Source organism: Aedes aegypti, chromosome 3 (genome assembly GCF_002204515.2).
Source record: "Aedes aegypti strain LVP_AGWG chromosome 3, AaegL5.0 Primary Assembly, whole genome shotgun sequence".
In the NCBI taxonomy this organism is placed as follows: Eukaryota; Metazoa; Arthropoda; class Insecta; order Diptera; family Culicidae; genus Aedes; species Aedes aegypti.
Genome location: NC_035109.1, coordinates 273,688,785 through 273,760,873, shown reverse-complemented (window position 1 = coordinate 273,760,873; position 72,089 = coordinate 273,688,785). Strand labels below are relative to the sequence as shown.

At 37.8% G+C, this 72,089-nt stretch overlaps 1 long non-coding RNA gene across 1 annotated transcript; it reads right to left on the bottom strand.

The window, feature by feature from the left end:
- Positions 1-36,719: 36,719 nt before the first annotated feature.
- Positions 36,720-52,754, bottom strand: LOC110677831. Its single transcript, XR_002501222.1, has 2 exons — positions 51,415-52,754; positions 36,720-36,995 (listed from the first exon to the last, which is right to left on the bottom strand). It is a non-coding gene; the product is annotated as an uncharacterized LOC110677831 (long non-coding RNA).
- Between the last annotated feature and the right edge of the window lie 19,335 nt (positions 52,755-72,089).

The following is a 72,089-nucleotide window of genomic DNA, read 5'->3' as shown; positions in this document are numbered from 1 at the left end:
GTCAACTTATGACTGATTCTGTTCGAGCAGAGCATTATGTCTAACACTTCTTCTCTAGCAGATACCATGAAGGTTGAGCGATTCCCTAAAATAAGTAATCCAAGATTTGAACTACTTAAGCACTTTATCAGACTGGAGCTTCTCAAATTGATAGCTGAACTGCTCCAGATGATGTGATGAGTATCAGCATCACTGCCCACAATCAGCAGAAGGCCTCTTCATAGGCAGTGAACGACAACTTGTTTGAAATCATCCATTGGGGATGGTTCATAATATGGTAAATACACCACACAACGAAAGACGTATTTCCTATTGCGGTCACCAACAGAAATATCAATTGTGACAGCACATACATCTCTGGTTGTTAACTCAGAAATGAGTGTAGCAACGATAGCGCTATTTACGAGCACGCATGCACGAGGCATGGCACGCGAGTTTGCCATTTCATGTTTCTGAAAGTAGCAAAAACTGGGTCCACAAGGTTACCTAAATAAAAGTTCACAAAAGTAAAGTTTTTGAACTAGCGCCATTTGAGCTGTAGCATTTGCATGAGTCTACAAAGATTGATCATTGCTGATATTTTATGCTGAAGATTGGTCTAACAAAGCTATCCTAACCGTAGCCACTACCCAAACTAGGCAGGATTAGGCTTTTCGTAATCTCAGAACGAAAAAGACCAGCAGCGAAAAAACCATATCGGTATCGCTTAAAAGTCGCCAAAGGTACAAAGGTACGCCGAAAAGTACAGAACACGCTGTGTAATACGCATAATGCGAAACCATAGAGGTGAAAATTTAAACTAAGTTACAACGTATTAATAATCCCACCCTTATTTAGCTTCAGGCTTGAGACTGAAGAAGGGCAGCCGATTATCTCGGAGAAACACAAGGTCACCTGCACCATTGCTCCGGGTAGCACAAGAAGGGCATAATATTGTAGAGGGCGCCCTGGTACTCCACAGGCTCCGTTTGCGGTTAGGTTTTATTTATTCATTCTTAGGCACGGTAAGCTTAAAGCCGCATGAATTAGGGGTCACTTTTACCACCGGAACAGGCAGTCCGTAGTGTTAATTCTTAGCCAATTGAAAAAATCGCTACCGACACTACGCGGCTATCTAGGCTGATCGGGAAAAGGAAATTAACATTGATGATTAACTCTTGATGTGCCCAATCAGCTTTTAGCGATTTTTCGTGCAAGGACACTAGCGCATGTGCGTTACTATGTGGTAAGTAGCAAATGAGGCCATGCATGTAACCCATTGGCGGTTCTCGCCGGGGCCTTGCACAGCTTTCTGTGTGACGACGGATTCTACTCTTGGGCTGGCCACACGTCAGAGCCCTGTTGAACTTCTATTGAACGCTCATGTGCACTTCGCATGTCTACGACGACTCGTTCTCCGCTGCTGCTTTTCGAGCTCTCCTGGTTAACCAATTGGATGCTGAGGTAGGTCCAGCGATTCCAGTTGGTGGATGACTTCCGGTTCAATGGCGCCTTTACGACTCAAGCCGGTAATACTTTACATACTACTCAGAGTAGTTCCCGGTGGTGGATCTATCCTGGTGGTGGATCTATCCTGGCGGCGGATGATCTCCCGAACCGATGCTATACGGGCAGATACAGGGGTCAGTCCTGCGATTCCGTGGAGGGAAACTGCCGATTCTGCCGGTGCTACTAAGCAATCTACTCAACTAGTCCCCAACTGTGGGCTTAGCCTACTCGAAGCTGGCCGGGCAGATGCCGAAGTCGATTTTTCGATTCCGGTGGAGGGAAACTTCCGGTTCACAGACCCCGACGACCATTTGTCGGTACTGTTTCGCGAATTACACAGCTAGACTCCAGCGGCGGACGCAGCCTACTCCGACTCGACGTTGATCGGCCAAGTGCTAGGGTCGGTTCTGCGATTCCGGTTGGATTACGACTTCCGATTTGCAGACGCCCCGTCGACTTATTACCGATTCTACGCTACGCCCGCTCTAATAGATCTAGTTCCCGACGAAGGATCTAGCCTACTCCGATCGCGGCCCGGAGCTCTTTGGTGTTCATACTATCTTCTTTGCAGTGACGACATATCTGCGTTATTCACCGCATTCTAAGTGCTTTCATGCTGGCACATGATCTTCATGATATTGCCCGGATTAAGGACGCTTGCAATTTCTGACATCATCTCGCGTCGTATATCCTTGACTCGAGGGCAGTCGAACATAATATGCTCCGATGTCTTCTCAATGTTGTCGATACAATGGGGAGACTCAGCGTGTCCGAACCTGTGCAGATATTCCCGGAAGCATCCATAGTTAGACAAAAACTGGATCAGGAAGAAGTTAACTACTGCATGTTTTCAGGTTTTGCACACAGACACGTTAGGGATGAAGGATGAATCCACCTTTCTTTCTCTGAGTTATTCCACTCTTGCTGCCACCTGAACATTGTATCCAATCTGATAGTATTCCTTCTCATTCCTCACATTTGCAGGTAGCATGCTATGTCCTCAACCGGAGGGATGCAGATGGAGATCATTCCTGAGAAAACGCACACTGCCTCCGACGATATGGTGAGGTATTCACTCGCCACCGGTATAGCCATGAGCCGGAAGGTACCTGACAGTTTCTCTGGTTCTCAACGCTGCAGCCCATGTTGGAACTCTGTATCTAAATATAAATGATACAGTTGTCAGATGACGCCTCGTACTGCTTCTTGGTCTTCCAATGTTGGGTATGAACCTAGCTACAGTGTTAGCTGCTTTCGCTGCCTTTTTGCAGGCACAGTTCACGTGGCTGTTGAAGTTTAGATTGTTGTCGATCATTACTCCATGGTGCTTTAGATAGCGCGTACGATGAGATTGCGTGTCCTCCGACGTTGATCTCGAACTGGTAAACTACCTTGCAATTACTGACCAGCATCACCTCCGTTTTGTGATGAGCTAACTGCAGATTGACTCCAGCTTTCCACGATACAATGATGTCTAGCGATTCCGCCGTCAGCATCTCCACCTTCTCCGCATTCTCGCCAATTATCGCAAGAACGACGTCATCTGCGAACCCGACGATCTCGACTCCACTCGGCAGTGTCAAGAAGGTTAGCACTCCATCGTAAAACATACTCCACAGTGTTCGAACAAGAATGGATCCCTTTGGAACTGGCCTGAGTGAAAGCAAAAATACTAAAACCCTCACCGCTCAGAGAATACGTAACGGATTCAAATAATATTTTGTCAGTATACTGGCTCACATATCTAGTTTCTAAAAGTGGCCAGAGGAACTCGGGAATATTCCTGTGGCCGGAGTTATTCCAGTGGATCACTGGGTCAAGTCGGGTAAAAAAGGGCGATTTTTTGGGACATTACAAGTTAACTTAATTTATTTGTAATGTAAATAATTTTAATTTGCATAAATCATTAAAATCTGATACTCAACATCCCAAATGAAGAGTTTTTCACCGTTAAGAGAGTACCAGATGTGGCTACTCGGACATAATGCCCGGAAGAACCGGCTATAGATTTGTTAGATATTAAACCGTTTCAGTTCTCTTGAAGTAGAAATCAAACATAGCAGTTTACTGAAAAGCATTCCCATGATGTTGACACAGATGTTTACATATGTACAAATTGACCACTTTATCATAAACTTGAGGCGCCCAGGGACACGAAAATGATCATTTGAAGGATTAAACAAATGCAATACATAAGGTTATCCAATTAAATCATTTCTCAAAAGTTTTACACTGATGCGTTTCACTTAAAACTCCTTGGTATAGTGGCCACATTATAGTCGATTCCGGAAATTATCTGTGACTTGAAATTTGCCTACCTACAGGGGCACAAAACCACGACACCCTTTGCATCCGACCTGACCAAGTGATCCACCGGAATAACTCCGGCCACAAGAACATTTACGAAATCCTCTGGCCACTTTTAGAAACTAGATATGTGAGCCAGTATACTGACAAAATATTATTTCAATCCATTTAGCATTCGCTGAGTGGTGAGGGTTTTAGCATTTTTGCTTTCACTCAGGCCTATACGGGTTAATCCGTTTTTCTATTATCGGCAGCTCGAAATAAACCTCGTCTTGAGCCGTAATTCTTTCAATTAATCACAAATCTGGCTAAAATTGTATCAGGATGAATCTAACAGCACAAAGAATCATCCGAATGCATTTATTGGCGTGTTTTGAAAGAAAAATACTGTGAATTTATTGTTTAAATTTTGGTTGCCGATGACAATCGACTGGTGCTGAAGTCGTAAAACACCCTATTTTTATCCGATAAAAAATGCAATCCGTAAAGAATCGAAGGACACGACATAAGTTCAAACGGCTCAGCTCTATTATATCTTTAAGATAAGTACTTGTTTATTGACTATAACTTAAAAAATACATACTGTCGTCTCTTTAATTAATGTTCGAATCCTCTCAGCAGAATCTCAATAGAGAAACTACTGTCGTTCTGATCTAAATTTTGCCAGTCCCTAACCGTCGAGTCTACACGATCATGTTCCTAATTACAAACAATTGGAACGACCTTTTGATGATACTGTGGAGAAATTTTAATGAACCAGGCAAGTTAATTTTCTAGTAATTTAAGAGAAATGTTCAAATCAACGAATCGAATTTTGTTGATCCCATTTGGGGGTCGTCTATAAACCACGTGGTCATTTAGAGGTAGGGGAGGCTGGCTAATAACCACGGTCTATACAAATGTTGATACCTTTGTAAGGGTGAAAGACCATGAGGGGAAGATCCGAAAATCTAAATAATGACCACGAGTTCCAGAAAAAATATTAGGAAAATCAGCATGTACTATGCTGAGTGCTGGTATTAGTGATCACAGTCAGTCATCAGTACAAAAAAAAAAACCTTTTTCCTGTTGAGACTTATTAGACATTAATATACGATTTTGATGGGTTTCTTGCAATAATAGTATTTAGAAACTGTGCTGCATTTGAGAAGAAATAAGATTGCACTTTAACCAGGACAGAGGATAGTAAGTACTTATAGCTCAAACAAAGCAATTTCACTCCTCGACGACCCTATGAATCATTTTTTGTTAGACAATTTTCCCGTTCACCCGCCCCATATAAGGACGGCCGCATCCCATATCGATGCCAATGCACACTGTTCTGCTTTTTCTTACGCCAGCCGGCAGCAAACTTTTAGAAACGCCGCGAGACGAACAACGCGAGCACGCGCGTGACACGGTGCTCCACACTTGAGTGACAAAAAGTCCACTTTTACGAGACGGTGTCATTAAAAGTTAAAATAATTACTATTGCTCAAGAGGCACAAAGAGGCAGCCCATCCACATGCACTGACGACCAGACGACGAAATCGGACTTAGCAGCAGCAGCAGCTGGTAACTGGGCTACTTCGAAGATAAGCCAATGCCAGTTTGAACACTTAAAGATGTGTCTCTATCTAAAGGCCCGTTCGTTTGGCGGCTGCCATCGTTTGACGGTAGGCTAACACTTGGACTCTCGTTTTTATCGTTTAATTACGCAGACCGAGATTGCAATTATGATAGGAGCGGCGCAACGATTTTGACACCAGGTCGGAACCTATCGCATCGAAGCTTTTAACCCTCCGGCACTAAGGCCGCGATAAGACAAAATTGCTTTATGTATATGGCTATTACTTAGATGGTACTCTCGAGAGAAGGGCCTTGATCGTTCAAAACCGAAAGCGACCGACACTCCATTTCGATTTCAGAGGGTTGACACAAAATGATTCATACAGGCAATCCTGATTTCATAAATAACACAATCTTTTTGATTATTCATCCAGATTATGCCATACGTGTGTGATCGACGAAAGATCAAGGTTACATTCACTGTTTCAGCTTCGCACCACCTGTTAGATCGATTTCAGTAAATCCGTGTTTAAGCATGTCATCCCACTCGCTCTCGGCTTGATCGCCTGAGGCGCAAACTCGCCCCAGCAATCCAGTAATTCAATTGGAAGGTAAGGTATTGTAAGTTGGCACCCCATCGTCGACCCTCGCAAAGTAGGTACTGCGCATACCTTGCTCGTCGCCAAACTGTAATTGACTGCTGGCTACTGTGGCTAGCGTTGGCGATTATGAGGACCTCTCCAATTGACATAATCACTTTTACCGGGGAGCAAAATCATCGATGGAGCCGCTCACTCACGGTACGATGCGCGCCATGGGACACTTTGTGGACATTCACGCTCCGGTTTGCGATAATTTTCCCCGATGGGATGGATGATTCGCTGTTTTCGGGTCATGAGAAGGGAGAATGGGACACCATTTAAAAGCTTATGGGGCCCATACAGCAGCAACGGTAAGCACGCAGCTTTTTAGCAAAACAAAGTTACCACAATTTTCTATCTTCTATCTTCTATCTTCTACCTTCTATCTTCTATCTTCTATCTTCTATCTTCTATCTTCTATCTTCTATCTTCTATCTTCTATCTTCTATCTTCTATCTTCTATCTTCTATCTTCTATCTTCTATCTTCTATCTTCTATCTTCTATCTTCTATCTTCTATCTTCTATCTTCTATCTTCTATCTTCTATTCATGGATTTACTCGGCAGTATCTAGGTCATTGGATACCTCCTGATAAGTTCAAAAGAAAAATAATCGATTAAAGTGATAATTTCCCTCTATTCGACAGATTGGGAACCACCACTCTAGTACATCTTCGGTAGTTTACCGAACCACACAGCTCTCACCAGCCTCCAGTTTGCAATCAATATCCCTTTCTCTTAATCTCCAAGCCAAGGCAGGGACGACACTGCCTGTTGTTGTTGGATTGCGAATTGCCACTCTCTTGGTCGTTGCTTTCGTCGTAGCTAGGCGGTTGTTCAGCTGCTTATGAGTATAAATCTTTCGGATTGTGGTAATTTGCAAAATGTGTATCAAACCACACCACCGTGCTTCTCCTTCCATTACCTTTGTTTGTCCTTACGTGTGACTCCAGTCAGTAACTGCCGCAGTAAGAATTAATTCACGTTCATTTTCTTCAGTGCCTTCGCACACGGATCAGTCGGTTTGTGGGGAAGTGTAAGGTAGCTTCCCGAGGCTATGAACCGAACACACAATGCACATTAGGCATATTCACTTATTTTGAATAGTCGTATTTTTACTGACATCCTAAAAGGGTCTCAAAATTTCAGCTTATAGATTATAGTTTTCATTATAATCAAGATATGCATCAAATCGGTTTTGTGTTTGATACTATAGTCAACTCTCCCTTACTCCATATTCCGTATCTCGATAATTTTCACAATAAAAGTTGGTTTTCATTGCTAATGCGATGGTCCTTTGGATCGTAGGTGCACTAGTTTTGTGTTCTGTAACTTAATACCTCCCTAACCCGATAGTCCCTTCAATATCGAGATATGAAGAGTTGACTGTATCAAAAATGTATTGCATTGTAATTCAAAAATATATAACTTTTCTATCCACGAAATGAAAGCTGTATATGTCTATGAGAATAGTAAATAGTGGACTTATGAAACATAGACATAACTCTTTTTCGTCGATATACTTTCTTCAGCAAGCTATCAAAGGACACATATAGCTTTTATGTTGTGGTTGAAGAATCAATATTCGTTACGTTTGGCCTGAGTATTATAAATTGCATTGGAAATTGGACTCCTTATAAGAGCGAGATCATGAATAAACGAGCGGGATTACATCGAATCGGTTTGGTGTCTCCGTCGCACTTGGGTACTTGTCAACTCATGTTAAATAAGTGCGGTGAAGACACCAGATCGATTCGACGTAATCCCGGATTTTTATTTGCAATCTCACACTTTTGAACGCACTTATGATGTGCGAAATGCGCTTTAAATATCTGAATCTTACAAATAGACAAAACACAAGAAATCGATTTGATTTGCCTTTAATTCTTAATGCGATAAGCTGAGATTTGGATCATGCCAGTCAAAATACGAGTGGGTATTTGAAAATTCGAGTTTTTTTAACGTGAACAGGCCTAATGCACATCTTGAAAGGGGATATCGACGGGAATCTCGAAGCAGCGTCGGAGGCGCTTTGGGCTCAAATCCATCTTCTGCAGTGCACTGCACAACGGTAGCCACGAGGAGGTGATCCAAATTATAAAGCGAAAGGGCGCGGGAATAATAAAAGTGTGCTGTTGATGATTGTGGTCCGATCTGGTGTAAGTAATTTGCGGACGGTTCCATGGGCGTAGTCAGGATTTGGACCGAAAAGGGATTTTCTCCATGTCTCATGAAATGGCAATTGACTCTTTCCGTTCCTATTTAGAAGGTTTAATTGTTATTAACTCCAGATTTTTTTGGAAGAGCTTCTTCAAGGAATTCATCAAGCAATCACCATTAATTTTCAAAAAACTACACAACGTTGCAATTTTTCAAAAAGATACTTACGATATCTATAAGATATTTTTCAACATCCGCGAAGCCATTGTAAAGAAGTGTCGTGATTGATTGCTTGATAATCAAGTGTAACGAATCGATTACCTTGCTCATATTTCAGAAGAGTGTTATTTTTAAGTGGCATTTTTTGAATTGGCAAATTTTTGAGAATGCAGGCCAGAAGTTTACCTCAAAAGTGATGCTCATTGTTTCAGCGCGAGCTTGTAAACGCAACTTAAATCGTTTCTGAACGTATTTATAGAAAAATCCAGGCATATGTTTGGCTTGACTCTTGTCAGATTTCACCAGAAATGTTGTAAGGTCCTTGTATGGACGAAGCTGAAGAAATTCTTCAATGTTTCCACTCGAATCTACCAGCAGGATCTGTGGTGAGATTAGTTTTTCTTAGTAGAAGATTCTAGACGAATATCTCACAAGGTTTTTGGAATTTTTAAAGGTCGATCATTTCATCCGTAGAAGGAGAGCATGATAAAGTTTCTAAAACTATGCATATTAGTTTCTAGTTGCAATTTTTGGTGTTTACCTTATAATGTTTTTTAAGAGAAAAAAAGCAAAAACTTTGTTGCGATCTTCGTGAATTTCTGGTGAAATTCTTGGGCCCTAGAATACGATCTGCAAAATCTGTTGTTGGATTTTGGCCAAATTCTTAGTGCCTATTTCCACAGGTTCATAGTCATATTTGGGTCAATATAGTCAATTCAGTTTGATTCTAATTTTAAGCTGTGTTGAGCTTAATTGAGTCAGTGCTCATCATATTTACTTTGATTTAAAGAATATCCATTTTTAAGGGGTCCGTAATATGTTTGTAGAACTTCGAAGGGGGTCGCAGCTTCAAAAAGGTTGGGAACCACTGTCTTTGGGGAATTCATTTCGAGTTTTGTTTCTAAATTCATTCAAAATAAATACTGGCAATAGCCTAGAAAGGATGACTTATTGTATTTTCGGCAGCTTTGTTTTCTTTGTCATGGTTAGTGTTTTAAAACCTATTGAGCTTAAAATGTGTTTCAATACCTTTACCTTGCATCATACTGTCGAATTTCAGAAGATTTGCTAGACAAAAACTTGAAATTGATGACGAAGACAAAAAAAGCCGAAAATATGAAAATTCCCCTACTTTTATTCTCAGAATAAAAAAAAACTCTCTCATATATTGGCTCAATGCCATTTACTTCTACTATAGCTTTTAAAACTAATAGGAGTTGAGGAACTATATATTCGAATATACTTCCAGAAATCATAGTAGAGATTCATTCAGAGATTTCCACAAATGATTTTTTCAGAAACTTCTTTATAAATTACTTTTTTTCCTGTTTTTTCTTACGTAACTTTTCACAGAATCAAAGAAAATAAATTTGGAGTAATTTTCTTTTCTTTTAGTCGAATCGGTATCCTAAAAAAATAATACAATTTTCCTAGGGAAATCGCTAGATCAAATCCTCAATAAATCTTTAAAAAACAAGAAATTAAAAGAAATCATATTACGAAAAAAATGCCTGAGAAGGAACTACTGAACAAATTCATGAATTGTTTTATAGAGAAACCACTGGAAAAAATGTAACATAGTAAATTTTCTTGATTCTTGACTTGAGACTTCACGAGAACTTCTCTGGAGAAATTTCTTGTAGAATCGTCGAGAATTCCCTGGAGATTTATTTTGCGGAATTTCTTTCGTGCAATGCCTCGAGTAAGCCTGACCAGTGGTTAACAACAAAATAATATAATAGTTTTATTCAAATTTGTCGAAACAAAATCAGTCAGCTAAACTTGATTCAATAATAACCATAACTATAGCACATTTTGTTATAAAAAACTGAGAATAATTGCTTACACATAGCCAGTTTTGTTCATGATAAGAAAATAACAAAATAAGTCAGTAGTAAAAGATAACATCTAGAGTTATATATTTGTTAACATTATAACATATCTTGTTCAAATTTTGTTCAATGAAGAGGAAGTTGAAATATATTTTTTGTTATTTTAACGAAAAAGCCAAAAAACCAACATACTTTGTTTCAAAAAACATCCTATCTAAGTAACAAACTCTGTAATATTAATGTTGTCATCCACTGGGCGGAACTCTTGTAAGTTTCCGAAGGAGTGAGACTTAACAAATATTTAAAAAAACATTTTTGAAATTCCCGTCAACTTTCTGGAAGAGATGCCAAAAAATACCTGAGAAAAAATCTGTGGAATTTCTGAAAATATTGTAGGCAATTCTTGAAGAAATCTCTTAAGTAATTTTTGGAGAACTTTCAGGAACAAAATGCTTGAAAAATACCCTGATGGAGCGTTTTGGATAATCTTTGCTTAGAGAGGTTCTTGATGTGTCTTCAATGAAATTCAAATATTTTAGTAGGAATATTTCAGAAATCTTCGAACAATTTCTTATAAAATTTTCAAACAAATCTCTGGAATTTCTACATTTTTGAGAGTGCTTCGGATAGTTCAAGATCTGTCCCGTCAGAAATTACTGTGAGAATATTGTTGGCTCTATCATATGATGTGATTTTCCGTCCTAGATTTATGGAAGAATTTCTGCTTGGAATCCTTTTAAATATTTCTGCTTACATATCTCTGAGATAAATCTAAAATCAAAATAAGTGGAAAATTTGTGGTACTCTTTGAAAGATCTATTTTTATCTTCATTAACGAGATTTTAGCAGTCTCTAAAAATCTTATTTGGGGATACTTCTCCTTATTATCTCTGTGATTTGTTTTTTTTTCAATCGTAGATTGCAATTCATCACATTTTAAACATATGGGGCTCTGCATAAAAATCTTTCTCTCTTTTTCATCCCTTCACAAAATTCGTAAACAACAAGGCCAGTAAACTTCAAAATCCCATGCAATATCGAAACAGCGCAGAGCCCCATAATGTTATTTAAGCAAATGTTGTTTTGAACAACTTTGTCAAAAACACTTTGGATCTAACTCTTCATTTGAGTGAAGTAAATTGATTCTGAAAGATTTTGCTAAGGGTTGACCCTGAAATTCGATCTTTTTGGTCTTACTTTTTTGTTTTCAGTTTAACATAAATGTGGTCTTCAGAAGTTGTAGAGTAAGTAATGATATGTATGCTGGACATTACAAGTTTCACATTTCTCCAGAAAATTGCATATGGAAAAGTTGTAGCTCTAATTGTAGCCTACAACTTTGCTGAGGACATCAAAAACTTTTGAATTGCAGTTGAATTTCGAGTTCTTAGGTGTATTTTCGAAGTATGTAATTTTTCTCAATTTACAAAAAATAGGTTTTCACGGTTTTTGTAGTAAAAGTAACTTAAGTATGGCCTTTCGAATAGTACTTTGTTATCATATCAACTCCAGGATGGGCATCTAAATATTTCATAAATTTTCACTTGAATTTACTTATAACTTCAAAATCACATGAACTACAAACTTTAATGATCAGCAAAAATGTGTATCATTACTTCCTCTGCAACTCTTCCATTCAGACCACGTTTACGTAAAACTGGAAACAAAAAAGTTAGACCAAAAAATGATTTTTCGGGTCCACCCTAAGTTAAAACTTTCAGAATCAATTTACTTAGCTCAAATAAATTAGATGAATTTAGACCAAAAGCGTCTTCGACAAAGTTGTTCATAAAAACTTTTCCGAAATGTTCGCAGAAGAGCGCAAATTTCACAAATCTCCCCAAACAAAAATGTGCGTGTCAACTTTTTTCTTAGAAGATGCAAAACTCAATTACGAATAATTTGTCTGAAGACATCATACGTCTAAAATCGACGAGAACAGAGAAAAACTCTTGCTAAAATATCGATTCAGAACATTGTACACTGGTTCTCAAACATTTGAAGCTACAACCCACACTGGGACAGATCGCTGTTTTGGAAGGCCAAAACCTCTAATACTCTGGATATGCAGCCTAGAGATTTGGTATCTTCGACAAAGTATTTTGGAATAATTTGATTTGATAGGAGCATCCTAGCAAAAAAAAATCTTCAGCCAAAAAAACGTTATTGACCAGTTGTTGTGAGTCAGTCTGAATGTAGGACAAATTGTTCCAAAATTCTTTATCGAAGACACCAAACGTCTAGAATGCATATCCAATCAATAGTACTAGAGGTTTAAGCCGTCGAAAACAGCGATCTACCCCAGTGTGCGCCACCTTGAGGCTCTATACACATCTCACGAATCCCTAAAATAGTTGTTATTGAAATCGATGTTCATAGACTGTCGAAGATTCCATAATGATTTGACCAATATACTCACTCGGCAGATGGACCCAAAAATTTGTGTGTAACCCATCACAGACAATTCGAAAAATCGGCTTATCCCTGGAAAGAGCCCACTAAAAATTAAGCCAGGAGTCTTCCAAGTATCTTTTCAAGAGTCAGGTTAGGAACAACTATGAAGGATCTTTACGAAACCCAACAAAACACATGCAGGGTAAGTAAGGCACCTCCATGATTTACTCTGCCATTGAGAGTTTTTATCGATCAACTTGTGTGAAACTTGACAGTAAAATTCCTCTTTTTATTGAACTTTTTTGCGAAATATGATTGCAGTAGCTTTCAGAGAGCTTCCTATCCCCTAAAAATAAGATACGTTTTCCTACTTGCCAGCAAAAAATCCCGCCTGCAGTTCGTCATAGGTGTGTCAAGAATAGAAATTGAATATTTGCTCAAAGTGTTCCCAGAAATATCACCAGAAATCCGCGAAGATATCGTCAAAAGCCTTATAATACTTTTCAAGTAACCGCTAAGCATACCCTTTGGAAGCTGCTACAAGTAATTCGAAAGACTTGCTTATGATCTGCTTCGGAGCCAATTATCGGCCGTTGGTTTTTTTTTTATATTTCGCCAGGAAATCTCGGATAGCTTTATCAGATATACATTAAGATTCTTCGTTGAAATCTACCAAAAAAACGCTACAACAAAAAAACAGTCAATAATATAAACAAAAATCCTGGTAATAGAATTTGAAACATGAGCATAAGCATGATTGATCACCACTCGCTACTCCGGCATTACAAGAACAGCTGTACTTACACACGGAACCAGCAGACGCTACTCGGGATCAGTAGCATCCTCAATGTGTAGGAACCGGTGCTCTCATTATTACAAAAAACAAAAATGGCGCCAGCTGCGTTCAATTTGGGGATGGAAATGAAATTTCGACGTGTTACTTGCTTTATGGAGGCCGAAGAGTCCACTACACTTCCACAAATGAAACACTGGGAGTTTGGATATGGGAAGGGATTTACGATAAAGACATAATTCGAAATGAATACTTGAGCATATACACGCATCACAATGCGGCTATTGCACGGACCGAACATAATTTTGATTTCGTTCCTCGCTCCACAGGAGCATGTAACAGATTCAACTGATCAACACTACTCCCAAGCGACACAAATTTTGGACTAAACACGATTGGTTTGATCACGTATATTCTAGACTTGAAGAAATTCTTGGAAAAGCTCCTAAATAAATCGCTGGATACCAGCAGAGGAAATCTAAAATTTACGATGGGAATCATTGAATATATGAACAATATATAATATATCATGAGCAAATTTCGAGTTATTAAGTTTCAATATTATAGAGACGACTCTTACAAGAATTTATTACAAAAAAAAATAAAACAAGAATTTTGAAATTTGAAGGCATGTTTAAAGAAATAACCGGACAAATTCCCTGATAAAATCATCTCCCATTCTTCCTTCTAGATTTATTTTGAAATATCTGTAGCAGTTCTGGCAAGATTTTCTCTGTGGGGCATCTTACTTCGCCCATGAACAGAACTTTTGTTTCCCTTTCGAAAAGCTCACCGCAAGATCATGAACTCGCGACGAGTGCGCAATTGGTATTAACGCATCGTTTCTGATAGGGTTTTAAGTGGAGTTGTACGTTCGTAATTAGGGTATTTTTTGTTTTTGGTTCTCGCGGCTGCTTCCCGCGCCCGGGTGTAATGATTTATTGGTGCAATTAATGAGCTGTGGAGATATGCATCTACCAGAGGCATTGAGTCATTATTTGGATGCCCCAGTCACATTCATCGGATTGCCAGGACCGATTCCAGGGGCAAGATAAGCCCGCAGCCAAATGAAGGGTTTCGGGCTTGTTTTGTGGAATTTTGAGATAATTATACAATGCACATTATACAATTGTCGATAAAGTTAATCAGCATGTTTTGTCGGATTGCTCAAGTTGATACAGCATTGCATTTAATTTTATATGATTCAAAGTGCTACAAACTTGAGAACATGAGTACCTCATTAAATGAATTAAAACAGCAAATAATGCATTTATGATGTTTCCCAATCGACAATCTTTCTGTTTTGCATGAGCGTCTCTTGTGGATACCGCCAAAAACGTGCCTCGAAAGTCTGGAACTAAGCTTCCAAAATCCGCTCGCCGTGTTTCTTCGGCCCGAGCCAATACCAATATTGAAACAATAAACCTCAGCACCTTTACACGCATTGCCCCATTTGTGGGAGAAATAAAACGCCCATAAATCATTCAATTTGGGGCCCCTCGGACTTATGGGTCCAAAACTCACTCACGATTGCACGACTACGAGAGACATGTGGGGTCCTCCGCTAAGTGCCGAGTTGCTGGGCATTTTTCCCCCCGGTTCTTCTTTCGGTGAGAGGTCGCAGCTTAATGTACTTTAATTGACTTTTACCGGTGGTGCTGACGATGACGAAGGCGGATGGATTGCGTACGCAATTATGGGCCCCTTTGTACGTGTGCCCTAATGCTGCGACGGAGTCCTTATGACTCATGGAAGCATGTGAGGAGAATTAAACGTTCTTCTTATATCTTTTTTAAGCTTTGTTGAAAAAACAAGATTCTTGATCACGTTTATGTAACGATCAGCAAATCAATTTTTAAAAACACTGCATCAAGACTAACCAAAGTAACACATCAGGCCGAATTTTGCTGAAATTCGGGTGAAATGTTTGTTTAAAATATTTGAACTTTATGCGAAATCAACCACGAAGCCTCAGCTCGAATTTCAAAAACTTAGTAAATTTCGTAATAGATATAAAAAAAATGCAATGATCTGTATTTTTGAAGAAAAATATTTCAGGCTATTTACAGACTAAATTTTTTGTATTTTTCTTCATGTAGTTAAACAAAAAATTTCAGATTCTGAATCTATTGTTTCAATCTGAAAGTTTCCAGTAGAAAACGATTTTATCGAAACTTCATACATTAAAGTGCATATAGATAGTTGAAATAATTCTTGCTGGACTTCTCAAAACGACCTATCCAACAACTTGGGAAGATTTTCACTTTGGACTTGTTCAACCGTATTCACTCAATCCAAAACTTTTGGCACTTGAACAGATTCAGAAGCATGCCCGCTCAAATCTCGCGAAACTTTTCGAAAGGACTTATCTAACATTGAGAGGCATATTTTTCAAAAGCTCTCAAAATCAAAAAAAATATGTTTTTCAATTCGAAGAACATTCAAAGAGAAAACTCATGTTTGTACCATGTTTGAACATTTAAAAAATTCCATCTAACGCTCCTGCCTGATGACGACTCACGCGAACCAATGTAGTATGGGTATTTCTGGCGCGGAACCGATGAGGAGAAGCCGAAAATCGGAGTCTGAGGCCATCTTGAATTCCAAGATGGCGACTTCCGGTTTGTAAAAAAATCACTTTAAACCTATGCAATATGGTTATTTTTTGAACAGGGCCGATGAGTAGATGACGAAAATCGAAGTTTGAAGTATTTTGGATTCCAAGCTGGTAAATTCCTATTCGTAAAACCACTTGGAACTCACGCAAGATGACTATTCTTAGAACGGAATCGATGATAGAAGATGATAGAAATCGATATATGATATATAAGATTGTGACATCCGGTTTAAGAAAATCACTTTAAACCCATGCATTATGGGTATTTTTAGAACTTAATCTATGAGTGAATGACGGAAAGCAATGTCTGACGCTATTTTGGAAAAAATGTGACTTCTGGCTTGTAAAAACAACCTCAAATACACGCAATATTGGTATATTTCGAACGTGAACAATAAGCTGTTGCAGGAAATCGAAGTCTGAAGCAATCAAGGATTCCAACTTCTGGTTTGTAACATTCACTTGTATCCCACGCATTATAGCTAATTTTGGAGCGGAATCGATGAGTAGAAATCGGAAATCCAAGATGGCGATTGTCGGTATGTGGAAATCATTTTAAACCCATGCAATAGGGGTCTCGTAGACGGGACCAATGGGGAGATACCAAAAATTAATGTCCTTGATTTCCAAAATGGCGTCAAACAAAGACTTTCGCCTTCTACTCATCGTTCCCGTTTCAAAAATACGAATATTGCATAAGTTTTAAGTGATTTTAACTAACCTGATGTCGCCATCTTGGAATCCAAAATAGCGCCAGAAATTTGTAGTTTATAAACAATCATCCTATGTTACTGCCCACAAAAGCACAGCTGTCCCGATTGTGCTACTTTTCCCCGAATGTTGTTTCCCCGAATGCCATTTCCCCGAATGCCGTTTCCCCGAATGCCAATGGATTTTTGACCGACAGAAAACTATTTTTAAATAAACTGATGTTTTCAGTTTATAAGTTTTAGGAGTAGTGTTAGCGTGAACGTTGCAATATAACGGGAAATGAATCAATAGCACGTGAACAATCAAAATATTAAAATATTAATACTTATTGAGGCAGTTTTTTTTTTGCGATCCACTATGATGGCTTATTTCTTTCCACGTTTTATCTACTTTACCAGTTTTTAAGCAGCTAAAATTACTTATGCTTTAACTTTCCGACGTTTCGGCATATAATTCGTCTCTTGAAGGATATATTTTGAAAATACATCCTCTAAATCCTTGAAAAAGACGAAATGTACGCCGAAACGTCGGAAAGTTGAAAACTAAGTCGTTTTAGCTGCTTAAAGACTGGCAGAGCCGATAAAACCCAAATAGAAATATTTCTCATGATCAAATGACCCAGTTACCCCGCTGCATTTATCCTGTTACACCGAATGTCATTAGACCGAAAGGGTCGTTAGATGGCCAATTAGAGATCATAAGGCGAATGAATTTTTAAATGGAAAGGGTTGTCAGTTGTTAAATCAGGATAATTTGCATTACCTAAAAGCCCACAATATCTACTGTGAGATATAACTAGAAACAACAGTCATTGTTTGAAAAAGAAAAAAAAACAGTGATAAATGGTTAAATGTTATTCAGGCCTAACGACTATGGTGCTGCTTATTTTTCTAAATGTCCCAAAACCCAAAATTCTTCTGGATTCAAATCATATAAAAACAGAAACCCACAATTTTGAACCAAAAATATTAACATTTAGAGGTGGCGCAAGTGACTTGATGGTGAATTTTCAAGTTATTAAAAAAGACCTTCAGTGAAGTCTTCATATTTGAACCAATTTTGTAGCATCATTCTCTGCAAAATTAAATTTATAATTTATTTGTTGTATGTCAGATTCGTCTAAAATCAAAGCTTGTCTTTGTAAAAAAGAGTTATCTCTAAAAAATTTCTGTTTTTAATAAAAAAAATCATATTTGTTTGACCATAACTTCATAAATACTCATCCGATTCGAGATCTTTTAACATGCTTTTGAAGCTAATTTAGTGGTTTTTATACTGTAAATACAACGAATTTAATTAAAAAATGTCTTGACTTAGTTATTTAGCAAAAAATAACTTTCGAAAACATATATTTTTTAATGAAAATTCAAATTTGTTTGAGTTATTGATTATTTTTTGCCGGAAATAACATTTTTACTGTTTTATTAAAGTTTATGAAGCATCTTGAAAATTTCAAAAATATTTTTGTTATGAAATTTATGAAAAATTGCTTCTAGCACCTGCTTGAAGGTTTAACAAATGAGAGACACCAGTTTCAGTTTAAGTATTATCGTTTAACTGACAAAAAAATGAAAATATTATATTTTTCGTTGAAATTTCAATGTTTTTGGGTATTTTTTGTCAAAATGTACGTCAAAACAACTATTAAACTAATTTGTTGTACCCGAAATTTAAATTCTACTAAATTTGCTTCAAAAGCATGTTAAATTTTTTAAATCGGTTAAGTATTCATGAAGTTATGGCCGAACAATCATATTTTTTTTAGTGAAAAGAGAAAATATCCAATTTGGAGAAAATTACTTTTATCTCAAATTAGTTTTGATTTTAGAAAAATTTGATATTCCACCAACCTTTCCAAATTTAATTTTGAAAAGAATGATGCAAAGAGCTTTAAAAATGGTTAGAAAATACAAAGTTATGGAGACTTAATTGAAGGTCATATTTTATAACTTGAAAATTCACTTTCAAGTCGCTTGCGCCACCTCTAAATGTTAAAATTTTGGGCACACGAATAAAAAGTTTTTAAAAATAAGCCGCCCCCTACTAACAACCCTTTTGGCCTAATGTCATTTGACCTAACGGACTGCTTCCACTCCGTTTGTGCAACATCCAAAATCATGAGTTTTCTTGAATAAAAAATATTCCATTTCAGTATACCCTAATATTTTTTTTTTTTTTGCAAGATTTTTTTTTCTATTGAACTGAAGTTTATGAATATTTTATTATAACTACGAGTTGAATTGTTCATACACTTCTCTCACATACGAAAACAATTCAGATTAATATGAATTAAAAATTATTGCTGAGACGTTCTCAACCTAACTCAATTTATTTTAAATTGTCATTGTCAATTGTTTAATTAGCAAGACACGTCAGTTTTACCAGATTTTAAGCAGGACCATATAGTGACTATTAAGGATGGCAATGTCATTAATAGGATTCTTAAACCACGAATGTAATTTTTTTGGGAAGAAATGGCAGCTCTCTAGGTCAATATATATCAGGATATATCCATTCGTATATAGCATTCGTAAATGTTTCGGATTTCCCGAAGTAACACAAAGTTGCCATTTGTTACCATTCAAGATCTTACAGAGGTAACGATAGTATAACTATGATTCGCCAAATTGAATTCAACCAAGAGATAGGTCTCGGACTGCAAAGCTTTTATATCAAGATGTCTATCTATCTATTTAATATAACCCAAATTTACGTTAAGAAGCAACATTAATTTGTGAATTAAATCCGATGAATTCGGCTCCGTTATGCCTGACGCCGTTAAAAAAATCACAGGTATCAAAACCAATTTTCAAGATATGTCTACTTTTTCGGATGTTCAAGATCATCCGAAGGACCACAAAACTGCCATAAAGGATCAGACGGCAGCGACGACATTGATACGATTCTGAAACCACGCATGTAATTTGTTTGGAAGAAATCTCAGCTCTGTGAGTCAATTGTCAGCATAAGGTAAATTTTGGCATATTAATTTGATTGCAAGTCGTTTGAAAAAAAAAATCCGGCTCTCTTAGACAACTTTCATGATATGTACAATTTTACGGATGTTCCGAAGCTTCCGAAGGACAAAAAATGGCCATTCAAGATCATACCGAGGCATTTTAAGTTCATCACTGCAAGTTGTTTGAAAAAAAAATCCCAACTCTCTAGGTCAACTTTCAGGACAAGTTTGGATGTTTCGGATCTTCTGGAGGACCAAGAAAAGGCCATTCGAGATAATACCGAGGCAACGATGGTATACTAACTTAATGCTCATCATTGCAAGTCGTTTGAAAAAATCCCAGCTCTCTAGCTCAATTTTCAAGATATGTCCACTTTTGCGGATGTTCCGGATCTTCCGGGGGACCATAAAGTGTCCTTGCCCCACGATATCACAATATTACCCGAGGATACATAATTTCCGTTTTCTGTTAAATTAGAGGTGTTCAAACACTATTAACTTGAGCGTTCACAATGACAATTTGAAAAAAAAAATCGTGACTCGGTCGGATACAGGTTAACGGTCTGATAGAGTAGATAAATCAGTTTTATCTTAAAAATTACGTTTGTTTGGCAATACGCAACGAAAAAAATATCTTTAAAAGCATGTAAAAAGTTCTGAAGTTAATCCAAGTTATTTTTTTAGTAAAATGAGGACACATTTGAAGAAAACTATATTTTACTTATTCTCATTATAGTTTCAGGTTAATTGATGTTCTACAAACTTCTAAGTATCTGTTATCTATGCTCATGGTCATACATCCAATTTACAATTGATTTCATATCGTTTAACAAAACGAATCATACAAACAAACAACCTTTTCCCATATCCAAACTCCCTGTGTTTTCTTGGGGAAATGCATCCTCAAATCAAGGAACGCGTTTCCTTCCCATCCCAAAATTTACCTGCATTCAGACGCAGCAGGCGCCGTTATTGTTTGTTATAAGAATGAGAGCATCAGTACTTACACATTGAGGATGCTACTGATCTTGAGTAGCGTCTGTTGGTTCTATGTATTAGTACAGCCGATCTAGCAATGAAGGAGTAGCAACTGTGAGCGGTCAATCATGCTCATGCTCAGTTTGATATACTGCAAACATTTTATAAATGTAATTTTAAATAAACGAACGATGGTTCAAAATCAGTTGATCAGTAAGACACTTTTATAAACTTCAGTGTACGTTATATTCTATAATATATTAAAGAACGAGACATGTAAAAATATAGCTGACATTCTTCATGAACATCCGACTTTACTCTAGATCACCACTATGAAACGAACAGTGATAGAATTCTCATTTCTGAAACTGAAGACTAAAGCGAAATATACTCAGTACCTCATTGACATAAGTGTATTACAATGTACGTACACTTGAAATATAATAGAAGCACAAAGTTTCCATTCACTTTCGTTAGAAGTATGACTGTCAGATATATTGTGCGGCGCGACGTCTTATGGGTTGTAAGTTGTTGTGGTCGACGTGTGCCCTGTCGCCTCCTCCACCTTTAACGTCGTCGTCAGCGTACTCGTCGTTACATGCATGTCATATATAGACATGCGGAGATCGATACTGTCGAAAGATCAATCAGTCGGAAAAGGCAATAAAATGCGCGGGACTTGTAGTGTGTAGTGATTTTAATGAAACAGTGGAGCATTTTTCTGCTGTTTTAGCGACGAACGGAGGTCCTACAAAATAAGGGTGTGTGATATGATTTTTTGGATGTCGAAACGAAACGAAACAAACGATACGTGTAATTGCTTGCATTAAAAAAATCATGCATTGAATAGCAAGCTACTCGACATATCGCATACCCTTACACACAAAATCAGGGAATTCTTCTCGAAAAGGTGTCTTAGAAAATGATCGAGAGCTGACCGGCCAGGCCACTACTACCGATGGGCATCAATATTCCAAGGCCATAAATGAGCTGCGAACACGCGACCAGCCGAGGCCCGATAACTTAAGGTGGTGGAGGTCGAAGATTGATTTACCAAGATATATGTGCAGGGCTTCTCCCGCGGGCGGACAAAGCGTTGAGGGGCTGGCCAGAAGGAGGAGGCTGAAGAGCTCGAGACTCGGCTGGGATGGAAAGGTAAGACTATTATTAATTAAATAAAATCAAATTACATTAATCAGAAGTGTGTTTTTAATTCATACACTTTATATAGATTAAAATCGATAGACTTCCAAAGGCGTAACCACTTTGCGGAATGGTCGTTATAGCTTTTTTTTTTCTCTGCAGCAAGGGGGAGGTGTAAGGCGGCCGGAGTCTTATGAAGAGGTTGTTTGCTACTCTGCTGGATGTTTGTTGGTTGGCAGCGGTTTTCGTGTACGTGGACACCACCGCAAGATTTTCCCTGCTTCTTCGCGTTTTTCCACCACAACTAGCCTGCGCCAAACTGGCATGCTGATCGAAGATCGAACACCGACCGGGGGAGACCTCATTGATTAAGCCTTTTATGAGGTGGCCCATGGTGCAGAAGTCCAAGGATCGTTGCTTGTAGAGGGGTGGACAGAGGGGGAGGAGGAGGAGGTGATGTCGATGGAGTGCTAAACTGATGCAGCATTATTGCACGAGCTGTCGAGGGGCTGCAAGCGCGTTTGTGCAGTTTTAATATTTTAATCAGTATACTTTATTAGTGACTCACCCAATGGGAGAAAGTGACAATTTCTATCGGCTTGGTTAGATCTATTGGTGTGGCTCGATGCGAGGTTACACCGCAGAAGGTAATCATTGGGAATCAAGTTTCTGTTAAAGCATGGGATGCAAACTAGTGTTTGTTTTCTCCTGTTTGTTGAATTGAATCAAATTGATCTGCTTATGAATATATACAACAGTTTCGATGGATAAATTTTGTTATTTTTCAAAAATAACCTGAATATTGTCATTTGAAAATTAGTTTTGTTTCTGTTTCTTGTAATGGTCATGTGTTTGAGTGCTTCGTGAAGCCCAAGCGGGACAGTTCGGTTTTGCGTCGTCCGATAGATTTGGCTCACGGTTTCGCGCGTGTATTCGTCGCCGGAGATTTTTTTTCCTGTTTTGAAGCGTCTTGCTGGGTAGTGCTTCGTGAAGCCCAAGCGGGACAGTTCGGTTTTGCGTCGTCCGATAGATTTGGCTCACGGTTTCGCGCGTGTTTTCGTCGCTGGAGATTTTTTTTCCGGTTTGGAGCGTCTTGCTGGGTAGGTATTTGGAAGGCACAAGCAAGACGGTTTGTTTTCGGGACGCCAAGAAGTTTTGCTGTCAGTGTCAGTTTTGTGTTCAGTCGAGGATGGATTACCAACTGGTGAGTTCGTTTCATGCTTGTGATAACACATATTTTCTTGAAAGCGTAACTTTTAAGTAATTTTAAAACAAACTTTGTATGGCTCGTCACTATAAGTGTCGGCATTATGCTTTTTTCACATTTTTTATGCAACCCGATTCAGAAAAAGGCATATAAGTGATCGTAATGAGTTGCTAATGCATAAACAAAGTTATCAGTTGGGTTAATTAATTTATGAAGATAAAAATGATCACAATTCACAGCTTTATATACATTAAAGAAGCAAAAACTTCTAGAAAGTAGACAGTATTCGTTCCTACCAAAACGCCTAACATTATTATTTGTAACTTATGTATGACTAATGTTCAATCATCAGCGATATTTCAATGCTAAGTCCAGATCGCACAATCACAAACTCCCCCATTGAATGTACAAATTGTCTTCATCAAAATCGCATTCTGCTGATTTGATTGACCATTCCCGCCAATCTTCGCCCACTAAGCCGTAAAACACGCAAACTAACATCCCACTGAAGCACCTGTGTGTGCCTTACGCCGAGATGTGATCGCTCCTCATCAGCAAGATTGAATCGATCCTCGCTCGAGTAGAAGCTCCTGCTGCTGATGATGATGACGACGACAACGACGATAAAGTATAGTGACCATGTCGGCAGACTCCTTGACAGGTGACAGTTTTATGCTGGTTCGTAATTAATATTGATATCTTTATGATGGACCGACCATTAGATCTGTCGTCAGATGTCATAAAAATGTTACCAACCAGTGTGAGTCACTTGACTTTGCCATTGGAACGATTCAGCATCAGCTCGCAAAGCTTCTGTTGGACACGCTTCTTATAGCCATTTGGTTTTATCCACACTCTTTGGATGGTTTTTATTCACGCAGAAAAAATGAAGTTTTTAAACCGCGAATTTGTTCTCTAATGACGTTCGTTTCGCGGTTTTACCGCAAGTAGAGTCTGTGCCGCCACCACACGACGCCACAACGCACAGTGGTTTAACATGTTCAACGAATCGGTCATAAATCAATTTATTCAATATATTATGAAATACAACATCAGAAACTTCAAAATTAATTATGATTTGATCATCACGAACTCTCTCCAGGTTGCTGTCATTTATTACTTAAAAGGTTTCAGAAAATATTTCTTCACAAATGTAAAATAACGTGTGTTCAAAAGTGTGTTTGCAAATATCTCTCTTCTCGTATTCAGAATGAAATAAATTCTTGCATAGTATGTTGAAAAGCGCATAAATTTGGTAGAGTAGAAGCCATGGTAGATTATGCAGTGTTGTACAAAGCAATTAGTATGAATCATTTTGTGTTGAGTAAACCACATTCACATGGTAAAACTTAATTAATTTTATTGTTCAAATTCATTCGAATAATACAGTCAACTCTCTCTAACTCCCTACATAAAACTGTAAAAGACAAATAAGTATGCGCTTATTACATTTTATGTTTTGATCAGAATCTCTTAGAAAAAAACTGACAACTTTGAAGGTACCGTCGTGCGGGGTGACATTGGGCCTAGTGGGTGACTTTGACCGCCCTTTTCGATGCATCTTATGGCAAGTACGGGACTCAAAAAAACAAATCCATGACCATCCAGTGGCTAAGTATAACGTATTCTTGAAGCTTGCCACATTGTTTTCATTATTATGGTTTTAGTTTGCTGTAAAAATCATGGCCCAAAGTCACCCTTATGGCCCAATGTCACCCCGCACGACAATATGCTGTAAACTCACAACTTGTATTTCTCACCTAAATACAAGAAGCCACATTAAACTTTGATATGTATTGGAAATTGTAGAAATACATCTATTCTGAGGCTATGTACTTCAAACTGCCTTACTATTGAAATCCAACTGGGACGCGTATAATATTTTTGTTTCTACAATCTTGACTAAATAACTTATCTAAGAAAAGGTATTGGAGAGAAATACAATACAACTAATTTTCCGATTTTTGGCCAATGGGCAGTATCATAGTGCGACAGGTCGAATGATTTTGTTTTGCATTTATTGGTTACTTGTCGTTCTGTCGCACTGTGCTGATGGCTGCCAGAGCAGAGCCCTATGGCACAACTTGGTACGCGACTTGTTCCTACATTTCAGATTTCGATGGAACTGAAGTGTCCTTTGGATGAAGTCGACAGTGTGCAATTTATAGGCACTGTTACCTACCTCGTAGATGTAGACGGTGCGTCGGTCGTTTCTCTGTAACACGCATCTGGGGGTCGCTGATTGGTACAAGAGACACGGTTGGGACAAGCCATAATTACTTACACTCATGAATAATTCAAAACAGGGGGTGAAATAATTAAAATCTTTGCGAAAAGACAGTTTGTGGTTTACCATCAACCAACCGAACTGAATTGAGGTGAAAATTAACAAACGTTCCAAACGGAAGGCTTCTAGTGTTAAACGTGTCATCTGTAGTAGATGGCGATAAGTTTGAATATTTTTTCCTGCAAATTAGCAAAAAATTAGGTTTCAATCCAATGCTTCCAAAGCTCAATTTGTAATATTTCCACGCACATCAAAAGATCCTTATTTTGTGTTGTCTTCAACATTTTGGCATCAAATGTTTGGTTTAGTGACCGAATATCTCCTTTTTTTATTCCAAACAGATCACTTTAGTTTACCACCCTAATATTGGAAATTGTTTTGTTCCTTTTTGATCTTCTCATTAGAGTAAATATCACGTCACTGTTGAAAGGCATCCTTAAACATTTCATTCAGAATAATGTTAACTGGTTTAATTCAATGATCTCTACAGAAAATACTCAAGGAATTTTTAGAGCTCGTAAATGAATAATTTCAGACAAACAATTCTTAAGCTTCTGCAAATTCACAAGTAGAGTTCTTTTGAAATGTTTAAGACAAAGACAATTCTAAAAAAACTCAACATTACGAAATTATGATTAAATTTCGAAAATAATTTAAAGCTAAACGTCTGCATTGTCTCTGACCCAATATTCAGATATTTATTAAGAGACTTCTAAAAGCATACCACAGAGTTATTCTATCAAATATTCTATTTTTAGTATCGACAAATTGTTTTCTTTAAAAAATCCATTTAGACAAACAAAAACACTCTTGGGACAGTTTGTGATGGATTTTTCACAAAACTAGGGAAAGAAATTAAGAAAAAAAATGAAACAGTGCTTACTATTTGAAGATCTCAATTTTTAAGATGTTCCCATGGACTATTAACTCATATCCGCCCAGGGCCCAACAAATAGGACAGAAGCCCCGAACGCCCAGCGTCCTATAAATAGGACAGTATATGTAGTGATAATAAAGGAGAAAACTGTTGCAGAGTTAACTCACCAGGTGGCGCATAGACGCCAAAAAATGTCGCATTTAGAAGCAACATATGAAACAACTTTCTAGCGTACAAATCTTTGCTTCGTTTGTATCACAGTCCAGCGAAGAAATAAAAAATGTGTGTCTTCGACAAAGTTGATCAACCAAATGAGAACTATTCGTCTGAAACCTTATTTGTTCGAAGAATACTCAGAAGATAACGCTAGTCTTTAATTAATGTTCGAATCCTCTGAGCAGAGTCTCAATAGAGAAACTTAAAAGTAGATGGAGTACCGTATACCTTTTAATTCCGCTCCTAAATGCTTATCTTTGAAAGATACGCGTATTTCGACTACCACTTGCAGTCTTCTTCAGTGTCAGTTACTTGTATCCACAGTGGATACGAGTAACTAACACTGAAGAAGACTGCAAGTGGTAGTCGAAATACGCGTATTTGTCAAAGATAAGCATTTAGGAGCGGAATTGAAAGGTATACGGTACTCCATCTACTTTTAAATAACGCTAGTGTTTGGACATTTTAATTGTTCGAATCTCAGTTCAGTGACGAGATACTAATATGATGTTTGCGACAAATTTTCGACTAGATGAGATCTCTTCGCCCAAAAACTCATTAGTTTGAAAAACATTCACGAAATGGCGCTAATGGGCAAAGATTTTATTTGCTTCTATCTCAGTCGAGTTATGAGATACAAAATTGGTGTCTTCGACAAAGTGAACAAATAAATGAGACCTATTCGCATAAAACCTTTTTAGTTTTGAAAAAAAACTCACAGGATGGCGCTAGTGGTCAAACATTTTATTTTTTCATATCTCAGTCCAGAGATGAGATACAAAATTGGTGTCTTCGACATAAGACTTCAGCTAAATGAGATCTATTCGCCCAAAAACATAGTAGTTTGGAAAACACTCCCAAAGTGGCGCTGGAAGGCAAACATATTGTGTGCTTCTATCTCAAACCAGTGATTGGATGCAAAGTTGGTGTCTTCAACAAAGTTGCACAACCTATTCGCCCAAAAATTGCTTAGGTCAGGAATCACTCCCAATATATATCATTTCACGGCCAAATACTCTATCTTTTGCTCAGGTACTGGCACCGTTGTTTCAGATTTTTCAAAGCAGAGAAAGAGAGCGATTTTATGATGTCGTCACCGTGCAATGGGAAAGAACGACCCAATGGGTGAAGAACGAGCAAAACGTATCCACCGATGAACTGAATTCACTCAGTCCAAGAATTGGGACACTTGAACGGGACACGCTCGGTATGCTCCCCAGGTGTTCTGACCCCGCTCTAGTGTCAAAAATCTTGGAACGAGTGAATTCTGTTCATCGGTGGATAAAACCATTGGCACCAGTGATACATTAACGTGATAGACGAATAATTTTGACTTCAAGTATCCAAGTCTGTAAAGTCATGTAATAGTTGGACTCCAATAATTGACTGTTATTGGGCTGAAGGACAACCTTTTGATTAGCATTGTCAAATATACATTTGGATCGCTGTCATATCCCAGCCCCGTGTACTAACAACTTGACTCAGAAAAAAAATTGTTGATAGAAATGTTTTCATTATCAGCTGGCAAGTTTTACAGTACCTTTTTCCTGAAACATCTGTAGGTATTTTTTTATTAATCAAAACTTTCGACGTGAGATTTTGTTTTTTTTTGGATATCAAGGGTGTAAGCACAGACTGTCTTTGATGTAAGTGTGCATAATTGTACATAATTGAATACGTGGTAGAGAAGAAAAATGAATTTGAAGCCACTGCATCATTTTGCGCTGGTATGCATTTTTCGACTCTGAAATATCAATTATTTTTGTTTCAATTTCTTTATCAGGGTACGTTCATAAATTACGCCACGCAAAGTTTTGCCATATTCATCTTCCTCCCTTTTCTCTATATTATACTTTTTGTATGGATTTCAATTTTTATATGGGTAGTCACGTTTCTCTGAAACCTCCTTCCTCCTCCTGTATACGTAACGTTATTTACGAACGACCCATGTGATGTTTTTTTTTTCATTTTCTTTACATTGTAATGGGTCGAATGGTATGGGAATATATTTGATAGATCTCGAAAATAATCTTATATAGAACAACTAGATATGGACACTTTCAAGATTTTTTGGACCCTCACCATAGACTTGATTTTTTTTTGTGAAATAAGGTTTAATTAATGGGAATACAACTATGGATAACAAATACGGATCTGAGTTCCAATTGTGAGATACCTTGGGCATTAACGGGTTAAGGGCTTCACAAAGGTTACCAAGGGATTTTTGGAGATTCTTAGGATTTCTCAGAATGGTAATGCCTTGAAACCTTCTATTATTTTTATTTTTTATACATTCCTGGGAACATTATGAGAATCACTGGGATTGTTTTGAAAGTTCCTTGGAAATTTAGAACCTTTTGAGAACCACCTGAAAAATCCCGTAAGCTTCTATGTAATCTTTGATAACACCTCATACACCTTAAAGGGTAAACTATCATAATATTAGGTCAATTACAAGGAGTCAAGAAGTATGGGTTCAATTCCCGCTCCAGTCTGAAAAATTTTCCACTAGGAACATATTTCAACTGTACTACGGGGAGGAGGCGATTCCAAGCTCCCTATCCAAATCGCTTCAATCTGGTGTCCTGTTGGTCCCACCCAACCAAATATCAATTTGATAGTTAATATTTTTTTCATTAATATAAAAATTTATATAGGGGAACTTACGTATTCTCGGCAGTTTAAGCCGATGCCGTGCTTCTTTTGTAATTTTCTCGGACATCAGCAGAAAAATTCCGTGTTTGTCTGTTTACATTTATGCGTTGCTCAATCCTCTATCGATTCACACCAACAGACTTGTCAAAGTGCTTTTGGAAGCGTTTTAACAACGCTGCGAACATCCCTTGTCAGTGCGACTATTGTCGGCAGACTCACTCTCTTCGGCAACTTTCCCATAAGAACTGCTGGTGAATCTCTTCGGCAGTTCTAAATCAGTCGCATTTTGAGGCGTGTTCATTTGAATTGTTGACATCTCTGGCGATATTGTTTGTTCAGTTCCGAAAATCTCGTCAGCGGGAAGCGGACAGAACAAAGAATCATCTGAATGTTTCCATTGATGTGTTTTGATAGCAAAATACTGAAATAATGAAGCACATTATTCAAGACTTGACTTTTATATGCACATAATTTAATCTGCATCTTGTTGCCTCTCGTTTAGGTACAAGTATGTGAAGTATGCTCAAAAATACTATAGGGTGTCCCAGAAGGTATGAACACAACTTTACCATACTGTTGTTTCGTGACAAGTTCAGATAAAAATCTGGTTTTCACACATTTTATTCTTGCATTTATCAAGAGCAGGTTTCGAATTATGAGCATTTTTTTTCGCTTCCTGTTTGTAGATGGTGTTACAATATTAGTTTTGAACAAATCGCGTTATATCTGAGCGACTAAGTCATAACAAATTTGTGTTAGATCAAAAAGTACGTACAACAAAAGTCTTACCAAATATATTTATCACTGCGGGAACGATAAATGCTCAGACTATCACTTATTTTATTGGAAATTATAAATTTAAGTAGGTATATGAAATTTGAACATCGGTGGTCGATGATTAAAAGAGTCAACACCAAGTCCTTGTATATCCGTCAAAACATGTAAAAATCAAAAGATGTCGTTGCCCATCCCAAAGTTTAGTTGCTTGACATCAGTAAACTAGAAATGAATTATTTTCATTTGTATTGAAAATATCTGAAAAGCTATGATTTTGTGAATTTATCTTATGTGGAGAGTAAAACTAGCGATGTTTTAGAATTTTACCGTTTTGTCAAATCACGTCGAAGGATTTTCATAAAAACATTCATTACTAGTTAAATTCCAACATCTTGTCACCTTTATTCACAGAAGAGAGGATCGATGATGCGACTTACGCCCTTATTCTAGCACAGGCTTGATTTATTTGTTTGAAAAAATATTGTGATTCTCGTTATCGAAGTCTTGCACATAGGGGAAGACGGGGTGAGAGCGCCCGCTGGGGTAAGACGGACCAGCTTAAGTTTGGCATGAAAATGACGATTTTCTTATGAGTTCACCAAGCACTTTCCATATATACAAGATTTTTGACATTACCAACCATTTCGGGTAATATTTGCATTAAAGTTTGCATAACAAATATCAAAAACAAAGTTTCTCCTCGTCGATATTGAATTTGATCTAAAATTAACAGATGTTCACTTAAGGATTTCGGAAGGGATTTTTCCGTAAAAATAGAACCAGTCCATTAGGCCGTCCCTTATTTTTCGAAAATGCGAAATGTTAAAAGTTCGTCGTTGTAAAGTGCTCGTTCTGGTGAGAAAAAAATCAGGTAAAAATTTGAAGTCCGTACGTGGACGCTAAGTGGTCCCCCAACGGCCCTGAAGGTATTGGGAGCAGATGATACCCGCGCGCAAAATCGAGCTCGCTGCTCTTGTGCACACAACATGAGTACGAAAAGCCACTAGTAACAAATTCTCCTGCATGCGTTGATAGTCAGCATAGAAGTTTGTTTTCTTCGGGATGATTCAAATATTATGTAACGCATAATTTGCCAACTTTAGACCCCCTCCCTCCCCCATGTAACAGCATTTGTATGCAATATTTAAAATTTTGTATGAACCGTAACGCTACGGAAGACCCCCTCCCTCTCCTTGTTGCGTTACGTAATATTTGATCGATCCCCTAGTAAATCAGATTTTTGTTGTCAGCGTGCAGTGTTGTGAAGATATCCACAGTATAAAATACTATTTTACTTAAAATTCTATGCTGATTATCAATTTGTTACTAGTGGCTTTTCGTCCTCATGTTGCGTACACTAGAGCAGCGAGCTCGATTTGGCGCACGGGGGTCATCTACACCTAATACCTTTAGGGTCGTTGGGGGACCACTTAGCGTCCGCGTACGGACTTCAAATTTTTACCTGATTTTTTTCTCACCAAAACGAGCACTTAACAATGACGAACTTATAACATTTCGCATTTTCGAAAAATAAGGGACGGCCTACAGTCCATGCTTTAACAGAAATGTGAAATATGCTTCAGTGAAGTGAAATATGAATTTTAAATATTAAGCTTTGAAATAAGGCCAAAGTTGTAAAACTTGCAAAAGCGGGGTAAAACCGACCACTATGAATGGGATAAGACCGCCACCCCTAATTTATGCCAAATAAAATGTCTAAACCATTTTAAAAGTTGTAACTATGTTGTACATTACTATTCAAGTAAAATGAAATCAATTTTGTTCAAAATAAAAGCCAAATCCGCATATTCTTCTAAAATATGGGTGTTACAAGGTAGTGATAAATATATATCTATGTTTTTTGGGTGTCCGGCCATTTGGCCGAACGCCATTTGGCCGAATGCCGTTTGGCCGAACGCCATTTGGCCGAATGCCATTTGGCCGAAAGGGTCATTTGGCCGAATGCCGTTTGGCCGAATCATGAACAAAAAAATAAAAATTGCTACAACGCTGATGTGTAGGATTCATAAGTGTGACCCAATAACTGATAAGCTAATTAATTAGTTGATTTTTATGATGTGACGGGACGTCATGTTTAGTACTATATAAGAGCTTCAAGAGAATGATAACATCGACCCTTTTATTCATGACGAAGTTGTGAACTCCACACTTCACGTTAAGACTTTGAGGTGATGATTGATTCGCCACTGAATTACCAATGGTGTAATAAGGTTTCAAGTGCTTTTAATGATTTCATCAGAAATTTTTCCTTCTTTTAAACATAGGCTATTCTTTCTAGTTATACTGGTTCTATTACTATCGGCAATGATTGACCTTATATTTTAATTGGGAATTTTTCCTTCCTTAAATCATCGGCAGTTCTTTGTTGTTGTACTGGTGAATTAAATTATTATATGCATTGCACTTGTTTTAATTTTCATAAGAGATTTATCCTTCTTTTGTTCATAGGCTGTTCTTTCAAGAGGGAAATATTTTTCATAATTAATTTAATTAAAGCTTAAAATACGTTCTTTCAAAACATATTTTTTAGCTTTTAACTTACACACTCCGAAAAAATCATACGATTTTACGTCTTTTGGATGCACATAAAAGAAGCGAGCCAAATGACGTGAATTTATGTCTCATTTTAAATACGATGGTGTCTGATTTGGGAAATGTCAATCAAAGCGGCATCGTTTTCATGTCCTTCATCATGTAAAATTACATTTTTCTTTCAATACATCTCTCAGAACCCATTTTTACGTCATTTCATCACTTACATAATATGCCATTCAATCATAATGTGAATTACGTCCGGAGTGATTTTCATTATTTTAAAGAGTGTAGATGAGATGTCATTCTCCTCCAAGATTAAAATTACAACTTGGGAACTGAACACTGCACCGTTTCTTGAATATAGCAATAAACGACTCGGTGAACACTTACGTCAAAGAAGTACACTGTTTATCCGTTGTGAAAAGAAGAAGCCAAGACTTGTTGATGTCAGAACTAGGACATATATTACTTAGTACGATTCGAGGGATCGAAGCAAGCCGATCCAGCAGAAGGACGAATAAGTTTTAAACTGTTTCAGTTACTGTCAAAAGTTAACTACAAACGCGATGCCAAAACATCTGCTGGTAGCTATTACCACTAGCATAGCATTAAACAACTGCTTACATTTAGGATGTTCTTCTTTCAGCTCTGACTGTTTGTTCAACTAACACTAAAAAGCTTATGTATATCAATGATGATATTTCCTATTTTTATGAATAAGCTGAATAAGTTCTTTGAAATTCATAATAAATCCATGCTAACTGTAGTTCACTTTTGTTTTCAATTTCGGCCAAACGGCATTCGGCCAAATGGCGTTCGGCCAAATGACCCTTTCGGCCAAATGGCGTTCGGCCAAACGGCATTCGGCCAAATGGCATTCGGCCAAATGACCCGGAACCGTTTTTTGAATTAATTTACCATAAACATTATTCAATACCAACGTTCATCAATGTAGAATTCATTAAACATTATACTTTTTAGAATCACAAGGAACAGATATATTTTTTCGCAAAATTGTACACGAAAATCGTGGTGGGCGCTTTTACCCCGTAGGAGGGCGGTTTTACCCCGTCGCCAAAAATAATATATTTATAAGACATCACTTCTTCAAACTTCAAGAAATAAATATTTTTTACAAATTCAACACCTGTGATATTTTTTTTTTTTTTTTTAGGCTTCAAAAAACGTGCTGCGTCGAAAAAAGATTTATTGGTTCTTTATTTTGACATATGAATTAAAGGCGGGCGGTCTTACCCCGTCTTCCCCTACTTCATGGGACACCCTATATATAAAGTGTAATTGCTTATTTATTTCAAAACTTAGCGATGTCATGTTCTGCAAAGTTGTTAATTTTAATGACTTATAATAGTTCGTAGAACATTCTAAAACTGTAAAATCTTATTATGTGAAAAACACGTTTTAAGGGGTTATTATCGACAAATATATCATATCTCGATAAGCAATGAAGTTACGAATTTGGTGTCTTCTACAAATTTGTTCAAAACAGCAATTCCGAATTTTTTTCTATAAAGACCCCGACCAGCCCATAAAAGCATAATTGTCTCATATGGATTTTTGAACCAACACCTTTTTTTCATCGCAACTTTCATGTTTCGATATATGCTTTACTGTGCATATAAAAATTAACACATTTTGTTTAAAAATGTTGTGGAAAAATATGAAGCTGGTGCATATTGAATAATGTAGGTATAACAGTCTGTATATGAACTTTCAACTCAAATGGCAACTACAAAACATGAATTTTGTTCAAATTCATAGTTTTTGCTGAACATTATAAGCAAAAGTGAGTTATCTGTACGGTGGTGCTCAATGAATATGTTATGCAGAAATATGTTTAAAAATTATGCACATTTGTATGAAAAGACAAGCTTCAAACCTTGAGCGCTATTTTCTCAATGCCTACTTTTTCCGTATGGGACAGTTACGCATTTATTTTGAAAAGTTCAAAACATGAATTTTATATCTCACTTTCTAGAAGACACCGAAACGCTGGCAAGCATAATTAAGGCACTAATAATTAAGAGCGTTAAAATGACGAAATCTCTCTCTGCGCAATGCGTTGAAATAGTGTCACATTATATTAAAAATAACGCCAGAGATATATTAATTTGACGCCATCGGGATTTTGTGAGGCATAAATATAAAATTTTACGAATTCACCAATTTGTTTTCTGATCTTTTATTTATTTAGTTCTCTAGTTTTGAAAAGTAAGGACTTGGATTCGGATGCATGGACAATACCGGTATAATTTCATGACTTTTTCAAAGGACCCGATTTTGACTGATAACTCACCACACTCTTTGAAGGGAATAAAAAGCGGAACCTTTCAATTACAATCCTTCCCTGTGATCAAATTAGGAATTACAATTGTAAGAAAACCGAATACTTTAACCCTTCTCGAGTGGATAAAAATCCATATCGTTGGATGTTACTCATTATTATCATAAGGTGTACTACATTAAACAGCTTCTACATTGAAAATTTCCTGGAAGTCTCGTCGATATCAAGAAGAGGTGAAACTGACTGATTACCCAGTTCTCCAGACTATACTCCACCTGAGTTCTTTTTGGGGTTATTTGAAAAGCAAAGTGTGTGCCAGTAATCTTCGGCCCATTGACGAGCTATCATAGAGTACTCCCGAGATGCTTGTATTTTTCATTCAATTTTAAGTTCATTCCAGAAATTCTAGGTTTTTCGGAAATTCATCCTGGGATACAGGATATCCAAAAATTCCGGAAGTCCCACAATATTTTGTCTCTTAAAGTGTTCAAAATAGGATCTGTCATTTTAATCGTTTGTAATACCTCGTTATAATTACATTAGTTAAATCCGATGTCTAGCAAATTAATTGATCATATGAAAGAATATGAAACTGTCAAGGACTTACCATGTAAACCATTAAAATTCCAGTACACCGTATCAAAATGATAATCCTTCTCCTTTGTGAACAGCAAAAGAATCGCCTGTCGTCGTCTTGAGTTCAGTCGCTGGTTACGGCTGGTATTCCACAGGTTGACCACTATTCGTTATCCACAGCACAGTGTTAACCACGCTTCAACAAACACTCAATGTTCTCAGTTCTGACATACACTCCTAACACACACCGTACTTCTCACAGTCAGCGGCTAATAATATCACCAGAACAGCAGCAGTCACTTATCAGCAGGTCGAGGTTCTTGAAGTGGAAGGACGGCGGAAAAAAAGAACGTTAAAACACAATCACTGCACAAATCTGGTCGCTCTCGCGTAAGCGTTTGGCACCGGTTCTAACTGGCCGCCGCAACCTTAACAACTATCACACTAACAACCCCCGTCCAGAACCCCAGCCGAGTTGACCGAGTAGCTTGCTGACAGCATAATCCAGAAGGCCAAGCCCTAGTTCTGCTCACTGGGGCACCTTTCAACTTGACAACTCTTCCGTTCTCTTGCACTTGCACTTGGAAATTCTAATCTGAACTTCACAGACGGCGGCTGCAGCGGGGTGACCCCTTTTTCGCCCGAGGTCTCTTAGAACCCGTTGGCGAGATCTAGCCGCTTAATTGGTACCGCGAGTTGCTAGTTCTAGCTGTGGCAACTCCTAGTTTTCCTTTCTTCGTCCGAGCGCGCGCGACTACATTAATTATTAGCATTTAAATATTTTACCAATCCAACGGGGTGCTAATCAGGCAGCAACAGTCCGGCACGTGACAATCGTGACTTGGCGGGACACATACACACTAACACACATGCGCATTAACAACCTAGAACTGGTCAACCGTAAACGTACTGGCCGAGGGTTTGCCAATAGTTTGGCGGTAGACGTGAAACGGAAGTGTCACTTTCGCTTTCACGCTAGACGCTGTTGGTAGGCCCTATGGCTCTCATTAACGTTTCAATAATTATTTACGGTTTGCCATTTTTGCACATTGCTACTGAATGCGAGAAGGTTCAACTGGCCAAGCCTCTCGCGAGTAAAGTTGCTGCTTTGTATACTCAATTCGCGATTGCTGTTTTCTTACGCTGTAAGTCGATTTTAGTGGTAAAATAATATTTAACGTAGAGCAAGTCGTAAGTTGACACTCTCTCACTTGACACTCGGACTGTACAGAGGGATAAAAAAAAACCGTACAACTGGCTGTATTGTGGGTATGTTGCTGCACAACACTTACTAAACTTTAATACTGGCCTTAATGGATAATTATAAATTTATTTACATAATTAAGTGCTCTCGCTACACGCTAGGTGAGTGTGACTGTTTCTGTCCTCCGTGTCCGTTTGACGAGGCTGGAGGCTTGCTTGCCTGATGGTGGTTCACAGGTTCACTTCACTTCGACGGTGGAGTCAAGCTCTTGCCTTTTTTTGCTATTTGTTTGTTGATTTTCTGCTTTTTGTGCTGCTCAATATATGAGTGCTGTTCACTATGAGCTTCTGTTAAATTTCAAGTAATCACATTACTCAAACGGTGTTGGACAGATTTTTTGCTACGGTGAAGAGTTTTGATAGAGAGTTTAGCTCACTTAATGGCATTGTTATGCATAAGGCTTCATGGGTTGAAGATTCCAATCAACTGGACGAATTTGGTTAATATCTTGCGTTGATTATGTTGGCATCGTGTTTTTTCTATGGGAATCTGCAAGGAGAAGAAAACAACAAAGTTTATGAATTAATACACTAATTGGCGATGTTTTTACGGTTTTCTTTAGCCATTTTTCATTATATAAAACAAATACCATACTGTTTTCTACATACACTACTTGCCGATGTTTAAAGCTTAGATCTTCTTTTGTAGGAGAAGGGTCGATGAAAAATTTCTAAAACTATTCAAGAGATGCATCTGTTAACGATGCCAATAGCGTTATCAAAAATAAATTGCTCAAAAAACTACCCTTTCATGGGGTCTGTTTATAAACCATGAGATTCTTTAGGGACCAGCGTGACCCCGATGTCTGGACTAGCGTAATAAAAAATCAAATGCATATCGGATTTTTTTTAGCTAGATTGGTCAATATAATATATTGAATATAGCTTATGTTATGTTATATTAGCTGATTAAATTTTAAGTTCGAAGCATGACGATCAAATGATCAAACTAGAAAAATATTAAGCAACAGTCAAAATTTGAGTGCAATCTAAGGGGACTAACGAGCAAGAATTTTATATCAAGAAAAAAAATCAAACATATGATAAAAAATGTTCAAGTTACATTTCCAACCATAGATGGCGTTGTAGTTATTAGTTGATTAACAAATTTATATAGAAGACACTACAACAAACCAATAGTCTTTCCCTTTAGAAACAAAATAGTTATGCCTAGGAAAACTAAGTTTCGGGTTTCCCCCAAAATGGAACGGGCATTAAAACATTAAAAAATTGAGTTAACATGTGTTTTTGGCCTAAACTTGAGCGTTTGGCACTAACATTGGGGCAAAGCTTTAGGACCCTATTGCCCTGTATCTCAGACAACCAGAAGTCGCACAAATAAATGGTGGTGTAAATAACACCATAGCCGTACGACACAGGGAATGGAATCGTTTGATAAACGAGTTTCCTTGCATAAACCGCCATTTTTCGAGTTCATCAGCGCATTTTGTATCGTTCCGTGTACACGTACAAAGTGAGTCGAACAAATCCGTGGAAGCAGTCAAATCAACAATTGTTGTCATAAATTAAATCGCATACCATCACAGGTTAGTTTGCAAGAAAATTAATACACTTGCATTGAGTAAGGTGGGGCAAAAGTTCGACCTTAGTGGTATAATCATAGTTCCCAGGAAAACAATAGCAGTTGAAACAAAACAAATACCATACAGTGAACCTTCATCATATTGGTTATAATTTACCTGATAAAACTTGTGTCAAAATATTTACCCATTTTTAGTTATAACAGTTTCAAAATAGATTGTCTTAAACGAACTTTTGCCCCACCGGTGGGGTAAGAGTTCGAATCTAGTTTGGGGCAAAAGTTCGCTGGTTAAAACACAAAATATCGATACTTTTATGACAGGCATACTTTATAACAGCCGTAAACTTAAGTTTGCCGAAAAATAAACACTATATTTTCATCAAAAAATTGCCCAAAACAGAGTTAATTGTAATATACTCAAAAATAGCAGTTTTTCGTACAACCATGTGGAAATGTAAAATTTTGGTGACAGTTTTCGCACAATCAGGTAAATTTAGCTAAATTTGAAGATAATGTGTGAATTGTAGGCAATTTGCAAATTTTTCCGTGAGTTTATACATGAGTCGAACTTTTACCCCTCTGATTCGAACTTTTGCCCCACTATGGGCTAAAAATTGTTTCCAAGAATTTATGCAAAAATTAATACACCTCAAAGCATCCTTATGATAGGCCTAGAAACGCACTTACATAAAATATTGGAAAAGATTTTATCTTCATTTGATTCCATGCAACGAAAGTTTGACCGACAATTACAATATTCACGTGGAAAAACAACAAATAGCTATAACTTTTCCAAATCTCAATCAATAATATTTGGAGTGAAAGTCTCTTACTTGAATAGAATTCGAACCACCATGACATTTATAAGTTTTGTTTTGGATTGAGCTAGAAATATAGAAATCAAGTTTCTTAACTTGCCCCACTCGAAACCTTGTTGGAATACTCTTATCCAACTCGTGCTGAAAAAATCATCATTTCGCAACTTGTTGCTTAATAGTAGTTAACGCAACAAGTTGCAGAATGATGATTTTTACAGCACGAGTCGTACATATATCCAACGAGGCTTGCCAAGTAGGATAATTACGACGAGTGCTGTAAAAATCGAGTTCTGCAACGAGTTGCGTACAACGTATTTTTGCAATTTTGTAGAAGATCACTTGATGGTATGATAAATAATATCTGGGTGCATTCATCATTATTTTGCAAAATTTGAAAATTGTTATGTAATGATTTATTGCAGTGATGCATTTGGAACAAAACGCGAGCCAAAACGGAACGGAGCAAGTTCAAATTTTGCTCGAGAACGCAGTAGACAGTGAAGTCCCGAGCCGGAGGCCACTGCTGCTCTCAAACGCCCCGTTCAGATCGCAATGCACTACAATGGTATTCAAAGCACAGATTTAGGGTTTTACCTGGAAAAAAATCCTAAATCAATAATTAAACCAATTTAGTTATACATAAATATATTATGTCTTGCTTTGAGCATCTTTTAAACAACTTTAGCACGGTGAGATACCGTGAATTCTGTCAGAACAAACTGCGTTCAATTTTCAAATTTGAAATTTCAAATTTTTGAACTGAAAAATGAACAAGCCTACTTGACGCGTTCAAATGCATCACTGATTTATTGCGTTACTCAAAACAGTTGCAAAATGAACAGCGTTGCGTAATGAACCATTACGTAACTGAAAATAGTTGCGTAATGACCATAACGGCATTGCATACTTTGGTGCAGAAAAGTAGGCCGTTTTATGACAGATTTGTATAAGGAAAAACGGCCTGTTACGATGAGAAATAAAAAAAAAAATCTGACCGGCCTCTCACGACGAGGACCTGGGATCGAATCCCATCTCCGTGATAGCCCTATTTATGATAAAAGAGAATAGTAGTGACGACTTCCTTCTGATGGAAGTAAAGACGTTGGTCCTGAGATGAACTAGCCCAGGGCTAAAAATCTCGTTAATTAAGATAATAAAAAAAACTTGTAATTATCCTTCTGGATAGGATATAGCATGAGACTATCACTTACTTGACCAGAACGCAGCTACCGGTCGAACTTCTACCTCTATTATAACTTTTTTATTTTATATATCACACAAACATACGATCTATTTACCAACGGTGATTAAAGATTATGCGATCATCCCAAGTTTTTTTATTTTTTTTTTTTTTTTTTCAGATAACATTAGGTAACATTGATCGGAATGACTCATCTTGTAAAAAGTTCATATCATCATTTATTGATGGAATATTTCCAAATCATGAATGGTGCTTCTCTTTCTCATATTCATAAGCTAATGAAAGTGAAGATTTTAGCAAAAATTGTGTTTAACTTATGCGTAGATTTGTCAAGTTTTTGAAACAATTGAACCATTGAGTTAAGTTGACACCACCGAAGATTCATGTCTCACATATGTTCTGCAAACGATATTAACAAGGAAGTTTATCGCTAAAAATGGCATCGCCAAATACGACTGTTGAGAATGCATAATTCCCTAAGGCAATTGCCTACCTTTAGGTGTATTCTGTGGGTTGAAATAACTTAAAAAGTAAATGACTTGTAAGCGTTTGGCCTTCATATTCGGCTTTAGGGGGCTTGATTTAGGCAAGTAACGATATTTTCAATATTAGCGAACACCAATGCTAAGGGTGATCAATGTTACCCCATATCAGCTAAATCAAAAAGTTGCTCAAAATATTTTTTTAAACATGCTTAAATCTTTCAAAAAACAAAATACAGTATATAGTCACGAGCTATGAATGGCAGTACTTGTTTTAAAAATATAAAACTGACAACATTTCTATTTTCAAACAAAATATTTAATAAATATTCAAAACTATTATCAATGTTACCCCGGATTACGGTATAATCAAAAATGTACAAGGTCTCTTAAAGACCATCTCCAGTTGATAAGTGAGCAGGCTTTGAAGATCCTCTTTGTGTATTCTGGTTATAGTACTCCAATTCTTGTACTAGGTACAAATAGCTTCCTGCTTAAACAGTACTACACAGTAGCGGTTCCGAGTCCTTAGGCCGAATGCCGTTTGGCCGAATGCCATTTGGCCGAAAGGGTCATTTGCCCGAATGCCCTTTGGCCGAATGCCTTTTGTCCGAAATTGCAAACAAAAGTCAGCTACAATTTTTCATAAAACTTATTCATAGAAAAGGATAAATTATCATTAATAGCCGTTATTAGCTCTTTAGTGTTAGTTCAAGAAACAGTCAGTGCTAAAAGCTGAACATCATAAATTTAAGCTATTATTCACTCCTCTGCTAGCGGTAGGGGAACTGGGGGTAAAATGAACACCCTAAGCAATTTTCATGTTTTCTTGCTTATGGATCTGTCAGATTCTTTTTTTATAGCTCAGAATTGAAGAAGGATGTCTATGCCATGTAACAAGTTGAAATATTGTGATGAAAATAAAATTTTATCAACATTATTATAATTTTGAAAACTTCTTTCCACAGGTAAAATGAACGTATTCTTGGGGGTAAAATGAACATGTTATGGGGGAAATATGAACTTATACTGGGGGTAAAATGAACAGATGCTGGGGGTAAAATGAACACCACTTGAAATTGAACGGGATGCGGGATGATTCTCTTCATCTGGTACATGAACACAGACATTCCAGAATTGATGGAACGTTTAGCCGCGACCATTAGGATGGCTGTCCACGTTTGTACTTGTATTTTCTCTGGAAAACTCTCGGTATCTGAAATAAAATCCGGTAGTATTCGCCCTGCCCCGGTGTTCATATTACCCCCATCTCGAATGGTTCATTTTACCCCCAAAGAATCAACATCTTCAAATCATTTGTTATAAGAATTTAGAAGATGAAAATACTTTCAATCTTTGTCTACTTATCATAAATACTTTAAAGATATAATGTGCTACGCTGTTCAGTAGATTTTTGATGATTTCAGTCATAAAAACCTTAAATTCCACAAGTGAAAAACATCATCTGAGAAAACGGAGACACATACTTTGTTTTTGCTTACTTTTCCAGCTTTTGACAGTTCTAGATCGCGTTAGAGTTGTCGAAATAGTTCCTTAGTCTGAGGATTAAGGATGGTGCTACGTTTTGCATAGATTTATAGCATAATTACCGTAAAACACAGACCTGTTCATTTTACCCACAGTTCCCCTAATAGCCACCAGCAGAGATTTTCGCATCGTGTTTGTAGTCATGTTTTGACAGTAACTAAAACGGTTTAAGACTTTTTCGTCTTTCTGCTGGATCAGGATGCTTCGATCCCTCAATTCATACTAAATCACATATTCGATATTTCTAGCAACCTCAAGTCTTGGCTTTTTCCTCTCATGACGGAGAAACAGTAAGTTTCTTTGATGTAATTATAATAATACTTTTCTCTTGGAAGAATAGCTTATGATCAAAAGAAGGAAAAATTGCTTATGAAAATTTAAGCAAGTGTAATGCATATAATCGTTTCATCAGTACAACTACAAATAACTGCCGATGGTTTAACGAAGGTAAAACTCCCAATTAAAATATAGCCTAAATTATTGCCAATAGTAATTAAACCAGTACAAATAGAAAGAATAGACTATGTTTAAAAGAAGGAAAAATTGCTGATGAAATCATTAAACACATTTGAAATTCTTTCACACCGTTGGTGAACTAGAGACGAATCAACCTCTTGACGCGATGTGTGGAATTCACAACCTCGTCTTGCATTGACAGGAAGATTTTATCATTCTCTTGGAGTTCTTATGTACCGTAAAACGGGGTATCTTTGATAATGCGGGTAACTTTGATAGTGCGTTACCCACCACATACTAAACCAAATATCATAATTTATTTTAATAGGTTGGGAGAAACGAATGCAAAACTAGAGAATATTAGTATGACACTTCATGTAAGAGCTGTTTTCATTTGAATCGAGAACATTTGAGGCTTTATTCACGAATTTTAAAAATTGAAACGATTTTAGCATTATTGAAATATAAGCGTTTCCTGTTCTACGATCACTATTTGATGTAGTTTTGAATAGTTGGTCACTTATCTTTGAAAGCCTAGTTATCATAGAACTCGAATATGGTCTCAAATCTCTTAGCAAATATCATTTTCACAAACTGGGACCATTTTTGTAATCTAAGTCAGAAATTCCCATATATCGTCAAACGCCTAGAGGTATGTAATGCCCTATAAATGTTACGTAATTCATTCAATTTTGTTCGATTTATACTCCATTATCAAAGTTACCCCAAAACAGAAAAGCGACTTTCAATTATACGAAAAATCATATATCCATTCAAAATAAAGTTTTTAGCAATCTATCAACTGCAATCGATAGCTAGGATACCAGTACTTGTTTTTAAAATATAAACTATAATTCTTTGAAACAGCCTGCATAAATATTCAAGTTTTCTTCGAAAAAACTATCAAAGTTACCCCGTTTTAGGGGTTATTTGGCCCCACTTATGAATCCTCCATATCAGCGTTTTAGCAATTTGATTTTTTTGTTCGTGATTCGGCCAAACGGCATTCGGCCAAATGGCCGGACACCCACAGTAGCGTATCTAGGCTGCTATTCAGCTGCCAATGTTTATTGGGTGGTTCATTAGATATTTACGAGATTTCGATACACCTTGCAGCTATTATCAAAACGATTTCAAACAGAGGTATTAGAGGAAAAGCACATATTTCGACCTACAAGAATTCTGTGTCAATTCTACATGCAATCTAGGATATAATCGTATGAATGGGTCGAAAACTAGTGCTGGGTCGGAAATTGGTGCTTTTCCCCTATAACATAAGATTTTTTTTATTTTTGATAGTATATTCCATACGCTTTTCTTCTGATTTTTACAATTTCAATGGAAATATTGTTTTATTATAAGTTGTACAGGGAAAAAAAGTTTAGAAGATTTTTTGAAAGAATCCACCATCATCACAAGCTGTTCTTTAATGTTTTGTTGCTTCTTAAGAACTAGATCAGTTGATATTTACGAGATTTTGATATACGGTGCAACTATTTGTGTCATCTGCTCGAGTAAGTAATTAATTTCTTTCAGTGACAGAGTGGTGAATTAGAGAGAATGATAAAGAAAAGAAGAAATAGGGAAATTCGTAGTACAATGAAATTTTAATGAACCGTTGATCAAAAAGGAAGGGTGCATATCAAATGAACCGTTCATCACCTTTAAACTTATAAAGTAGTAGCAGTTATGAGTGCCAAAAACTTTTTGGGGAATAGACCATTCGGAAAAAACGGGGTATTCAGGGTATTCGCCTAATTCTGCACAATACAATATTCCTATAAAGAACAGCTCGAGGTTAATTGAAGTCCAATTTTCTCGAATTCAAAAATAGTTAAGAATATTGCTTCAAAACTTCATGGGCAAAAATCTCGCAAGAGACATATAATAACAGCGTTAGGCGCCGTCTACAAACTACGTAACGCTCTAGGGGAGGGGGAGTAGGCTCAAGCGTTACGGCTCATACAAAAATAGAAATTTTTCATACAAAAAGCGTTACGGACTGGGGGAGGGGGTCGAAAATTTCCAATTTTAGCGTTACGTAATAAATAGACGCTGTCTTATAATGTCTCCGTTCAATGTACTAGCAGAAATCTTAAATTTGAAGAGCGAGATTGTTGGCGTACTATTAGTTCAATTTAATACTATTGAAGATGTGACTAGGGGCTCAAGTCGACTATTGTGACGACCATCTTTGGATTGCAGAATGCCATGAATTAATTGATCAAAATCGTCAAGGAAAATAATTCTGACGAATGGAACATGCCGGCAAATGGCTTTATGGTAAACGTTAGATTCTGGCAAATATCGCATAGTGATTGAACTTTCAATTAAACAAAATTAAACAAAAATCATAGGGCACGACACAAAAATAACACCGTTATTTGTCAATTCGTCTAAAAAAACAATTCCGGTTCGTTCAATTGTTGATGCAGAATACAATAGATACAAAATTTGCAGTTGGAGTGGAGTGCAATTACAAGGTACAACGTGATATAAAAATATGGTATTACAGTATGGCCCATAAAAAAATGCGAAAATTATTTGAACGTGAATATAGCATCCACAGGCGTTATTTTCATTGTTTTTGATAGTGAATGTAATTTCTGATTATTGTAGTATATTCTGACACAACTTCGCTATCCAGGACATTTTTTGTCATATTTCTCTTATGTCCAAAATAATGTAATAAAGCAAATAAGTTCAAAGGGTTTTTGCGCCCAAAGCTAGAAACAGTGTCTGATTGTCGTATACTCTGGAGCAAGGATGGAAAAAATTGACTCTAGCGACAAGCAACACGGTATTTGAACGGTTTAAGAAGGCCGTCGCTCTTGAAGCAACATGATTTGAAGACCTCACTACGCGCGCGTTCGACCGATAAATCAAGCATCAGATGCACTGTTTGTCGTGGGACAAAGAGTTTATCAGATGTTGTTACAAGTAGCGATCAAACTAATATCATGCCGTCTGCGAGCTGTTATTTTTCTTGGAGCTCATGCCAAAATGATTAAAGATCAATAAACAGCATATCCGAATTTAAATCACTAATAAAAAACGAAAGAATCCTCAAAATAATTAAATTTTGACAATGAATCGCTAGCGCACATGCAGAACGATGCATTATTCGCGGAGCGTAGTTTGTTGTGATAGCTTAACGACAAAAGGTTGATCGTTGTTGCTATGATCTCAGGATGATTGTGCGATATTTGCCAGAAAACCATTCGCCAGAAAACTATTCACCAGAATGACATCCGCCAGAAAGTACCATATGCCAGAAAGCCAATTGCCAGAAAGTACCATTAGCCAGAAAACCATTCGCCAGAATGTTCCATTCCCCAGAATAGACCTTAGTGAGCCAGCTTAGAATATCCGTTTTGAGTATTGTGGTTCTAGTATTCTAATTGTTGGACTAGGTACACATGACTTCCTTACGGTTCATAAAAAATATTTATTTACTTGTACCACCAACAGGCTTCAAAGCTCCAATGATGTCATCTTAAAACTAAACATATTAAACATTGTCATTCTTACGATCTATCAAAAAACGAACTGAATCTTCGTCGAAGTAGTTGGCGAGACAAGTTGAAATCAAAGAGAGCCGCAACTCTATTGAAAAGCCTCTGCAGACCGTAAATAGCGCCAAACATGCTATAATTAGTTCGTTGAAGAGGTAATCTCAGCGTCACGTTATTCCGAAGGGCTCGGGGCTGCACATTTATGTTGACTTGCTCCAACAGGGCAGGACAATCTATGTGTCCTTGCAGAATATCGGCAATAATATCGTTTTCTCGTGCATTCAACGATCAACATCAACATTTGAAGCTTTATAAATATGAATTGAAAAGACAGCACTTAATCCTTTGGGACCGTGGAACTAGAAAGAAGAAAACATAGAATAGAATCACAATTCCATTCATTGGAAGCTGTTTCACTATGCATGAAAGATACTGCTTACTCGATTCGATATTCAGAATGACGGATAATAAAGCAATGTTTTTTTTAAATATATGTAGTCCCAGTAAAATGGTATTATGGTTTGGAAGACTTCACAAGAGATTCGCCCTTCTTTTCAACCTAAGTTGTTCTTCAAAGTTTTGTGGCTTCTCATGGACGAATTTACGAGATTTTTATATGCGTTGCAACTATTGTTATTCAAATGTTATAGCATGAGCTTGTTATTTTATAATAAGTAAATTCCATATGATTTTCTTTCCGAATTTTTCAGTTTAAATTAAATATTTTTCTATTCTAATATTATTAAGTTTTAAAGGGGATTTTGATTTGGAATATTTCACAAGTGGTTCTCTCTTCTTTTCACCATAAGCTGTTCTTTAAAGTTTTGTTGTGTCTTAAGGGCTAGTTCATTGGATATTTACAAGATTTCGATATACGTTGCAACTAATTGTGCCGTCTGTTCTATGAAGTAATTAATGCCTCCACTCGAAAACCAAAGTTACATTTACAACTTTCAGGAACATCATGACAAATAAGACAGTTGAAAAATTAATAAGATCATCCTATATATGAAGAATGGAGAATTCTGATTTGCCCCAAACCATATCAAGTAGCGATAGACAATGACACTTTTTTGAATACTTTTTCATGTACTGAAATGTAAGTGACCATTATCACTAAAAAATGTTTGGTTTATTTTCACCCGAATGTTGTACCCCCGAATATCATTTCCCCGAACGCCAGTTATCCGAATGACACTATTCCCCGCAATCTATTCTCCCGAATGACCCAAAATTGTGGTACTAGGATAGAATCACCCACTTATACTTAAACTTAAAAGTGGCGATAAACAGGCAACTTTATCGAAGTTCTGGGACCCGGATCGTTTTTTCGGATTCTACGCCCGTGTTCAAACCGAAACGGGCAAAATTCTGTATGTTGACTTATGCTGCCTATGCTGTGGGCAAGTTAAGGAGAAAACGGAACACAGTTAACTCCTTGAAAAAGGCACAATAAATGTGTCCGAAACGTCGGATGAAAACTTAAAATCCGTTTTTGAGCATAATAGACTGAAGGCCATAACCTACAACATAGACGTACCTGTCACATTAAAAATCCTATTTAAACTACTTAGTTGAGAAACAGGCTCCACCCAAAGAGAACGTGATACCGAGAAAAAGAAGAACATTTGCGTCAATATCTTGTCAGCCGAAAATTGAACACATTAGCATTTATTCAATGACCAGAAAGTTGACCATAGCTATTTATCCTGCGACCAATTAAGGAATGCTTCCGAACTTTGTAATAGGGCTCTGCACAGAAATCAGTCTCACTCTTTCACTCCTTCATAAATTTAGTAAACAACTAGGCCAGTATACGTCAAAACCTCATACAAAATCAAACCAGTGCAGAGCCCCATAGGTAGGGTAAACTAAAAAGCAGTGTTGATAGGCTCACAATCAAATCTTAATCGTTCAGCTCTTCCACAAGAGCAAACTCATTTGATACCTGCTCCGCAAAACTCACGCATGAGAAAATGATGCAAAATCACTTGCTCACGCACTTGCCATCAAAAAATCTCAAGCATGAGAAATGAGAATTTGAAATTTTTGCAACGCTGCTGTGGAGGCTAGATATCCTATTCTAAATGCGGCTGTATATCTATATTATAACGCGATTTCTGCACCAGCTGCCTCAAAAGTACTCAAAATTTCGTTCTTCCAATGGTATGTCTCATGGAGCATTTAAAAATGTTAGTTAGTTGAGCACATGTACTAAAGTAAGGGTTATTGAAATCGGAAAAAATATAATATCATTTTATTTTGATACCATTCAAGTCTCAATTTGAATACAAACACTATTTTTATTTCTGGCGATACTTGATCCCTGTTTTAACTATGTGCACCAAAGCCAAGCAAAGTGATTATTTTATAACAAGTTCTTTCGTCAGAGATATCTCTATTCTGAGAAATTGAAAGTTCCTTTTATAATTTTATAGCGCCAAAACTGTAGACTATCTAAGGGATCAAGTGTGGGCTTTGAGGCCGTGTGGTTAGTGTTACATAGCATTTAGCTGCTTCGCTTAGCTTAGCTTAGCTTAGACTGACTACACATATCAATGGTTGCTATTCCGTGATTGACCGAAGTCAGTGAAAATGCACAAAGAATCAACTAGAAGTTTGACTGGGATTGGCCATAATCTTCTTCAGTGTGCATAATTCAGTGCCTCTATTTATACAGGGTCAATAACGGCGCCGGCCACGTCCTTGCAGTCAGGTGGGATTGAGGGAAGGAATGTTAGTGTGTAACCTTTGCTATTTGGAGACCGTGTTTGCCTCTGCATCTCCACAAAGGTTACTGGGAGGGATATTTGTTAATGGGGAGGGTCGTTGGGTCACAGGATTCACTTTGATAAGCGATTAGACCATGATAAATAATTATTTGTGAGATATAAACATGATTATGCCGACACTTGAGGTGACGAACCATTCAAAGTTTGTTGAACAAATACCTAAATGTTACATTCCTAACACTCCTATTCTTATGCCGACACTTACAGTGACGAACCATCCAAAGTTTGTTGAATAAAGTGAACCTTTCGGAAGTCTACACTTGTAGTGTCGAACCATTCAAAGTTTTTTTTAATTACAAAAATAAAGGTAAAAAGAAAGGGGTGTTTTGAAAAAAAAAAAGTTAAATATTAATAATTCATGAATCAGAGTTTATGTCGACACTCACAGTGACGAACCATTCATAGTTTGTTGAAAAATCATATATACATATAAGGACTAATCGAACGCGGCACTTTTTCACTTTACTCGTCCGACGCGCCACATATTTGATCCTGTCCTCATCGCTCGCCCCCGCAGGAGCAAGCGTCAAGGTCGAAGGATCAAACACTTCTAACGAACCAATCACTTTTTCACTCCTAGCAACCGACGCGCGACATGTTTGATCCTGCCCTCATTGCTCACCCCCGCAGGAGCAAGCGTCAAGGTCGAAGGATCAAACACTACTAACGAACCGATCACTTTTTCACTGCTTCACTACCGACGCGCGACATGTTTGATCCTGCCCTCATCGCTCGCCCCCGCAGGAGCAAGCGTCAAGGTCGAAGGATCAAACACTACTAACGGACCGCGCACTTTTTCACTCCTAGCAACCAACGCGCGACATGTTTGATCCTGCCCTCATCGCTCGCCCCCGCAGGAGCAAGCGTCAAGGTCGAAGGATCAAACACTACTAACGAACCGATCACTTTTTCACTGCTTCACTACCGACGCGCGACATGTTTGATCCTGCCCTCATCGCTCGCCCCCGCAGGAGCAAGCGTCAAGGTCGAAGGATCAAACACTACTAACGGACCGCGCACTTTTTCACTCCTAGCAACCAACGCGCGACATGTTTGATCCTGCCCTCATCGCTCGCCCCCGCAGGAGCAAGCGTCAAGGTCGAAGGATCAAACACTACTAACGAACCGATCACTTTTTCACTGCTTCACTACCGACGCGCGACATGTTTGATCCTGCCCTCATCGCTCGCCCCCGCAGGAGCAAGCGTCAAGGTCGAAGGATCAAACACTACTAACGGACCGCGCACTTTTTCACTCCTAGCAACCAACGCGCGACATGTTTGATCCTGCCCTCATCGCTCGCCCCCGCAGGAGCAAGCGTCAAGGTCGAAGGATCAAACACTACTAACGAACCGATCACTTTTTCACTGCTTCACTACCGACGCGCGACATGTTTGATCCTGCCCTCATCGCTCGCCCCCGCAGGAGCAAGCGTCAAGGTCGAAGGATCAAACACTACTAACGGACCGCGCACTTTTTCACTCCTAGCAACCAACGCGCGACATGTTTGATCCTGCCCTCATCGCTCGCCCCCGCAGGAGCAAGCGTCAAGGTCGAAGGATCAAACACTACTAACGAACCGATCACTTTTTCACTGCTTCACTACCGACGCGCGACATGTTTGATCCTGCCCTCATCGCTCGCCCCCGCAGGAGCAAGCGTCAAGGTCGAAGGATCAAACACTACTAACGGACCGCGCACTTTTTCACTCCTAGCAACCAACGCGCGACATGTTTGATCCTGCCCTCATCGCTCGCCCCCGCAGGAGCAAGCGTCAAGGTCGAAGGATCAAACACTACTCTACATAGCATTTAGCTGCTTCGAGTCAAAAAATAACGGTGCGTTTCCCGCTCTAGTCTGGAAAAAAATCGTCAGGAATTTCGACTGTGCAACTGTTGCATGCTAGTCTGTTTTCTAGTGTGGTGCTTCTTTCAAAGGACAAATCGTCCACTGAAAGCATTACCATGTCGGTGTCTTTTTTCAAGTGTCCCCAGTTCATATCTTACATAATGAATAAAGTCACATCTGATATGAGGAAATTTCAAGTTTTGCGTTCAATTTAATGATTTAACTTAATTAAATTTCCAAGTTCTGAAAATTTCAGACAGTTTGATAAAACATACGCAAAGTTATTTACATTTTTGTAAGATTCTGTTGATTTTTTTGGAGTAAATACAAACAAGGGGCGGTCCATTTATTACGTAAGGCAATTTTCGGGATTTTTTGACCCACCCCCCTCCCACCATGGTAAGATTTTTTGTATGAAAATTAAAAATAAATTGTATGCCGCGTAAGAAATCTCAAACCACCCCCTCCCCCCCCATAAACCCTTATGTAATTAATGGATCGCCCCCAAACTGTCCCTAAAATAGCATTATGTACACAATTTTAAGGATTCCAGCTCTGACATTGTCTTTCGTATAGACTATGTATTGCACAACATTACCTTGAATAAAATTGTTTTAGGTTCAGAGAAAATACAGTAGGACCGAGGCTGCAGTAGAAAGTTCTATGGTTCCTGCTTATTAAAAAAAAAAAACACGTTCTTTCTCACCTGTATATCATCATATCCTTTCCATTCTGCGTACGCTGCCTCTCGCGCATTCAGCACATCATCCGTCGGTGCCACACAGCTGACCGAAATGCAACTGTTCGCTTCGCCCCTTCACAGGATGCCGCCGACAACAACGACGGTGGCGCTTCCGAAACCTTGCGTGCGTCAAAACATTCAAACTCAACAAAGTAACGTACTAGGTACAATGTCAGCACGTTAACACTCAATGCGTTCGCCGTCCAAACGGTAGCAGTTCGGCATGGATGGATACACACAGTAGTAACTACAAGCTTTCCCCGGCTTAGTTCGGCTCAGACAATACGGCAGCCCAACGCCAGGTCGTCGAGAACTTGAGAGAGAAAAATGGCTCTTAAACACTGCACTTGAATGGGTCTGCACTAAATGCAGCACTAACCGGCTGGTAGTAGATTATTGTTATTAACTGCACTGAACCTCAACTGGAGTACTCCGGAGCTTTTACCTTGGCCAGATCGGTAAACACAGTCCGGCAAAGGGTCTGCTGCTGCTTCAACCTCCAAATGCCGAATTGTTCGGAGATTTTCTCACACAACGTGCTTGTTGCCGCCGGTAGACTGCTTTACGGTGCGCCGATAGATTTGTTCGCGCTCTTGCTTGTGCTTGTATATGGTTTTTAGGTAAACATACTTGTACCAATTTTTCAATTATGCATCACAACACTGACTTATTGGCTGGGCCGGGTCCCCGAGAATTGTAAGGGAGATATACGGCGAGGGCAAATATAACACACTGACACTGGGACAGGCAACGGCAGCAGCTACAACAACAAGATCCAACAATATAACAGAAGTCGGCGCGCAAATTGATCTAATTGAAACGATAATAACAGTAATCAGAATCCATAGTACACATAAACGCGGACACTTGGCATGGCTTGGTTCAGCTCAGTGGGTCGTTCCCTCTCCACACGGGGTAATTTATTTCCGCTAGGCGGAGTCACTTCACAATCACACTCTGGGCTTGGGAGGAATTTCTTCGCAAATCCCGCAAACAGCTTTGTTTACATTCCACGGAACAAGTTGTCACTCTGGCCAAACCGGCTTACACAGTTCAAAACTGTTTTCAGGTTCTCTCGTTGGATCTAGGTCCTCGAAAGAGAACAGCTGACTTCTATTCAAGGCTTTAGCTATGTGCCGGCCGAGGTAATATACATTAGGAAACGCTAGAAGCCTTTTAGAGATTCGAATAAAGAGAGCACTGGGTGGCGAAAAGTAAAATAAAAGCGGAAAAAGTGCGAAAGCGCGCCAATATAGCAGAGAGAGAGAAACACGTCCTGCCGTCACGCGGGACAGCTCAATACTGAAAATGAAATTCATAATAAACAAGCAACAAGCACGAGCAAACCCACCGAGCCTGGCCAAGTACCAGTCAGTACAAACACCAGACATGGGGAGCAACAGAAAGGTACACAGACGTAGCGCGAAAAACCACCAGCCTGCAGAATGTCTCTCTATAGAGCCACCGAAGCTCCCCAGCCAGTCAGCCAGCAGCCGCCACAGTAAACATAAGCAAAAGCTTCATGAGCATGAGCCACCCAGCCTGCCGCCGACCAGCTGTAGCATAGAGGCAACACCAACCAACCACCCTCTCGCGCACTTAGTTGCTCGCTCGTTTACTTTAAGCCCTGTTCAAGCGGGTGCGAGCGTCTCGGTGCGACATAGAAAGAACTACACTTATATATCTCTTTACGCAGCATCTATTAACGTACATTCCATGAACGTAAATTCCATTTACGTGATTCTAAATAAATGGAATGTGTGTTTATTTCAGACAATTTTTTATTCGTTAAGCACTTACTTATGAATGTTTTGTCAATTCGAAACATTGAAGCTTGTGCAAAACCAAAGATGATCTAAGATGAGCAATTCTCACTGAAACCAGGCCACCACCGGCACTCTTCGTTAGAATTCCAAATTATGTCAATGATCGCTAGTATATGCTAAAACTAAAAGGAGGTCCTTTCAGTTTTCTCAAATTGGTGGACCCCTCGTACACCATCTAGCTAAACAGTTTGCGAAAAAGACATTTTTTTGATAAATCTCGTGGTACCGTCGTTGGGGGTGACAATGGGTCAAAAAGGGATACGTACGATTTATTTATGGAATAACTATCGCAAATTAACTCCAATAAACATCAAATTTGGTGTGTATGTACTTTGATGTTACATTAACAACTGTCCCGAAAATTAAAGAAAAATATTTATTCACAGCGGCACCACAAGTGAATGAAAAATGACCCAATCTCACCCCATAGAGGGGGTGACATTGGGTCACTGTAATTGAAAAAACTTGTTTTTGAGTATATGATTGCAAAACCATTCACAGCTGAAAAATATTGATGGAATACGATGCAAACAAGACGAAAAGGTATCTAAGATGTTTCACAAGTATAATAAACCCACTTAAAAGAACGATTATACCAAAAAAATTGAAGAGCTATGAGAAAAATATGTAAACCCAGAATTTATCGTAGAGTTTACAATAATTTTCTTCTTATTTCCCTAAAATTGTCTTCAAAGTATCATCCCCATTACCATAAAGCCTATTCAGTTTCCCCAAAGGTGTACTGGAACAGCGATTATTTTAAATCTTCGAAAATATTGAAATTTCGGTGCGTCATTCCACGATCGATACATGTTTGGCAAATGTTGACGTCATTATCCCGGTATTTCAGCGATCCAACTCATTTGTACTTCTGTGAGAAGTTTCTATAATATGAAAACACTGATAAATAATTGAATTAAAAAAAAAAAAACAATTCATTTGATAAAATATTACGATGTTGCTGCGCACGAAATACATTTACTGGTTTGGGAAGTTGTCAAAATGCGTTGCATTGTTATTCAATGCAAGGAATCCTCAAGTAGACTTGTTTAATGTTACAGATATGCTGTATTTAAAAAGAATAAACACATCTTAATGAAAAAAGAGAACACCCGGCACCGTATAATGTCGAAAAAGTGGGCTTGCAATTTCATTTACTATCGTTCTTGCTTGACCCAATCTCACCCCCATTTCTAATGTTTTGGACACCGTACCGAAAAAAATGAAATTTTTGTGGAAAAATCAATTAGATTCCGGAAAATACGTGTGAAGTGCAATGAAAAGACTTCCAACCTTCTACTAATATAACGATAGAGGTTAAAGTTCATGCGTGGTACTTTGCACAGGAGAAATTAAATGTTGTAAATTTTATCTAGTTTCAACATACAAGTTTATTGATATAGTAAACAAAAACTACTATTTCTAAGAATGTATATTGTGATGAATTATATGTAATAATATGTTTCCTAACATGTGAATTATTAATTTGAGTAATATCAACGTTATTAGCTGAAATATTTCATAAAACAAATTTTTCCGTTTTGACCCAATCTCACCCCCTAGACCCATTGTCACCCCCATTGACGGTATGTCGCACATTTTGCTTGGAACACATAACAAACTTAGTGGCATCGTATAGAGGAAGGATATAGCTTTTATTTGAAGCTCAACATTTTAGGCGGCCATTTTGAATATGGCTACCATGTTAACTGCCGTTATACGCATAATTGTCCCATGTTACTTTTTATGTATTTTGGCTTTTTGTCATCAAACAGTTTATTTTTACGTGTAGTTTTAGAAAACACTCACCAAATATTAACTTTGTTCGGAAACTCAATGAAAAGCAAGCCAAGTCAGTTTGTCCCATTGTTAAATTTCCACGCATAACTGTCCCACTACTGCATTTCTACGCATAACTGTCACACTATACAATTCGCTGCGCTGATCTCGAACAAAATATTCAATAGGCAGTTTTTTATTAGCTGGTGTTTGAAAAAATCGTTTTGAACATCTTTTTACGTTGGCTTTACATCCCATGTGGAACACAACCTGTTATATTTAATAAGTTGTCAGAAAAAAACGTTTTTTCACCATTGCCGCAACGCTCGTTTCAAGTTCTGAGATCACCATCAGAAAGCTGAGAAAAAAAACCGAATAAGAAAAGCTACAAAAACTAGGTGAGCAATTGTATTTACCCTTTGAAATTAACGATTTTCTAAAACATAACGTATATGGTGAGTGCGAACAATTCAAACATCATTTTTTGCACAAAAAAGAAACAAATTTTCAATCGTTGGTGTTTTGTTCGAGTCGAATAAAGAATAAGAGTATAAATTTAAGTGCGTAAAAAAATCTGGCGGCCATCTTGGATTTTGGCGCCATTTTGATTTTAAGTAGTAGAATGAGTTTTTTCACCTTGTTAGCACCTGAGAGAGACTCGCGAAGAGGAAAATATCAACGTCATATGCAGCCCAGATTCCCCTCTCACGAAACGTCAAATGCAGCCCACCGTTTTTATGGCTGAAAAAGTGGAAAGTATTGTGTTCAAAGTAAACTGTTATTAAAAACCTTAGTCGGCGGATCAGTTTTTTCCAAAGTTGCTGATAAATCTAAGTAGAAGATTAATTATTTCTAATGTCTGCTACGTTTGCTGGCATGAAATTTCACTCAAACGGCTATTTATGATTCGATGTGATGCAAACTCAATTATTTTTTGCTGAGAGGTTCATGTGAGAGTTTGAACAGCATGCGCATAATTGGTATAAACACAAAGTGGAATAAGAAAAAAAACTCAGCAATCACAGAAAAAGAAGACCGTCTTCGCGAGTCTCGCCTCAGGTTAGCACTTGTTGAATTTTAAGGCTACTGTAACACTTGATTCCTTCGCCTTCCTTAGCCGTGTGGTTAAAGTCCGCGGCTACAAAGCAAAGCCATGCTGAAGGTGCCTGGGTTCGATTCCCGGTCGGTCCAGGATCTTTTCGTAATGGAAATTTCCTTGAATTCCCTGGGCATAGAGTATCATCGTACGTACCTGCCACACGATGTACGAATGCAAAAATGACAACTTTGGCAAAGAAAGCTCTCAGTTAATAACTGTGGAAGTGCTCATAAGAACACTAAGCTGAGAAGCAGGCTTTGTCCCAGTGAAGACGTAATGCCAAAAAGAAGGGCCCAGGAAAGTCAAAAAAATGTCCTTTACGAAAAGATCCTAGACCGGGAATCGAACCCAGACACCTCCAGCATGGCTTTGCTTTGTAACCGCTACCTCGTAGCGAAAACCCAGTAATCACATATTAAAAAACGTCTTCGCGAGTCTCGTCGCATTGTTTTATGAATCTTTTGGCTTGCTTGGAATTTCAAATGAATTCTACTATGGATAAAAAAATTACTTCCAGAGCAAATGCGGCTTAGTGTGTGTTGCTTGGTTTTGTGAGTGGATGAGCAAAACCAAATTCAGGATCAATCATGCTTGATAAGCAGTGCACGTAATCAAAGAGTAATGCAGATCGCGTCGTGTTTGATCTCTCGAGAGTTTAGCTTATTCCTGCGGTGATGAGCACAAGAGCGGTTTCCATAAAGCAGCGAAGGAAAGGACAACAAACTGGTGAGATCGTTCTTAGTTATATAACCTTTTGAAACCACTAAATACGTGCCAGGGTCGAACATTAAACTTTCGATTCGGGAAGTGTGAACTCATTTTAGATATCCATTTGATATCTAGATGCTTTCATGCGGGGCTTCCCAACTAACAATTTTAGTGCTATAAGCCAAGATTTTTTGATTTCTGCTGAACAATAGTTGAACTGAAGCAGCGAACGCTGCAAAAAATGAAACCTTTGTCGTTTGTTACATAACGCACATACAGCAACAAGCTATATAATAACGATATGTGGCACAACTACACAACCTATTGGATGTAAACATTGCGTTTAATGTTTCATGCACTTTTACAGAGAACGGTGTTTTTACTTTGCTTTCGATATACACTACCCACCATAAATATGGAATCGTTGCAATACAGAGTATTGCAGCACTTTTAAGTTTAGCATCACCCAAAATCTAGTGATAAAAGTTTTTTCAACTAAAATAAAAAATCGCAGGGGCTCAAAGATGTATTGTTAAAGATGATCTCAACAAAATATTGATCTAGCACCTCATAAGCACGAGATAATATTCATTTAAGGTGATGCTAAACTTTTCAAGGTGCTGCAATATTCAGTATGAGTGTTGCAATACGTGATTCCATACTTATGGTGGGTAGTGTATATTGCTGTTTGCATTTGAGATACAAATGTTGACTAAACGTTCTCCAGATGTGGTAACACAAAACTACCAAAGAACACTTAGCAACGATTACATAAATCACCGCCGCCCTAGCAAGAAAAATCTAGCTTTGACATCGCATTTCTTGTGAAAAATCTTACCGCGTTTGGTGTTCCCGCATTTGAAATTTGCATTTCAAACGCACACAGCAATACTGTGGTGGCAGTAAGGACAGTGTCAAGACTTGTGGATGCATAAGTCGTGAGTTCGATCCCAAGCGGTGGCGGGTACTCTAATTGGGAACATAAAATCTAGATACTTGTGAATTGAGTTCCGGAAGCTGTGAAACAGCTTGAAAATAATATTTATTCGATAATACAGTGCAGCTGTATAAAAATTATTCAACAGTTGCGAAATGGTTGGGGCCCAGATAGCCGTGACGGTAAACGCGCAGCTATTCAGCAAGACCAAGCTGAGGGTCGTGGGTTCGAATCCCACCGGTCGAGGACCTTTTCGGATTGGAAAGTTTCTCGACTTCCCAGGGCATTAAGTATCATCGTACCTGCCACACGATATACGCATGCAAAAATGGTCATTGGCATAGTAAGCTCTCAGTTAATAACTGTGGAAGTGCTCATAAGAACACTAAGCTGAGAAACAGGCTCTGTCCCAGTGGGGACATAACGCCAGAAAGAAGAAATGGTTGAAAAAGCGTCTTCCGAAGATGTCATACAGCTACTTGTCCTATAACAGTCGAGCCAAAGCAATGATCTGTATGCATAGGAGCTGTCAACACAGCTTCAAAATAGTCGAGAAGATTCTCCAGATTGATTGGTAAAAGGATCGCATAAAAGTTTTCGTTAGTATGCTCAGCCCATTTACTCAGGCTGATCGAAGTGTGCTGTGATAGAAACCGAACGCGAAATTTTTTTCTCAGCCGTCATTTTTTTTTTCTTTTTGTTTATATACTTGAACATTTAAATTTAATTGCTATGTACTAGAAAAATATAGTGAATATAGGTAAAGTGAAATGAGTGGCTTCTATTTGTGGTGCTGTGATTCGACTAGATTTGGCTGCCGCGGGATCTAGGCCGAAACATATTGTTTCCGTCCGGAGAGGACAGACAATGCATCAATCCTGTTAGTTTGTTCCATTATTATTAGACATAGAATTTAAGAATTATTTGGATTACTTAATGTTATTTGCAATGCTTCGAAACTTATTCACGCGTTTTTTTTTTTTGTTTTCTGGGGTAGGTATGTTTGTTAACGCATTCCAACATGTCAGTGGTCACATAACAGATTTTGCACGTTTTTTTCGCTCGTTTTTGCTGACAGTTTTCACCGATTTACGCGCTCCTGTCGGTTCATTTTTTGGCAGCTGACAGCCCGTAGTACTTGCAAGATTTTTGTCCGCGTACATCTTCAGAATGTGGTTTTTATGGTTCCTTGTTTGTTTTGTTTTTTTTTCTTTTTTACGAACTATCCGATGACCCTGGAGGGATCGGTTCTACTTTGTATTTAATTCTGAGCAGAAAACTAGTTGTCTTCAAAATAATATACACATTGTTTCTCATTTGATTGCCGGCTTTCAAAAGATTAAATTGAAAACATTTAACCTAGAACTCCCTGGGTCCATCGCCAGCTTTTCAGGTGAGTCCTGACCTGACAATTTATCTCTACAAAGCCTCACCTCCGTAGCACTTATGAGGGCATTGTTGAGTCGGTGGCCTCTCATTGAGTAAGTGCTACATCAACATTTCCTTCCCCTATCCCAAGTTACGGTAAAGGTGGGCGTGGCCAGGAATAGCAATATTCATGCGCTTGGTATTTTTTTTTAAGATTGGTTCAAGGTTTATTCCCCTGCCTTGTTCCGGAAGGCAATCTGGATAATACTATTAAACGAAACATTAATGTTGCTAGTATCCAACAGCGCATTTACTCGGCATGAAGCCGTATATAGAAAGTTTTGAGAATTTTTACATCCGCACTAAATGTTAGTTAGGTTGCTGTAGTAAAAACGACCTCAGAATGTGTGTGTGTATGAACAGCCATTCTTGAAATGGGTTGTTGGAATTGTAGTAGAGCTATCACCTCCCATCTCCTGGGCTAAAGTTGTCTGCATCTATATAAATATACGCAGAAAAAAATATTTAATTTTCAATGTGATGTAAACTGAAGTCTACTGTAAAAAGAAATTAAATTCGTGTGTTGTTACAACATCATGTAAATTTAAATGAATATACATTCAATTTTCAACTATAAATGGTGGAATATTACATGATCGTGTAAATTTAAAGTGAATTCGATTTGAAAATAATGGATTGGTTGTTGAAATTTAGGTTTATTTTGATGCTCCAAATATGTGCATGAAAATAAACTTAAATTTACAACATATTTTTAGCTGTGTATATGTTTCTCGATAAATAGATGCAAACTAATTTCTTCCATAAAAGCATAAAAGCCGGTCAGTGGGCGGTGGATTGTAAACACACACAAACACACACAATCACTGACGGAATTCAGAAAGGAAGTTTTTTTTTTCACATTTTTACATAATACTTGTACTTAGAATCTTTGAAAAAAAAATATGATGACTTTTCTGAAGATTTCTTTGCATGACGCATGAAAATTATGCCTGCAAATTTTTAAGGAAATTTGAAGGGAACGATTTCAACAAACCAAGTTTTATGTTTAAAAAAACCGTTATTTCCCTGGAAATAAGTAAGTTATTTGAGAATAAACGGTTTTATGAGCAAAAAACTATGCTTGTAATGCTATACGATTCCAAAATCATTCAAGTCATCGTGCAAAAGTTTGAGTTCACCCCCCAGTAAGGTGTATCGTGCAAAAGTTTGGGTTCACCTGAACTTCCTTGAAACACACAAAATCTGTGAAACCCAACCATGTACGCGCCATTATTTGCGTTTGAGAAAGCTATGAATTATTAAAATCAGTTGAAAAATGGCAGAGATATTGACAAAAAAAGATTTGCGTAAGGCTCAGGTGAACCCAAACTTTTGCACGATTTGCATCATACTGAGGGGTGAACTCAAACTTTTGCACGATGACTTGAAGGACTGTTTCATTAATTTTGAATAGTTTTCAGATTTTTCCGTAAACATTTCGTGAGTGCTCTTCAAAGAATATAAGATTACGGTTCTAATGACGCTTTGTTTTAAAATTTTGGACGATCCAATGCTGAAGAAATAAGCTATGTTTTTTCAGTGTGTTTTTTGAAAAATGTCACAACTTTAAGTAAAAATTTAGTATTTAAAATTCAAAAAATGTTTTTGGAAAATTACATACAAAGTAAGAATAACTCTTTGCCTTTCGAATGTGGCTAAGAGAGTTTCAATTGGACGTGTAATCAAAGAGATTTTTACTGAACACTTTTGTATGATTTTTAGGGGGTGAACCCAAACTTATGCACGGGAGTGTACATCTTCAGTTTCATTTCATATAAAGAAAAAAACTAATTCAGATACAATTTAGCTCTAAATAATAACACAATGAGTTATATTTTTGTTTAATTAAAGACATATTGAGTTATATATTTCTTAAAATTGTAACATATTTTGTATGAATTTTGTTCAATGAAGAGCAAATTTTGTTATAATTTGTATTATTTTAATTACTAACCAGCCAAAATTAACCAACCGGGAATTGAGCCCAGACACCTTCAGCATGGCTTTGCTTTGTAGCCGCGGACTCTAACCACTCGACTAAGGAAGGCCCCTTAACAATAAAAACCTGTATGGAGATAATCATGGTTCACAATGTGCTGAAAAGTTACTCGTTTCACTCGTTGTTCTGATGACATGTAGGGGGGCTGGGGGCAAGAAGGACACCTTAAGATATATAGGTTCAAATCATGGTTGATTAGCACCATTTTTGAAGATTATTCCAGTGAAGGGGCAAGCTCACCTCTTGTTCTAAATGATGTTATCAATAGATTTAAAAAATATAAGAAACACATGATGATTTGAGATTTTTTAAAATGTCCCTTCTTATGAGGTTTTTAAACGAGGCACGGGGCAAGAGTGCCACTCGTATGGGGCAAGAAGACCACCAGAGCAAAATGCCACAAATTTTGTAAATTATTATTTCCCCGCCTAAACGATAAATTGTAGAGTAAGTAAAGATAAAAACTGAGGGATAAATGTTGACTTATAGTTAAAAAGTAATTTAACGAAATTAATTTAGTTTCCATCTTATTTGACTGTAACAATAATAGTAAAATTTTTTTGGTTTATTTTGATTTTATTTAGATGGAAACATTGATTGAATGCAATATTAAACAAGAAAAATAAAAGTTCATCTGATTTTATATGAGAAAATTGCGGTGTCCCTCTTGCCCCATAAGACATACTGTTATTATATATGTAAAATTTAATGTCAAAAGGACTTTTTCGAAAAAAATTCCACACAGGTATATTAAACAATTGAAAATCATCAATACTGTGCGGAAAAATCTATATGTTTTGTATGTATTGGGAGTCAAACCTTGTTTTCCAGTCTTACATTCTTATAATATTTCGCATATTTTGCGTTGGTGAGTTGAAGACATTTTTCTAATTTTTTGTACTAAACATTTTTAACTGTAATATTTACACAACCCTCATTTAGTACTCAATTATCCTGCGTTAAACATCAAAAAATTGATTTGAACTACGTGAAATTAGAGGTGGCACTTTTGCCCCAGGTGTCCTTCTTGCCCCATGTCCCCCTATTTCAAATAGTTTTTGTGATACACTGAACAGCCTTTGTACTAAAACCATTTAGAGTATTCATAATCCTTCGAAAAACCACTGATTACGCTTGTAGATCTGAAGGTTTAAACTCAACAGATTTCTTATGTAATCTTAAACATTTATAAAATTCAAAATTTGATATGAATATTTGCATGCCCAGACAACCAGAATGTACGTATAATCAAATCACCTTTTGCGTTATGCGATGCTTATATGTACAAAATTTCACGTATAAGATGTCGCGAAAAGGCCTTATACGTTTAAAAGTGGAGGCGATATACGTGCATATTTGATATGATGAAACATAACATGCAATGCGAGTGTGTAGATTTTCTTGCAATTTAGTCTGTACTCTTATGCGACTTAATTTATCATAACAAAATTTATTTGACAGCTGCTACGGATTGATCCGATTTACTTTGTAAAAGTACAGTGAGAGGCAAAATAAAGTGCCCACCTTACCAGTTTTCGAATTTCTCTCATTGATTTGGTTCAAATTAAAGTTAACACACCTAAATCTTTTGTGATATTTTATTTTTGATGTTCTTTTAAAGTTGCACTTACGAAATTTTGATTAAAAAAAGAATTTTACTTAAAGAAAAAGAAAATCAATTTGTATTGAAAAAAAAGTAGTGACAAAAATAAGTGCCCACTTCCTTCTTGGCCCCAGAAAAGATGATTTAAGAAAAATAAAAAGCAATTTAATAGTTAATGTGTCCTCCTTTGGCCTTAAGGACTTGCTGGAGGCTCTTCGGCATGCTTTTCACCAGGTTTTGTAGGTGTTGTGGATCTAGTTCTTCCCAGGCGCGCTCCAAGGCTTCAAAATAATTATTTTTGTTGGTAACACCAGTTTTTTCAACCCTAGCATCGAGAATCGCCCACAAATTCTCGATGGGGTTGAGGTCTGGGCTTTGTGGAGGCCATTCCAGCGGTTTAATCCGACAAGACCGGAAGAAAGACTTGGTCTTCTTTCCAGTATGCTTCGGGTCGTTGTTCTAGAGAAATATGAATTTCTCTTCAAGGCCCGTCTGGATCAGCGAAACCTCCAGATTTTCCAGCAAGATGTTAATGTAGGAATCTGCCGTCATTATTCCGTCGATTTTCACGACGCTTTCTACTCCACTCCATGAAAAACACCCCCAGACCATCACATTTCATCACATCACACTTCCATGCGTCACCGTTCCTTGGATGTGGCGCTCCTGAAGCTCGAGCTGTCTAACCGAGAGCGGCGGGCTCGTGTGTGATGCAGAGCACCACATCCAAGGAACGGTGAAGCATGGAGGAGGAAATGTGATGGTCTGGGGGTGTTTTTCATGGAGTGGAGTAGAAAACCTCGTGAAAATCGACGGAATAATGATGGCAGATTCCTACATTAACATCTTGCTGGAAAATCTGGAGGTTTCGCTGATCCAGACGGGCCTTGAAGAGAAATTCATATTTCTCTAGAACAACGACCCGAAGCATACTGGAAAGAAGACCAAGTCTTTTTTCCGGTCTTGTCGGATTAAACCGCTGGAATGGCCTCCACAAAGCCCAGACCTCAACCCCATCGAGAATTTGTGGGCGATTCTCGATGCCAGGGTTGAAAAAACTGGTGTTACCAACAAAAATAATTATTTTGAAGCCTTGGAGCGCGCCTGGGAAGAACTAGATCCACAACACCTACAAAACCTGGTGAAAAGCATGCCGAAGAGCCTCCAGCAAGTCCTTAAGGCCAAAGGAGGACACATTAACTATTAAATTGCTTTTTATTTTTCTTAAATCATCTTTTCTGGGGCCAAGAAGGAAGTGGGCACTTATTTTTGTCACTACTTTTTTTCAATACAAATTGATTTTCTTTTTCTTTAAGTAAAATTCTTTTTTTTATCAAAATTTCGTAAGTGCAACTTTAAAAGAACATCAAAAATAAAATATCACAAAAGATTTAGGTGTGTTAACTTTAATTTGAACCAAATCAATGAGAGAAATTCGAAAACTGGTAAGGTGGGCACTTTATTTTGCCTCTCACTGTATACGGGACGAAATGGAATGTACATATGAACTCATAAAATAGCGTTTTATGCGAGGAAACTCATCGATCAAACGATTTCATCCACCATGTAGTGCGGGAGTGATGCAATTTGTACAAATAAGCGACTTCTGGTTGTCTGGGTGAGTTCTTATGTGTAAGAATTTTGTTAATAAACCATTAAGAGACCACTGGGTGCTCTCGTAGATCAGCAGGCCTGTTTCCTACGGAGTTCATAGCTGACTCCAGGACATTTCAGCATATCGCTTTCAGCTTTTTTAAGGTGAAGATGAATCGAAGCCAAATTTTAAATTTTCAAGAGCACGGATCTGGAGAACCAAACATCCGTTTAAGCTGAAAACTTAATCGATTGGTCAACAGCTGGTGGTGACCAATCGATTAAGTTATCTGCTCAAACGGATGTTTGGTTCTCCAGATCCGTGCTCTTGAAAATTTGAGGTTTGGCTTCGATTCACCTTTACCTTAACAAGCATTATGACACAAGTTTAATTATTGGTCTGATTTCAAATTATGTTTGCCTTTAACGTAATTAGTTCGTAAATTGAGGTTTCAGTGTATAGCATATCATAACAGTCGCTACGAAATGATCGCATTGGTTAGACTCGACCTTCATCTAAGCCGCGATTCTCGCTGGATTTGGCGATGGAGACTGGCTGGGAATCCTACATACCTACAAGCGTCGTCGTCGTCATCGGTCTTCTGTGAGTGGATGTACCTATACCCATACCTACATTACTGCCCTAGCGGCAGCAAACCGGCAGCACCAGTAAAGTGGTTGGGCCAAGAGCTTTGCCGTTCGTGGAACGTACACACCCACCCAATATGTGGGGTTCACCGTGCCTTGTGGGAGGTTTGAACGAAAAGCACCTTGGAACAAAATACAAATAACAAATTTGTTATCTTCGTTCAAATTATGCTTTCAAATGTATATGTTCTTTGAATTACTCGAATACTCAAGTTATGACTTTTCAAACATTCGAACTTTAACTTTGACTTATAATTCGTTTTCCTTAGATGATTAAAGATTGGGTTCGGGTTAGGAAATTTGAAATTTTTGGGATTTGATTTAGGATTGGGTTTGAGGAGCTACGAAACTATCGGGTACAAATCAGTTTTGGGCTTGAACAGTCGTATTTGGTGAGCATTATGAATACTTTCTCTCGTGATAACCAATCTTCGAGCTGTTTAGTGGGATACCAATAAATAAATGAAAACCAAATTCAGTGATATACCGTTTGATTCTTCTTGTATTTGTATCCTCTTGACATATAGAAACACTGGAGACGGCCTTTCAGTTGAGTTTGAAATACCCTGTCAAAGGATACAAACTCTAGTGGAACTAAATGGTACAGAACTAAATTTGGGTTTTCATTTTTTTAATCAACATAAGTCGAAAAGCTTAATATTTATCAAAGTCACACCATTTGACGCTTACTCCCCCATCGCAGTCGTACAGCACAAAACTCACCATCACCTGGCCGCTAAAGTGCCGCTGCTGTCGCACTAGGCCCTGCCGATCGAGCTTGGCAAACGAATCGGTGAAGGGTGTTTGCGTCGCGAACCACATTCTACTCTAGGACTGGGACCCGTACAGAGTCGCCGTCGTCATTGTTGTCGTAGTCTCTAGCATCATAATCATCGTCGCTGTCGTCCTCGTTGCTAGTCATACTTAAAAGGAGGCTGCTAGAGAGCTTGATCATGCTGCTGCTGCTTCATACTTTTGCTAGTGTCTCAGAGAGCGACAACAACTAATAATATAACTGTTTCTAAAATGTTCCTCGCTCTCAGCAACTTTTGGAGCAAAAGAGGCCGAAACTCTCGCGCGGTCTTGACTCGCTCATATTGACGATTGCCATATTCGCGTCTTCCAGTTGTTTATTTTGCTCCCCAGATTCTAAACTTGTTCTTCTCGTTCATCTGACGGTAAGGCAGTTTAGAGCCAGGATGTGATGTACGTGTTCGGAACTTATGGGTTTCATGTAGTGGTATTCTTTAATGTTCTTACAATCCGAAAACAAGTGTCGGAAAATACTTATAATAATTATTCATTCGTAATTATTTTTATCCCGTCATTGGAGGAAATAGGACAAAAATAAAACTAACATTTATTGACAAATTCATTCCAAATTCATGTTTTCCAACAAAATTCCATAAAGCCAAATATGTATTGTTTTTTTGGAGCCTAATTTATATAACGAATCACAGCCCAGTAAACACAAACTCGTATACGATAGGGCATAAGAGTACATATGTGGAGGCGATATACGTACATGCGCCATAAGGCTGCATGCAAGATGTATGTATATCGCCTCCACATTTGTACTCTTATATCCCATCATATACGGTGGTGTGTTTACTGGGAGTGCTCCTTAGATCGTTATTATTGGAACTAGTCGATTTCCATAGCTTAACTGCATAACTGAAATTTTCTCGGCTTCCCGGAACATCTTCCCAGAGTACCTTCGTACCTACTACACGATGTACACATGCAACAAATGGTCAATTGGTAAAGCAAAATCTCAGTTAATAACTGTGGAAGTATTCATAAGAACACTAAACTGATGAGCAGGCTCTGTCTCAATGAGGACGTAAGGCCAAGAATAAGAAAAAGCCATTGTATTTGTCTAATGGTAAGCTGTAAATAATTGTGTTGATCAATTAATCTTTTTGAGGCTCACGCGCTATGAGGCATTACGGAGCCAATTGCATCCAATAATTAATCACAATACAATGTGTTTACTCACTTCCATTTAAAATTTCTCGGTTTTGAAAAGAATTCTTTCAAACCTTTAACTTACAACTTATTGCAGTAAATATTGCCTTCTCTTCTTATTCAACAAATTTTTCAGCCCAGTGTCAAATTTTAATTAGAGTTTTATTCTGGCTAACAGTGAATTTCTCCGCATTTGAAGTAAGTGGTGCGTGAATGAACTTGAATTGATGAAAGATATTTCAGCGGTAGCTAGATGATTCTTTTGTAAAGTAAGAACACTTTTTTACTGCACTACTGTCAAGTTTTCGCAAACTTTCATGAAATTACATAAATATGCATATGAACAGGATTTTCAAGCCCTTTTTTCAGAGTGACATCGAGTGACCAACCCACTTAATTCTGTTGAAACAATTGATAGATCCACTGCTTTACATATTTGGTACAACTTGTGTGTTGAACACATGAACACTTAAATGCATTTGTTTTTAATGCTTTCCAGTACAAACAAGTCCTGATGTTACTATTTGAATTTGGCTTTTGGTTAGTTATCAGAATTATAAAACATCCATAAATTGCATCAGTAGATTGTATCTAGCTGGGGATCTTCTACAATGCAGATCTCTAAGTGGCCATTCCAGAATATATTGCCCACGGGTCTATGGTTCGCTGCAAGCTTTTATCAGTACAACCTCAAGAATACCTCAAATATCAGTGCACCCTAGAAAATAGGGGAATTGCTCTTCTGGAAATTGTTTGATTCTGATTCATATGAGGTACACAATATAGTGGTAATTCTGATAAAAGATTGTTATAGGACCTTGAGTGTTTTAGAGTTCGCTAAAGGAATTTGTTTTCTAACTATAACTGTATAATCGAAACCTGCAAGAGGTTTACTGAAGAATTTCTACAAGATTCCTATTGGGAGTATCCAGACTAATCTTCCACGCATCACTACATGTTCTAAAATAAATCCGAATCAAAAACAAATATAAACAAATTTCACTAGCATGTTTAGGTTGTTTTTGGATACTTTTAGGAATTGCTCTGTGGATTCTTCGAAATACACATTCAAAGATTCTTCAGAGGTTTTCTATTTGTTATTTCTTACAGAAAAAAAACATGGGAACGCCTCCATGATTTATGTTAAAACTTTCTGCAGTATGTGATTTTGAGATTTTTCAAGGGGTTTCCTCAAAAATCCATAAGTTTCCTAAAGCATCCATATTACTAGAAATGTATCTTATCTAATAATATTCGACTGGGTTTTTGCTTTTGAAGAATTCGTTACTGGCTTGTAGTCTTATAAAGGGCTCACGAATTATTTTCTTGGCTCCAACGTTTCGATCCCAATTTGGATCTTCTTCAGGGATAAATAATTATTCGCGACTGTCCAATATCATTTAGCCTGTGCTGTTGTCGTAATATAAAAAATGTTTCATATCTTGAAATTCTAAATCAGTTGATGCAAGAATTTCGTATATTTTTGTATAATTCTAGTGTCTAATAATTCTTGCTGCACCGTGTGGGACCGAAATCCGTACACCTAAGCACTAAGTCAAAAAAAAAACCTTTGTTAAAAATATTTGGAATTGTAAAAGGCAATTGATCACTCTTTTTCTATGGTTTTCACATCTTTAAAGTCATAATAAATCCCAAAATGAGTTTGAATTTGTTTAGAAACCTTAAAAAACAAGAATTAAAATCACTTGTCTTGGATCGAACTACCCCAGACAACCAGAAATCGCATGAAAGTTCACGTTACAACTCGTTTATTCATACTAATTACATCAAACTCGCTAAACACCGTGGATAAACTCGACAGATTAATGAGTTTCCTCGCATAAAACACTTCTTTTCTGAGTTCATTTGTACATTTTGCTTCGTCCCGTACACACGTACAAAGTAAATCGGATCAATCCGTAGCAGCTGTCAAATCATCATTTGTTATCATAAGTTAAGTCGCATAATATTGCAGGTTAGTTCGGTAGAATATTTATACACTCGCATTGTATGTTATTATTCATCACATAATATATGCACGCATATCGCCTCCACTTTTGTACGTAGAAGGCCGTTTCGCAACATCTTATAAATGAAATTTTGCACATATAGAGCCTCCAGGTGAGTTCGTTATACGTACATTTTGGTTGTCTGGGACGTACACTCTAATAAGATTGAATCAAAATCCATACACCTGTGATTCGAAATCCGTACAGCTGCCCAAAATTCAAAACTTAAATGCTAAAGACGTCCATTTTGTCTTAGCCGTTTTTTTTCAAGTGAGCTTTAAACTTCAAAATTATGCTTCAATCAGCATATTCAGAACCATTAGACGCACTGACCACTTTATAGTAGGTTCCAGGTGCCCTGGGGGAAATGGGCAATTAGAAACGTATTTGGAACCATATCAATATGGACATTAAACTTCAAGTGATAATTCCAGAACCACCAGCTGCCATGACCACTGTATAATAGGTTTGAGGTACCCGATGGAAGTGGCCAATTTCACTCATGTACGGAATAATATAGATTTGGGTATACAGTGGTCTTACATCCGCTGGTTCTGAAAATGCTTCCGGGAGCATTACCTTTAAAAATCTTGCAGTTTGACACCCATCCCAGTGAACCACGTATCGTACAAGAATGTGCATCCAAAATCACATATTCATGCGTCCAAAATCAGAATTGCACAAGATGCCATATTAAGCGTTATCAATGTCAATACAAGTTGACCCCAATACGATTCATAAACGACAATCTGTGTTGACAACAAAACATGTCGTAAATAGTGCAACATAGAATCACGTTATGTTATATAAACTGACAGATCATATATCAATCCAGTAAGCATCGTATGGAATCGCAATAACTTAGCAAAAATTGCCACCCTAACTTTGTCTATCTGCTGACGATGGGCCTCACAGAACAACAAAGTATGTGTCGCTGTACATGAAACATGTATTAACATTGGCAAATAATCACCCATCGAATAAGCAACCCTTAGTGGTACAGTGGTAAGGTGTCTGATTCCTGATCCAGAGGCCACGTGTTCGAGACTCGCTGGAAACTTTTTTTTTATTTTCATCCAAATTTTGAGGCATCGTATATCTGATCGCAGAAAGTCCGAAAAAGTCGTGTCAAGTACGCATAGAGCCTCCACTTTGGTAGGTACAGGGGATAGGCAAAATGATTGAGATAGGCAAAATTTTGCCCAAATTCAAATGCTTATAACTTTATGAAAAATGGATGAAATTGGATGCATCTGGAAGCAGTCGACGGCAAATTTGGTCCAGTTTTAGGAACTTTCTGGGCCATGCATATTTGCCACTGGACACCGGAGAAGTTCCGGATTTTCTGAGGTCATGTCCAAATGTCATTTTTTCTGTCGCTTGTATTTTTGTGCGGTGTAAAGTTAGATAGATGTTTGCAATTTTCCTAGAAACTAGAACTAAAAGGAAGTTGAATGCCACTGGACGCATTAAGATTGGTTGGAAATCTTCAGAAATATGACCATTTCCGTAAAACTGGTTCCGGAAAGCATGGTCAGTCATGTTTGTATTTCAAATCATGTAAATATTATCCGGAGCTATATCCAAGCGGACAGCAACCTTAAAAATGATGTTTCCTGCAGCGTATTCAGAATCATTAGATGCACAGACCACTCTATAGAAGGTTACAGGTACCCCGGGGGAAGTGGTCAATTAGGAACATATCCGGAACCATATCAATATGGGCATCAAACTTCATGATTTTCAAAGGTTATGCTTTCCGAAGCATTTCCAGCATCACCGGCTGCCATGACCACTTTATAGTAGGTTCCAGGTGCCCCGGGGGATGATATGGTTCCACATATGCTCCCAATTGGCCACATGGAACCTATTATACAGTGGTACGTGCATCTAATGGTGCTGCCGAAAGCATAATTTTGAAGTTTGATGCCCTCTTGGATATGGCCCTGGATAATATTTACATGATTGGAAATACAAATATATTTGAAGATTTATATGCAATCACCGGCATTCAACTTCCAATTAGCTCTAATTTCAAGAAAAATTGTGAACAACTTCACATCGCACAAAAATATAAGCGACAGAAAAAAAATGTCATTTGGATATGATCTTGGAATATTTGGAACATCTCCGATGTCCGGAGGCCAATTTGCATGGCAAAGAAAGTTCCTGAAACTAGATCAAATTTACCATCGACTACTGCTGGATGCATCCCATTTCATCCATTTTTCGTAAAGTTATAAGCATTTGAGTTTAGGCAAAATGGACCAAATCTCAATCATTTTGCCTATCCTTTGTATTACCGCATCTCTGACGGTGATTTAAAAAAAAACCTAAAGCATTCGCAGCTTTCGGGAATTATTGGCCATTATACAATGCTTCAACGCTTTTCTAAAATCATCTGCGTTATATTTCAGCTTCATAATATCATATTTATTGGCTAAAACGTGATGAAATATGTACGGATTAAGATTCAATTTGGAATTATGAATCAAAATCCATACAGCGCAATAATCCTCCCTAACAGTTATTCTACTGTTCAGAAATTGCATTTATTCCTGTGGAATTACAAAAAATCATCATAATCAACTGTTGGTTCAGAAAAAGTGCGAATTTGACCATTAATATTTTGGAAACTATTTTCACTCTTTTTAGCAAATCACTAAGAAGGCACACAAACCAACAATCACAATGATGAGCGGTCACATTTTGATTTTTACAATTTTTAAATCATGGCAAAACTTGTTAACGGCGTGACACTTAGCTTAGCTAAGCTTAGATTTCTACAAGCACTTCCACAGATATTAACTGAGAGGCTTTTTGACCAGATTTTTTTTTCTATCTTTGTCAACGAAATTTTTAGCCCTGGGCTAGGTCATCTCGGGACCAACGGCTTTACTTTCCTTCCGAAGTATGTCGTCACTATAACACATACGTATGTAATAAGTGACTATCTCGGGGTGGGATTTGATCCCAGGTCCTTGGCGTGAGAGGCATGTGTTCTAACTCCTACACCAGGTCGACCCCCTTGTCAAAGCTACC